This window comes from Carcharhinus amblyrhynchos, chromosome 11 (genome assembly GCF_965287045.1).
Source record: "Carcharhinus amblyrhynchos chromosome 11, sCarAmb.v2.hapA, whole genome shotgun sequence".
NCBI classification, from domain to species: Eukaryota; Metazoa; Chordata; class Chondrichthyes; order Carcharhiniformes; family Carcharhinidae; genus Carcharhinus; species Carcharhinus amblyrhynchos.
In genome coordinates, this window is record NC_137334.1 from 89328174 (window position 1) to 89400262 (window position 72089).

The window sequence follows — 72089 nt, forward strand, 5'->3', positions numbered from 1 at the left end:
GGACCAGATACTGGGCAAGACGACAGCTCAGTGACTATCACTGATTGCTGTGCAGACACATGGATTTGGGCCAGTGTCTATGGGAGTTTGCGCATTCTCCCCGTGCTTGCGTGGGTTTTCTCCGGGTGCTCCGGTTTCCTCCCACACCCCAAAGATGTGCTATTAGGCTGATTGGAGGTAATAAATTGTCCCTAAATTAGTTTCCCTTGATGTGGAATGTCATAATCATAGATAAGGGTCATGGGTGGAGGGGGGGACTGCTAATGTTAAAATGGCAGCATGGGCTCGTTGGGCTGAAGGGCCTGTTTCCCGGGCTGTTTTTGTTCTTTATTAGGCAGGAGCTTAGGGATACAGACTGGGATAGTCTGTTGGAGGGCAAGTCCACGTTAGGCATGTGGGAGTCTTTCAAGGGAAAACTGAAATGGGTGCAGGAAAGGCATGTGCCGGTTAAGAGGAAGGATGGGAAAGGTAGGATTAGGGAACCGTGGATTACTAGAGATATTGAGGACCTGGTCAGGAAGAAACGAGAGGCGTATGTTAGGTCTCAGCAACTGGGAACGGAGAGACCGGTGGAAGAATACAGAGTAGGAGGGATCTCAAACGGGGAGTTAGGAGGGCAAAAAGGGGGCATGAAATGGTTTTGGCAGGTCGGATTAAGGAAAATCCAAAGGCATTTTACTCCTATGTTAGGAACAAAAGGGTGGCTAGGGGTAAAATTGGTCCTCTCAGGGACAGAGGAGGGGAATTGTGCATGGAGTCCGAGGGAATGGGGGAGATCCTGAATGAATACTTTGCGTCGGTATTCATGAAGGAGGGGGGCTTGATGTCTGATACAGTCTTCGAGGGAGCTGAAGACCAATTGAAGGAACTATCCATTACGAGGGAAGAAGTGTTAGGGCTTTTGGGTAGCATTAAAACTGATAAATCTCCAGGGCCTGATGGCATTTATCCTAGGCTGCTTAGGAAGTCGAAAGATGAAATTGCTGGGCCTCTGACACAGATCTTTGTCTCTTCTTTGGACACAGGTGAGGTCCCAGGGGACTGGAGGATAGCGAATGTGGTACCGTTGTTTAAAAAGGGTAGGAGGGATAGCCCAGGTAACTATAGGCTGGTGAGTTTGATGTCAGTGGTAGGCAAGTTGATGGAGAAGATTCTTAGGGATAGGATGTTGCGATCTGATTAGGAATATACAACATGGCTTTGTAAAGGGGAAGTCTTGCCTTATGAATCCGGTAGAATTTTTTGAGGAGGTGACAAACGGTTGACGAAGGACGAGCCGTTGATGTCGTCTATATGGATTTCAGTAAGACATTTGACAAAGTCCCTCATGGCAGGTTGGCTGAAAAGATTAAGGCTCATGGGATATGTGGCCAGGTATCTAGATGGGTTGAGAACTAGCTTGCTAAGAGGAGACAGAGGGTAGTAGTGGAGGGGTCCTTTTCTAGCTGGAGGTCTGTCACTAGTGGTGTGCCGCAGGGCTCAGTACTGGGACCTCTTCTTTTCGTAGTATATATAAATGACTTGGAAGAGGGAGTAGGTGGTGTGATCAGCAAATTTGCGGATGACACTAAGATGGCTGGATTGGCGGGCAGTAAGGAGCAGTGTCTGGCAACACAATGGGATATTGATAGGCTGGTATATTGGGCAGATATATGGCAAATGGAGTTTAATCCTGATAAATGTGAGGTGATGCATTTTGACCGGAATAATGTAGGGGGAGTTGTATGATAAACAGTAAACCTATAAAGAGTATAGAAACGCAGCAGGACCTGGGGGTGCAAGTGCACAAGTCTTTGAAAGTGGCAGTACAAGTGGAGAAGGTTGTGAAGAAAGCTTATGGTGTGTTAGCCTTTATAGGAAGGGGTATAGAGTATAAGAGCTAGAGTCTAATGTTGCAGTTGTATAGAATGTTGGTTAGGCCGCATTTGGAGTACTGCGTCCAGTTCTGGTCGCCTTACTACCAGAAGGACGTGGAGACTCTGGAGAGTGCAGAGGAGGTTTACCAGGATGTTGCCTGGTATGGAAGGACTGGGTTATGAGGAAAGATTGAGCAAATTGGGGCTGTTTTCCCTTGAAAGACGGTGACTGAGGGGGGGTCTAATAGAGGTATATAAGATTATGAAGGGTATAGATAAACAGTGGTAAGCTATTTCCTATGTTAGAGACACACATCACGAGGGGCCACAGGCTTAAGGTGAGGGGGGGAGAGGTATAACACGGATATTAGAGGGAGGTTTTTCACACAGAGGGTAGTGGGGGTATGGAATGCTCTGCCAAGCAAGGTGGTGGAGCCAGGCACGCTGGAGTTGTTTAAGAGTTACTTAGACAGGCACATGAGTGGGTTGGAGATGGGAGGATATAGGAGATTGTTTTAAATGAGGTTCATTAGCATTGGGACATCCCTGGTAATGTATAAGGATGTGGAATGATACTAATGTTTTTCTCTTTTAATCCACAGGTTTTAAATCGGTCCGCCTTGTTGTCCATTGAGGGGCATACACGTGATGGGTCGTACTAGAGCTGCTCTTGGATGTTCGAGAATAGCCTAGTGCTTCATATCGTTAGTGTGTGCTTAAACTGGACCAGATGCTGGGCAATACGACAGCTCAGTGACTATCACTGATTGCTGTGCAGACACATGGATTTGGGCCGGTGTCTGTGGGAGTTTGCACATTCTCCCCGTGCTTGCGTGGGTTTTCTCCGGGTGCTCCAGTTTCCTCCCACACCCCAAAGATGTGCTCTTAGGCTGATTGGAGGTAATAAATTGTCCCTAAATTAGTTTCCCTCAATGTGGAATGTCATAAGCATAGATAAGGGTCGTGGGTGGAGGGGGGACTGGTAATGTTAAAATGGCGGCGCGGGCTCATTGGGCCGAAGGGCCTGTTTCCCGGGCTGTTTTTGTTCTTTTTCTCAGTTTTACTTCTCTCCCACCCACCTCCCCCGCTTTCCCCCCACATCTTCATCTGTCACAACTTATCCACTGACTTCTGCTGTTTGGCCATTGATACCCTCTATTCTCTCTCTGGGCTGCCATTAGCAGCCTTTCCCCTGGTTTCTGTGGCTGTGACTCATCTTTCATTCCCTCCCCCCTGCAGTATAAATATCTCTCACTTTCAGTGCCTTTTAGCTTTGACAAAGGATCAACTGGACTCGAAATGTCAGCTCTTTTCTCTCCTTACAGATGCTGCCAGACCTGCAGTAATTTGCTTTTTATTCTCTGCTCCACGCACGTGGTTAAAATTGAGTTGAATAAAAGCCCCTGTCACGTGTCTTCGTTGTGCGTCGCTGTTCACCCAGTTGCTTCGTAATCCTCATCATTATTGGATTGAATCAAATTTGTTCGTGTGACAAGGGTGAAGACTTTTTCAGTTGGTTCTTCAGGTGCCCACTTCATACCACATTGCCAACCATCCCCGCCCGCCCACTCCGCCGCACCCCTCGCCAGTCACATTACTTCCTGTCCACAAATTTCAGGTCAAAGGGCTTCCCGGGACCCAGCAGACCATGGGTCTTGGCAGGGACAGTTCCAGTGCTGGGAGCCAGCTGCATCTCAAATGCCTGCAGGAGCTGAGGAAAGCAGAGGTTAAATTGGTCAGTACGATTGCGATATGAAATACTGACAATTTGTACTTGTATAAGGGCTGTTATCGGCAATATCCTGCACCAAATCACACGAGGAATTATTAGGACTTGTGATCGAAAGCTTGGTCAAAAGAGGTCCAAGTTTTGCGAATGACTTATTAAGTGGAGCTGAGTCCACCAAAAGATCAGCCATGATCTTACTGAATGGCAGAACATAAGAACATAAGAAATAGGAGCAGGAGTAGGCCATCTAGCCCTTCGAGCCTGCCCCGCCATTCAATAAGATCATGGCTGATCTGTCGTGGCTCAGTTCCACTTTCCCGCCCTCTCCCCATAACCCTTAATCCCCTCTCTCATCAAAAACCCATCAACCCGCGTCTTAAAAATATTTAGCGAGGCGGCCTCCACCACTTCAACGGGCAGAGAATTCCAGAGATTCACCACCCAGGGCAGGGCAGGTTCAAGGGGCCAGATGGTCTACTCCTGCTCCGATTTAACTAACAAACAAAGAAAGTTACAGCACAAGTACAGGCCCTTTGGCCCTTCAAGCCTGCACCAACCATGTTGCCTGACATATAAAACCCCCGACCCTTCTGGGGACCATATCCTCCATTCCCATCCTGTTCATGTATTTGTCAAGATGCCCCTTAAAATCGTATCTGCTTCCACTCCCTCCCCCTGGCAGCGAGTTCCTGGTACCCACCACCCTCTGTGTAAAAAAACTTGCCTCGTACATCTCCTTTAAATCTTGTGCTTTAAATCGAGTAACTGACACTTCCACCCTGGGGAGAAAGCTTCTGACTATCCACTCTGTTCACGCTCCTCATAATCTTGTAGACTTCTATCAGGTCGCTCTCCAACCTTCATCGTTCCCATGAGAACAAACCAAATTTCTCCAACATCTCCTCATCGCTAATGCCCTCCATACCAGCCAACAACCTGGTAAATCTTTTCTGTACCCTCTCCAAAGCCTCCACATCCTTCTGGTAGTGTGGCGACCAGAACTGAACACTATATTCTAAATGTGGCCTAAGGTTCTATAAAGCTGCAACATGACTTGCCAATTTTTAAACTCAATGTCCCGGCCAATGAAGGCAAGCATGCCGTATGCCTTCTTGACTACCTTCTCCACTTGCGTTGCCACTTTCAGTGACCTGTGTATCTGTATACTCAGGGCTTCTATCTCAGAAACTCGACTCACTGCGCACAAGACCTCATAAGAAATGTAACCCCCTCAAACTGCTGAACAGCCTGTGCTATAAAACACACACTCTTGTAAAAGTTTCATTTTCTAACCTAGCACAGGAGCTAAGAGTTTTCCACCTACAGAACCCCTTGCCAGCCCCCACTCCCCCCAGGACCTGCCTGTATGAGTGCCAGGTGTATCTCCAGTTCTGCGATCCTCCGCCCCACACAGCTCCGTACCCCGTAGCCAAACGGGATAGCACCAAAGTTATCCACCCGATCTGTGTCATTCTTCCTTAGCCAGCGGTGTGGCTGGAACTCCCCTGGCTCATCGAAAACCTCACCGTCATGAGACGTGGTGTAGTGGCAGAGGGCAAGTTGTGTCTGGGGAGGGAGACAGGTAAGAACAAAATAAGGAACTTTTAGTGTTGGTTATCCCCACTCAGCGTATAGGGTTCAGTAACAAAGCTTAACGTCTTAACTATGTCAGGGGTTCAACAAAAGGATAAAATATGGTTTGCACACGTAGATTCAAAATAACACAACAGATTTACTCACGGATTTCTGACCTGCAACACCCTAATGACATCGTTCATTCCCTCACCCTGCAGTATAAATAGCTCCCATCAAATCATGTGAGCAGCTCTTAAAGCAACCTGCAACCACTTAAATACATAACAAAGCGCAAAGACCCTGGACACTGAGGTTTAATGAGGAGAGAACGATAATAAATCACATTGAGATATTGAATTAGCAGCAAGTCTGCAGATTGCCAGAAAAAGAGGACGCTGAAGATGGGAGGTACTGGGAATGGCCGATAAACGGGATATAATGTGAAGAGACAAGATGAGGAAGGGGAAAATTATACAATGGAGGGATTTGGAATCGAGAAGCAAGAATAAATATCCACGGCGGGAATACAGCAGAATTGAAGGGAAAAGATAGAGTCAATAGTGATAGGCTGCTCCCTAGATTGGGTACCATTACGAGAGGTCATGATCTAAGGGTGAGGGGGGAGAAGTATAATTTGGATATGAGAGGAAGGTTCTTCATGCAGATGGTCGTGGGGGTATGGAACGCGCTACCGAGTAGGGTGGTGGAGGCAGGCACGTTGGACTTGTTTAAGGTTTACTTAGACAGACACATGAGCGAAACAAGGATGGAGGGTTATAGTAGGGGGTATTAAATAGGGTCAGAGTCTCAGGAGACACCGGAAATGCAGACTTACATGTTAACTTTTTTGTCTTTTTATTCCGCAGGTGGCGGTCCACCTTGTTGTCAAACGAGGGGCATGCACACGGTGGGTCGTGCGTGGGCTGCTCTTGGAGGTTCCGGGAGTGGCCTAGTACTTCGTGTCGGTGTGTGTGCTTGATCCTGGACCGGTAGACGGGCGCCGCAACAGCTCGGTGACTAGCACTGCTAGCTGTGCAGATACATGGATTTGGGCCTGTGTCTGTGGGAGTTTGCGCATTCTCCCTGTGGATGCGTGGGTTTCCTCCGGGCGCTCCGGTTTCCTCCCACACCCCAAAGATGTGCTCTTAGGCTGATTGGTTTTACCAAATTGACACTATTCTCCCCTGAATCTGGCTAAGTTAGGGGTTCCACTCACATACACGCAGGGCAGGGTAGGTGTAGGAGGATGCGGCGGCGTGGGCTCGTTGGGCCAAAGGGCCTGTTTCCCGTGCTGGGATGTTCTTTGTTTCTTTGAGAGAAATGGAGAAAATTGTGACAGAGTTACATGGGTTAGTGGTGTAGAGATAATGGTGGGAATTCTATCATCCTGCCCACCACGGGAATTGTAGCAGGAGGGGGGTGGACCATGGAAAGGTCCATTGGCCATAGGTGGAATTCTCTGGTATTTCGATTGACCAGAAGACATTTGATAAAGTGCCTGATCGAAGGTTATTACGTTCAATGAAAGCTGTTGGGTAGCGAGTAACAAAATGGCATGGATAAAAGATTGAATAGCCTACAGGAAACAGAGAGTAGCCATAAATAGGTGATTTTTTTTGGTTAGCAAGATGTAGTGAGTGGTGTGCCACAGGGATCAGTGCCGGGATCTCAGATTTTTACAGTTTGTGACTTAGATAAAGGGACCACAGGATTGGTTGCTAAAATTGCTGATGATACAATGATAGGAAGGAAAGTAAGTTGTGAAGAGGAGGCAAGGAAGCTATAGAGGGATATAGAAAAGTTCAGTGAGTAGGAAAAAATCTGGCAATGGAGAATGATGTGGGCCGATGTGAAATGATCGATATGGGCAGGAAGAAGCTTACTATCTAAATGATGAGATATTGTAGAGCTCTGAGATGCAGAGGGATCTGGGTAGGATTTTTATAAGTCTATTTATTAGTGTTACAAGTAGGCTTACATTAACACTGCAATGAAATTACTGTGAAAATCCTCCAGTCGCCGTACTCTGGCACCTGTTTGGGTACACTGAAGGAGAATTTAGCATGGCCAATGCGCCTAACCCACGTGTCTTTTGGGCCGAGGGTGCAAACTGGAGCACCCGGAGGAAATCCACGCAGACACGGGGAGAATGTGCAAACTCCACACACTCAGTGACCCAAGCTGGGAATCGAACCTGGGTGCCTGGCGCTGAGAGGCAGCAATGCTAACTATTGTGCCACCATGCTGCCCACTAGGTGTCCTGGTGCATGAATCACAAAAGGCTAGTACACAAGCTACAGCAAGTAATGAGGAAAGCTAATAGGATGTTCATAGCATCATAAGTGCAGAAGAGGCCCTTTGAATCCATATTGACACATTAGAGAAACCTGAACTCCACCTAATCCTGTCTGCCAGCACTTGGCCCATAGCCCAGAATGTTATGATGCGCCAAGTGATCATCCAGATCTTTGTAAGTACATTGGACGCTGTTATGGGAGAGGTTGGAATGGGTGGGTTGTCTTATAAGGAAAGGTTGGACAGGCTAGGCTTGTAGAATAAGAGGTGACTTGGTGGAAACCTTTAGGATCCTTTGGGGTATTGACATGGTGAATGTGGGGAGGATGTTTCCTCTTTTAGGAGAATCTAGAACTAGGGGTCAATCTTTAAAAATAAGAGATCACCTATTTAATGATATGGAGATGCTGGCGAGTTTACTATCAAATAAATCGGTTGGACTTAAACCTGGTGTTGTCAGACTTCTTACTGTGTTCACCCACTTAAGACAGAAATGAGGAGAATTTTTTTTCTCTTAGAGGATCATGAGTCTTTGGAATTCTCTTCCTCAAAAGGCAGTGGAAGCAGAGTTTTTGAATATTTTTAAGGCAGAGCGAGACAGATTCTTGATAAACAAGGGGATGAAAGGTTATTGGGGATAGTGGGAATATGGTGTTGAGGTTATAGTCAGATCAGCTATGATCTTATTGACGGACGGAGCAGGCTTGTTGCTGTTCCTAATTTATATGTGCATGTACAAGCATTCTAATGGGGTGATGGCAGGAAACAGTTTGGACAGTGCTGGTCTATAAAGGGGTCGACCAAGAAACTGTGTTGTGAAACTTTTCCTAGTGAATGAGTTTCATCACCAGCTTCTCAGGGCAACTGGGAATGGGCAGTAAAGGGAGCCTTGTCTTTTGTTAGACAATGTAATGTTAACTTTTTTATTCTTCCTGCTAAAATAGACAATTTCACATTGGTCCACGTTATAATCCATTTGTCAGAGGTTTTCCTAATCACCGAACCGATCCTTTGTAGCCTCCTTGCATCCTCTTCACAACTTACTTTCCTTCCTATCATTGTATTATCAGCAATTTTAGCAACTATACCTTTGTCCCTTCACCCAAGGCTCAAGACCGCAAGCAACTACAAAGGGACGTGAATGAAGCCCAGTCCAGCCTGCAAATCAGCTTCCCATCCATTGACTCTGTCTACACTTCCCACTGCCTTGGAAAAACAGCCAGCATGACCAAGGACCGCATGTACCCTGGACATACTCTCTTCCATTGAGATCTCGTACCTACTGACTGAAGAACAGCTTCTTCCCTGCTGCCATGAGACTTTTCATAGAATCCCTATAGTATAGAAGCAGGACATTTGGCCCATCAAGTCTGCGCCAAGTCTGCACAATCCCAACCAGGCCTACTCCCACAACCCCACATATTTATCCTGCTAATCCCCTGACACTAGGGTCAATTATCATGGCCAATCAACCTAATCTGCACAGCTTTGGATTGTGGGAGGAAACCGGAGCACCCGGAGGAAGTCCACGAGGAGAATGTGCAAAGTGACCCAAGGCTGGAATTGAACCTGGGTCCCTGGCGCTGTGAGGCATCATTGCTAACCACTGCTTTTGAATGGACCTACCTCATAGTAAGTTGCTCTTTCTTTACACCCTAACTATGACTGTAACACTACATTCTGCACTCTCTCCTTTCCTTCTGTATGAACAGTATGCTTTGTCTGTATGGCATGCAAGAAACAATACTTTTCACGGTATGTTAATATATGTGACAATAATAAATAAAATCAAATCTTGTCAGTGTCACTCACAATTGAATCTTAAAACATTGTCCATGTTACCACACGCACAGAGGCATCTTGGGACATTTCAGTGTGGTCAATGTGTTGGCAATGTGTTAACTCTGTGGCTACAGAGGAGGGGGTTGGGGGATGGGGACAGGGCACTGACCAGAGTGTGACTGAGGACGTGAACCATTTCAGTTACGAGGAATGGTTGCAAAAGTTTCGTCCACTCTAAGGTCACAGATGGGAAACGTTAACTCTGTTTTACTCTCTACCCAGAGTCTGGCATGTTTTGATTTTAATTGCAGCCTTAGGGCTGATCCAAGTTTGAGAGAGAGAGAGAGAGACCTGATAGAATTTTTCCATGTGACGGGAGGACTCGGAGGAGAAGAGAGTTATTTCCATTTAGTGAGTGGATCAATAAGCAAAGAGCGCAGAGATCTTGGGAGACAATGAGGAGATTGGTTCTCCACTCAAAAGTGTCAGAGTGCTCGTTTTGGAAGGGCTGGTGGAAGCTAAATAAAATTACAACTGCTCTGCGAATGAGCCAGTACATGCACAATGGGCCGAGTGGCCACTCTGTGTTGTAAGGTTCTTTGATTTCCCAGTTCTCTAAATGCAAGTTGTTCTTTACACATTCTGAAGATTATTAGTTAGTCACAATTACATTAACACGGCAATGAAGCTACTGTGAAAATCCCCTAGTCACCACACTCTAGCACCTGTTTGGGTGCACTGAGGGGGAATTTAGCATGGCCAATCTGCACATCTTTGTATTGTGGGGGTACCCGGAGGAAACCCACGCAGACATGGGGAGAATGTGCAGACTCCACACAGACAGTGACCCAGGCTGGGAACCCAATCCAAGTCCCTGGCGCTGTGAGGCAGCAGTGCTTATCACTGTGCCACTACGTCACCCCCTTCAGACCAAGAGATTAAAAACCTTATGAAGTTGAGTTAAAGTCCGCAGTATGCACAGTTTGATGGCGGTATTACCAAATGTAATTCACCAAAATAAATATTCAGCTCACTCCGCTTGGGATGAAATACCCGCCAACGATCATGTCCTCTTGGGTGATCCGTCCATTCCCGGGAAGAACAGGGAAGAGCCTGCAGTGGAAAGCAAAACAGGAATTTCTCACTTCCCAAGTTATTCCACCTCAGACAGCTACTTTTCGGCCTGGGTTTTCTCACAATTTGGCTGGTGTGGCCAGAGGGCTGACTACCACAACGATTAAAGCAACAGCTACAATAACAATATTAGCTGAAAGGACAATGGTGAGATTGAGAGTCAAGAATGTTGGGAACTTTGGTCAAGTTGTAATTAAACACAGATGCAAGTTAACCCCACATACCCAAGATATTCTCTCTTCCACCTTCTTCCATCGGGAAAAAGATACAAAAGTCTGAGGACATGTACCAACCGACTCAAGAACAGCTTCTTCCCTGCTGTCAGACTTTTGAATGGGCTTACCTGGATTAAGTTGATCTTTCTCTACACCCTAGCTATGACTGCAACACTACATTCTATACCATCTCCTTTTCTCCTCTATGAATGGTATGCTTTGACTTTATGTTGCAGCTGTATAAAGTGCTGGTGAGGCCACACCTGGAGTAGTGTACAGAGTTTTGGTCTCCTTACTTAAGAAAGGATATACTGGCACTGGAGGGGGTGCAGAGGAGATTCACTAGGTGATTCCAGAGTTGAGAGAGTTGGCTTATGAGGAGAGACCGAGTAAACTGGGACTATACTCATTGGAATTTAGAAGGAGGCGGGGGCGGGGGGGGGAATCTTATAGAAACATAAATGATTTTGAAGGGAATAGATAAGATAGAAGCAGGGATGTTGTTTCCACTGGCAGGTGAAACTAGAACTAGGGGGCATGACCTCAAAATAAGGGGGAGCAGATTTAGGACTGAGTTGAGGAGGAGCTTCTTTACACAAAGGGTTGTGAATCTGTGGAAGCAGTTGAGGCTTCCTCATTGAATGTTTTTAAGGCAAGGATAGATAAATTTTTGGACAGTAAAGGAATTAAGGGTTATGGTGAGCGGGCGGGTAAGTGGAGCTGAGTCCACAAAAAGATCAGCCGTGATCTTATTGAGTGACAGAGCAGGCTCGAGGGGCCAGATGGCCTACTCCTGCTCCTAGTTCTTATGTTCTTATGATCTTATGTCTGTATAGCGCACAAGAAACAATACTTTTCGCTGTATGCTAATACATGTGACAAAAATAAATCAAGTCAAAAAAGGCGGCAGTGCGTTCCTCCTCCAAACTGCACTCCCTACATCCCAACGACAAGTACCAGTGAGCACATCCAACACCAGCGAAGTCATGCAACTGGTTGTCTTTTCAGCGGGCATGCGCACTGTCTGACAAGAATAAGCGGATAGTCATCAGGAACAGGAATGGTGGCTGACGGAGGAAAGACTTATTTTTGTGTGGGTCTGCTGAGAGATTCCAGTTAAAGTTAAAGGCTGGACTGACTCTCCTCATATTAAAAGGTCTGACAACACCAGGTTTAAGTCCAACCGATTTATAAATCGGTTGGACTTAAACCTGGTGTTGTCAGACTTTTTACTGTGTTTACCCCAGTCCAATGCCGGCAACTCCACATCATGTCTCCTCATATTACCAACAGTGTCTGGGAGACCTGGGCATCAAATTACGGCACTAAGGAAAGCAAAGTGTCTGTCTGTGTATTGTGTCACTATGTGGAGATGCCAGCGTATATTGTATATTGGTGTCCCCAGGGTCAGCCCTGCAGAAGCCCCAGCAAACACTGCATTACACAGCAGACTCAATGCAAAGGCGGCTTTTGACGCATCTTTTGTCAATGAGTGATTTGAGACGTTGCCCCCCGGGGTTGTATTTAAGATGTAAATAGTGCCGCTTTATCCCAATGATCGTAACCATCTCCCATTGCCACTGGGGCAGACGCAACATGTTTGAATAAGATTAAACGGCCATCGAGTGAACGCGCTTGGTCTTGTGAATGGATCAAGGTCACAGGCATTGTGCTTTCATATAGAACAATGTCACTCAACAAATTCTCAAGAGATCTTCACTTACAATGAAGGATTCGATTAACCACACAGCCATTGCAATAAGATAAATATCCACTCCATCTGTTTGTTTTAATTCTGCTCATGCCATTTGAGGGAGGAATTTTGCCCGGCATTTTCCTGCCTTTCGACAAATACAACCAGGGGATCTGTTTTTTAAAGGCCCTCCTGCTCTTGTCGAGGAATGTCTTGGTTTAATGTCTCCCAGTGGATGTCCCGTACTGCAGCACTCCCTCAGTGCTGTACAAGCAAACCACGCACTCCTAGCCTCTACTTCCTGTATGAACAATGTAGTTTCCCATTGGGCTGGGTCTCATGCTCCACTCTCTCCTGCCAGGTGAGCTAGGGCTTACATCCAGAGGGGGTAGAAAGAGTGGGATTTTCACCACAGATTACCCATTGAAGGAAAGATGCACTGCAATGTCATTTTGTGGGGTGTCTTACCCAACAAGCCACCCCCAAATCCTCGTGCCATGAATTACTATAATGCAGTAATTATATTGGCAAATTACCCATTTGGTGTGAACCATAGAACTTCTACTATTCAGCATGAGGCCACTTGGCCCATCAATGTTGCACCGATCCTTTGAAAAAGCATTCTATAGAGGTCCACACCCCACCCTATCCTCACAACCCCACATATTTAGCGTGGCCAATCTACCTAACCTGCACGCCCTCGCACTGTGGGAGGAAACCAGAGCACACGGGGAAACCCACACAGACATGGGGCAAACACTCAGACTGGCACGGTGGTTAGCATTACTGCCTCCAGTTCCAGGGAGCTGGGTTTGATTCCTGGCTCGGGTGGCTGTCTGTGTGGAGTTTGCACATTCTCTCCATGTCTGCATGGGTTTACATAGAAACATAGCAGATAGAAGCAAGAGGAGGCCATTTGGCCTTTCGAGCCTGCTCCGCCATTTGTTATTGGCTGATCATCCAAATCCTTCTTTCTCCCCATAACCTTTGATCCCATTTGCCCTAAGTGCTATATCCAGCCACCTCTTGAATGCATCCAATAGTTTGGCATCAACTACTTCCTGTCATAATGAACTCCACAGGCTCACCGCTCTTTGGGTGAAGAAATGTTTCCTTATCTCCGTCCTAAGTTCTCTATCCTGAATCCTCAGACTGTGACCCCTGGTTCTGGACTCCCCCACTGTTGGGAACATCCTCTCTGCATCTACCCTGCCTAGCCCTGTTAGAAATTTAGAAGTCTCTATGAGATCCCCCCTCATTCACCTGAATTCCAACAAAAACAATCCTAACCCAGTCAATCTCGATAAGAGAGGGGATTAAGGGTTATGGGGAGAGGGCGGGAAAGTGGAACTGAGCCGCGACAGATCAGCCATGATCTTATTGAATAGCGGGGCAGGCTCGAAGGGCTAGATGGCCTACTCCTGCTCCTATTTCTTATGTTCCTATGTTCATACATCAGTCCCATCATCCCTGGAATCAGCCTGGTACACCTTCGCTGCTCTCCCTCGAGAGCAAGAACATCCTTCCTCAGAAAAGGAGACCAAAATTGCACACAATACTCTTAAGTGTGGCCTCACCAAGGCCCTGTATAATTGCAACAACACATCCCTGCTCCTGTACTCAAAACCTCTCGCAATGAAGGCCAACATACCACTTGCATTCTTTGCCGCCTGCTGCACCTACATGCTTATCTTCAGTGAATGATGCACAAGGACACCCCGGTCCCACTGCACACTCCCCCCTCCCAATTTACAACCATTCAGGTAGTAATCTGTCTTCTTGTTTTTGCTTCCAAAGTGAATAACCTCACAGTTATCCAAATTATACTGCATCTGCCACTGATTAGCCCACTCACCCAACCTGACCAGATCATTCTGAATGATCTCTGCATCCACCTCAGAGTTCACCTTCCCAGCCAACTTAGAGTCATAGAACTTTACAGCATGGAAACAGGCCCTTTGGCCCAGTTTGTCCATGCTGTCCTTTTTTTAAAAACCCCTAAGCTAATCCTAATTGCCTGCATTTGGCCCATATCCCTCTATACCCATTGTACCCATGTAACTATCCAAATGCTTTTTAAAAAGATAAAATTGTACCCACCTCTACTACTACCTCTGGCAGCTTGTTCCAGGCACTCACCACCCTCTGTGTGAAAACATTGCCTCTCTGGGCACTTTTGTATCTCTCCTCTTTTACCTTAAACCTATGCCCTCTAGTTTTAGACTCCCCTACCTTTGGGCAAAGATATTGACTATCTAGCTGATCTATGCCCCTCAATATTTTATAGATCTCTATAAGATCACCCCTCAGTCTCCTACACCCCAGAGAAAAAAGTCCCAGTCTATTCAGCCTTTCCTTATAACTCAATTCATCAAGTACTGTTAGCATCCTAGTAAATCTTTTCTGCACTCTTTCCAGTTTAACAATATCCTTTCTATAATGGGGTGACCAGAATTGCACACAGTATTCCAAGTGTGGCCTTACCAATGTCTTGTACAACTTCAACAAGACGTCCCAACTCCTGTATTCAATGTTCTGACCGATGAAACCAAGCATGCCGAATGCTTCCTTCACCACTCTGTCCAGCTGTGACTCCACTTTCAAGGAGCTATGAACATGTACCCCTAGATCTCTTTGTTCTGTAACTCTCCCCAATACCCTACCGTTAACTGAGTAAGTCCTGCCCTGGTTCAAGCTACCGAAATGCATCACCTCTAAATTAAACTCCACCTGCCATTCATCAACCCATTGGCCCAATTGATCAAGATCCCGTTGCAGTTGGTACTAACTTTCTTCACTGTCCACATGGTACCAAGTTTGGTACCATCTGCAAACTTACTAACCCTGCCCCTTATGTTCTCATCCAAATCATTAATATAAATTACAAATAACAGTGGGTCCAGCACTGATCCCTGAGGCACACCGCTGGTCACAGGCCTCCAGTCTGAAAAACAACTCTCTACAACCACCCTCTTGTGTCCATTTAGATACCTTACCTGGATCCCGTGAGATTTAAGATCCTTATGCAACAACCTAACATGCGGTAACTTGTCAAAAGGTACAACTTGATATCATCTGCAAACTTTGAAATGTTATATTTTGTTCCCTCATCCAAATCATTAATACAATATATAGTGAATAGCTGAGGTCCCAGAACAGATCCCTGAGACACCCCACTAGTTACTGCCTGCCAATTTGAAAAGCACCCATTAATTCCTACTCTTTGTTTCCTCCGGATGCTCCAGTTTCCTCTCAGTCCAAAGGTGTGTGGGTTAAATGCATTGGCTAGGCTAAATTTCCTCTTAATGTCACGGGATGTGAAGGAAAGAGGATTGAGCGGGGTAAATATGTGGGGTTATGGGGATAAGGCCGAGGTGGGGTTGTTGTCGGTGCAGACTCGATGGGCCGAATGGCTCCTTCTGCACTGTAGGAATTCTACTTTATGATTCTATCAATACTTATTCACAAACCCTTGAAGGTTGAGAGCAGGTGAATAGGATAGTTAAGAAGGCAATATGGGACTTTTATTCCCTCGGATAAAAGGTTTTTTATCAGTCATGGCACAGAGTATAAGAGAAAGAAATCCCACAACACCAGCTTAAAGTCCAAACAAGTTTATTTGTAGCAAAAGCCGCAAGCTTTCGGGACAGCCTGTCCCTTCGTCAGGTGTCTGGGAGTTCTGACGAAGGGACAGGCTGTCCCGAAAGCTTGTGGCTTTTGCTACAAATAAACTTGTTTGGACTTTAAGCTGGTGTTGTGGGATTTCTTTCTGTTTTACCCCAGTCCAACGCCGGCATCTCCACATCACAGAGTATAAGACCAAACCGGTAATACTGGAGTTGTGCAGAGCCTTAGCTAGGCCACAGAGTTCTGGTCATCTCCCAATCGGAAGGATATGATCACATTAGAGGGAATACAGAGGAGGTTCACCAGGATGTTGCCTGGGAAGGAGTATCTGAGCTCGAGGAGAGACTGGGTAGGCTTGGGTTGTTCTCTTTACAGCAGAGAAGTCTGACATTTTCGAGGTGTACAAAATTATGAGGGGTTTGGAAAGTGAGTAGGGAGCAGCTATTCACCTTGGGGTCAGTCATGAGATGGCATAGTTTTAGGGTAAGGGGCGGCAGATTCATAGGGGGACTGAGGGAGAGCTCAGAGGGTGGTGGGAATCTGGAATGTGCTGCCTGGGAAGGTAGTGGACGGCAGAAACCTAACAATCTCCAAAAGGTATTTGGATGAGCACTTGAAACATCATAACGTTCAAGGATATGGGACAAGGGCTGGAAAATGGGATTAGCGTGGCTTTATGATAGTTATTGTCGGTGCAGACTCGATGGGCCGAAGGCTCTTTTCTGCGCTGTATGACTAATGCGCAAACTCCACACTGACAGTCACCCAAGGCTGGAATTGAACCTGGAGCCCTGATGCTGTGAGGGAGCAGCGCTAACCACTGTGCCACCTTGCATTGCTGCTAGCGACAAAAAAAGAGGCAACTTTTGTCAGAATTATTTTACCTCAACGTTTCCTTGAGGACTCCTCGGACCAACGGTAACTTGGACAAATCCTGCGCCGTTGGGGTCACGTCCGAGCCAAGGTGTTCAACAATCTCTTGGTGCACCATATTCTGGATCGCGGGGTTTCTCGCCAATAAGTACGTACTCCAGGATAACGTGAATGAGGTCTGAAATTAAACCACAGGCCGTGTGTTTATCGTAAACCAGGAAAGGTCGCTTCCCCCACCCTGAGGGTCCAGCAGGTCTGACACAGAAGGAAAACACTGCGGATGCTGGGAATCCAAAAGCAAAACTGAGAAGGTGGGAAAACAGGGCAGGTCCAATGAAAGGTTACCCAGCCTGAGACATTAACTTTCTCCCTCTTTCCACAGATTCTTCCAGGCCTGAAAACAGCTTTTGCTGTTTTTTTCATGTTTTAGAGTAATGGACCTCACCATCTGTGCATGGTGGAAATCCTGGAGTGATCGTTCCCATTTTACATGACAGTCGGTTTGGCACAAGTTTGAGTAATATTAATTTGAAGGATATGAGGTTAAATTGTCTCAGAATTTGGCAAGGGCCGATAGCGGGTGGGAAAGAGTGGACGTCAAAACCGCGGGCAGCCAACGGCAGCTTTCTCCGCTGCACCGCCCTGGACTTAGAACAGCAAGGGGCAGGTCCCAGAACTGGCGGAGTGGCCACCAGCAAATCAGGACCTTGGGGAGCAGGGTGCCATTTTTAAAGGCTGCCCCAATGCGAAGGGGTTCACCTGGAACCTTCCCCAGGTGATGCCCCCACTGTCAATGCCAGGGGGCAGTGCCCGGGCATGGCCTTCTCCCCCTTGAACAATGCACACGCCTGAGCTCCTCTGGGAGGTCTGCTCACCAGATGCAGACCTTGGGACACCAGTTAGGTGTTATGCTGTTCTGCCGCCACACTGACCTGGATGGTTCTTCTGATGGGTTGGGGGGGGGGGTGGGGATGTGGCGGGGGGAATGATTCAGGCCACAGAGGTCTGCCAATGATATGCTAAACAATTTAAATTATATTCCCCATGCTAAACATCAAGAAATGTGTCCTGTCATTAAAGGGATGTGGTGGGGGGGAGGTGGTGGTGGTGGGTGGTATGGTGTGGTGGCAATCATGTCATGCATTCACCCACCTTGGCAAGTCACGCAATCACCCACCTTGGCATGAATTTGTCCTTGCGAGACTTTCCGCTCTTGTCCCCACGGCTCCTGTCATGGTCTTGAATGGAAAATCCCGGCCATTATCCTTTAACTTGTCAGCCTAACTTTTTATTCATTTGTGGGACGGGGGCATCGCTGGCTGGGTTGGCATTTATTGCCCATCCCCAGTTGCCCTTGAACTGAGTGTCTTGCTCGGCCATCTCAGAGTGCAGTGAGAGTCAACCACATTGCTGTGGCTCTGGAGACCAGGTAAGGGTGGCAGATTGCCTTTCCTGAAGAACATTAGTGAACTAGATGGGTTTTTTCTGACAATGTTTCGTGGTCATCAGTAGATTTTTAATTCCAGTTTTTTTTTATTGAGTTCAAATTCCACCAGCTGCCATGGTGGGATTCGAACCCGGGTCCCCAGAACATGAGCTGAGTTTCTGGATTAATAGACTAGTGTTAATATTGCTAAATATGATTCATTCAACTTCCCCACGATCCTCAACATGAAGTCCTGTCCTCGGGGTTTGATCAATGAAGTCATTTGTAAAGTAAGTCCAGGGGAGGCAATAGCCTAGTGGTATTATTGCTAGACTATTCATCCAAAAACACAGCTAATGTTCTGGGGTTCAAATCCCGCCACGGCAGTTGGTGGAATTTAAATTCAATAAAAAATATCTGGAATTAAGAATCTACCGGTGACCTTGAAACCATTGTCGATTGTCAGAAAAACCCATCTGGTTCACTAAGGCCCTTTAGGGAAGGAAATTTGCCATCCTTACCTGGTCTGGCCTACATGTGACTTCAGGGCCACAGCAATATGGTTGGCCGCCCAACTAGGGATGGGCAATAAATGCTGGCCAGCCAGTGATGCCCATCTCCCTTGAATCAATAACAAAAAACACCAATATGTGTGTCACAAATTCTACTCACCTCCAAATTTCGAGAGAAGAATTCAGATCTCGAGCTTCTCCCAAAGGGAAGGTCTCCTACTACAGAGAGAGGTGATAATAACTCAACCTTAGATTTACCGTATCGACTCCGGCCAGCAGCATCTCTGTCATATTTGCGTAGACCTCCTCGAGGGTCATCTCCTGATTGACCAACAGACTGGTCAGCAGTCCACCCTGCACCTCGCCCCCTTGCTCCAACTGCTGCCTAATCTGGGTCAATTTTCGGTCGATGTGGATTTCACCTGGTTAGATGGGCAGAGGAAAGATGAGGAAATGAGTGAGGGGAATGAAGGGGTCAAAGAAAAACACCAATTAACCCGATTAGTCAACATTACATTGATTTCTATGAGAACATGAGTACCCCTAAGGTTTGAAAAGTATTGCAAAATAGAATTGGAACCTGCCATATTGATAAATCTGACTGTTAGCCCACCCCTTCATTATCTGTTCCAATATCTCTTTCCCGTTGCTCAGTGTTGAATTCTGGTTTGATAATACTCCTGTCAAGCATCTTTTGATGTTTAAAGGCACTGTAAGGTGGGGATGTTGATTATTTTCTACAGTGTATCATGGATCTTACAAGCACAGAGGTGGAGGTGCCAGCATTGGGCTGAGGTAGGCACAGTAAGAAGTCTCACAACACCAGGTTAAAGTCCAACAGGTTAAACATGTAGGGCTTTAACCTGGTGTTGTGAGACTACAGGACAGCAAGGTCATTTGAAGTCTCAGAGTGGTTGTCCTTGTCCTGTTGCAGGTTACTGCAGTCTCAGGCAAGGCTCCCGTGTTCAGGGTTACGAGCTGTGGCCCTCCAGCAGCAGTTGATGCTTATCTGGGCGTGCGTCCTTGGGAACAGCCTGTAGAACACAGAGTATCGACGGATACCATTGCGTATCTCTCCAGGCCATCATCACAAAGGAGGTTTGCGACCTTCTCTTCCCCTCTGCAGCTTGTTCAAGGGCAGCGAGCAGTGGCACAGAGGTTTTGAGGGTACATGAAGGATCTGCCAGGGAGTGCCCTTCTCATCACCAGCCAAGCTAGTTCCTGGTAGTTGTTTGAAGGTTTCTGGGGATGAGGCGATCTGTCTAATGACTTTGACGGTCTGCTGAGGGAACCATCCAACAAGATCCATCATCTCCTTTCCCCTCAGAGCCTCGAGGACATTACGTGCAGGCCACTGCTCGATGGACTTGCGGTTAAAATTTGTTCAGAAAAAACATCCTGGGGTTTACCGTTGACCGGTACCAGCCATACAAATACCGTGGCGACAAGAGTAAGTCAGAGGCACTCCCTTCCTAACAGCACTGTGGGGGTAACTACACCCAGGATAGCAGCAGTTCAAGAAGGCAGCTCACCATCATTTTCTGAAGGGCAATAAACGCTGGCCGAGCTTGTGACACCCACACCCCATGCACAGATTCATAAATCTGTCGTGCATACATTTCTGAAGGGGGCTTGCCAGGGAGGATGTCGGGAGGATGCTGTACCTGGCTGCTAGAAGCAGGAATCACAGTCTCAGGACAAGGAATTGGAAATTTTGGCTGTGAATGTTTAGGAGGGGGCTGTGTATACTCACTCACTGAGGACAGTCAAGATTAAAATCTTTAGGGCTTTTGGATACTAAAAGAATCACAGAATGTGGATGATCAAGTTGAGGTACATGATCAGCCTTCAGGAAGGGGAGACAAATGGTCGAATGGTAATGGGCTAGAAATCCAGAAGTGCAGCTTAATGCTCTGGGTTCAAATCCCACCACAGCAACTGGTGGAATTTAAATTCAATTTATAAATCTGGAATTTGAAAAGAAATGCCAATCTTGGTAATAGTGACCACGGGTCAATTGTTGGAAAAATCCATCTAGTTCACTAATATCCTTTAGGGAAGGAAATCTGCTGTGGTTACCTGGTCTGGTCTACATGTGGCTCCAGAACCACAGCAATGTGGGGGTTGACTCTGGTTGACTTTTAGTTGTCCTATTCGTGGGCAATTAGGAATGGACAGCAAGTGATGCCCAAAGTACCCCATAAAATTTGGAATTTCTACACAGCCAAGGATCACATAGCCTCCTTGTATGCTGCAACTATCACTTGAATCTATGATGCTTTGGTGAAGAAATCTGTTGTCCTTACCCAGTCTGGCCTACATGTGATATAAATCCACAGTAATGTGTTTGATTCTTAACTGCACTCTGAAAATGCCGAACAAGCCACTCAGTTCAAGGGCAATTAGGAGTGGATAACAAATGCTGGCCCAGCCAGCGATGCCCACATCCCAGGAAAGAATACATGTTTTGAAATTGGCTGATGTTTGTAAGGGCTAAACGGTGAACTCCTGCTTCCGTTTCAGTTAACCTCAAATTATCTCAAAGCCTCCTCCATTCCAAAGGAACCTCGGTACTCGGGATTCTCTGCTTGAAGGAGAAGGCAAGCTGCCAAAAGATTGTTAAAAACCTTTGGAGTCACTTGGTACTCACTGAATCGGAAAAGTCCATCCCAGGATCGGCAGAACTCATTCCAGGGTTTAGGGATGAAAGGCCGCAGCCATTTGGGAATGGCTCCCGCGTACATGGTGGTCTTGAATATGCTGAACATGAGCTGCAGCGCTGCCATGTAGTCCTTTGTTTCTTGACAGATCTGCTGTTCTAAGCATCCCAGGCGAGTTTCAAAAAGGATAGTGGCAATACCTGAGGGTAGGAAGGAGAGAGTCATCACCATAGCTGGAAGATTAGAGGTTCAGTGGCAGCATCCTCCCCCCGATTTACCCCACAGCGGTTAGTACGGCTATCTCACAGCACCAGGGACCTGAGTTCGATTCCCAGCTTGGGTCACTGTCTGTGCGGGAGTCTGCACGTTCTACCCAGATCTGACTGGGTTTCTCACAGATGGTTTCCTCCTACAGTCCAAAAGACGTGCTGGTTAGGTGAATTGGCCGTGCTAAATTCTCCCCCAGTGTACCTGAACAGGTGCCAGAGTATGGCGACTAGGGGATTTTCACAGTAATTTCATTGCAGTGTTGGTGTAAGCCTACTTGTGACACTAATAAATAAACTTTAAACTTACCCCATCTTTAGGTTCAAATCCCTCTTTAGCCTCCTCTACCTTGGTGAACAGACAATGAAATGAAAGTTGCCTAAGTCCCAGAGAACTATAGGCTGACGGATGATGATTTAACCTGAGGGTCACCACTTATCAGGCGGGGGGTAAGGTTGAGAAGGCTGGGCCTCCATGAATAACCTCAGGTGATACGGGAATTGAACCCACGCTGTTGGTGCTACTCTGAACTCAACATTCATGTGAACAGTCACTCAATAGCACTCAGATTAATGGTGGAACAATGCTTCCCTGGGAGACTTTAACCAATTTGACCTCAGGAGAAATTTTCTCACTCAAAGATAATGAGATTTGAAATTCTCCAGCCCAGAGTCAGTGGGCACTCAGTCACTGAGTATATTCAAAGAACAAAGAACAGTACTACACAGGGATCACGATGCCTAAGCTAAAACCATATACATTTACAGAGTCCGTATCCTTCCATTCTCATCCTTTACATATATTCACCTAGATGCCCCTTAAATGTTGCTATCGGATCTGCTCCCACCACCTCCTTGGGCAGCGTGTTCCAAACATTCATCACCCTCTGTGTAAAAAACTTGCCTCGCACATCTCCTCTAAACTTTTCCCCACGCACCTTAAACCAATGTGCCCGAGTACGCGACTTTTCTACCTTAGGAAGAGCAGCTGACTATCCACTCTGTCCATGCCATTCATAATCTTGTAATCCTCAATCAGAGATCATTAGATTTCCAGATGCTAAGGGAATCGAGAGATATTGGGATTGTGAGTTAAGAGTTAAACAGGGTCTGGAGTCACATACAAGCCAGATAGGGAAGGAAATGTGCCATCCTCACCCAATGTGGAGTCATAGATGGTCAGGAGGAGATCATTCGGCCCATCAAAATATGCTGGCTCTCTGGAAGAGAAACTCAGCTAGGACTAATTCCCTACCCCTTTCTGGTAATCCTGCAAATTTTACCCTTTCAATGACTTTTTCAATTCTTTTCTGAAAGCCATGATTGAATCTGCCTTCACCACCCTGGCAGTGTATTCCAGATCCTAACCAGTCACCGCGTTCAAAACGATAGAGTTCCCTCCTGCTTCCTTTGCTTCTTTGTCAAATCACTTTAAATCCGTGCTGTCTGGTACTTCAACCAATTGGAACAGTTTCTCCCCGTCCACTCTGTCCAAATTGCTCACTATTTTGAGCGCCAAAGAGACAACCCCAGCTTCTCCAATCGATCCACACAACTGGAGTTCCTCTTCCTTGGAACCATTCTTGAAAACCCTTTCTGTCTTCTCTTTAAAGATTTCATGTCCTTCCTAAAGTGTCGTGCCCCGAATTGGATACAAAACTCCAGTTGAGGTTGAATAGTGTTTTCTAAAGGTTCACCATGACAAAGAACAAAGAACAAAGAACAACACAGCCCGGGAAACAGGCCCTTCGGCCCAACGAGCCCACGCCGCCATTTTAATATTATGAGTGCCCTCCTCTACCCATGACCTTTGTCTACGCCTATTGGGGAAGACTGAGGGAAGACTAATTTAGGGACAATTTGTTACACCAATCAGCCTAAGAGTGCGTTTTTGGGGTGTGGGAGGAAACCGGAGCACCCGGAGAAAACCCACGCGAGCACGGGGAGAATGCGCAAACTCTCGCAGGCACTGGCCCAAATCCATGTATCTGCACAGCAAACAGTGATAGTCACTGAGCTGTCAAGTGGTCCAGATTAAGCGAACACTAACGACGTGAAGCACTAGGCAACTCTCGAAGCGATATCCAAGAGTAGCCCTCGCACGACCCACCGCGTGTATGCCCCTTGTTGGACAACAAGACAAAAACAATGACCTCCTTGTTTTTTCATTTCCACCTAGAACACCATTCTAATTTAATTTATTCATGCCTGTTGCGGTTCTTCTCTTGAAGGGGTGCTTCTTTAATTAATTGTGTTCAGCTACTACTCAGAGGTGTATAGCTCCAGGTATCTTGGTTCCTGCATTCTCTGTCGCATATTTTTATAGAAACATCAAAACTAGAAGCAGGAGTAGGCCATTTGGCCCTTCGAGTCTGCTCTGCCATTCATTTTGATCATGGCTGATCATCAAATTCAATATCCTGACCCACCCTTCCTCCAATATCCTTGAGCCCTTTAGTCCCAAGAGCTATATCTAATTTCTTCTAGGAATCAGACAATGTTTTGGCCTCAACTACTTCCTGTGGGAGTGAATTCCACACATTCCCCACCCTCTGGGTGAAGAAATTTCTCCTCACCTCTGTCCTAAAAGGTTTACCCCTTACCTCTTATGATCCATAGTTCTGGACTTCCTCACCATTAGGAACATTCTTCCTGAATCTACCATGTTTAATCCTGTTAGAATTTTATAAGTTTCTACTTTATACTGTCTCTCTTCATTCTATGAAAATTTCTTATTTCATACTACTCTACAATGGCACAGCGGCACAGTGGTCAGCACTGCTGCCTCACAGCGCCAAGGACCTGGACTCAATTCCGGCCTTGGGTCACTGTCTGAGTGGAGTTTGCATGTTCTCCCATTGTCTGCGTGGGTTTCCTCCAGGTGCTCCAGTTCCTTCCCACAGTCCAAAGATATACAGGTTAGGTGGATTGAATCCACCTAATAAATGTGATAAACTGACCCCTAGTGTTCAAATTTGTGTAGGTTAGTTGGGTTGGCCATGCTAAATTGCCACCTAGTGTTCAAATTTGTGTAGGTTAGTTGGATTGGCCATGCTAAATGCTCGAGGTTATGGGTTTAGGGTAAGATGCTCTTCTGGAGAATCAGTACAGACTCGATGGGCTGAATGACCTTCTTCTGCACTATAGGGATTCTGTGGTTCTATGATTCTAAATCTCACCGGCCATCTTTCTGCCCAAAAAGGCTACCCTATACCTTCAATCTATTACAATCTTGGTCACGATTCATTAACTTCCAAATGTTTTGTCATCTGCAAATTCTGAAATTGTGCCCTGTACACTGGGGTGGCATACTGGTTAGCACTGCTGCCTCACAGCGCCAGGGACCTGGGTTTAATTCCTGACTTGGGTCACTGTCTGTGTGGAGTTTGCACATTTGCCCCGTGTCTGCGTGGGTTTCCTCCAGATGCTCCGACTTCCTCCCACAGTCCAAAGATGTGCGGGTTAGGTGGATTGGCTAAAAATGCTAAATTGCCTTTTAGTGTCAGGGAGACTAGCTAGGGTAAATTCATGGAGTTATGGGGATGGGGGCCTGGTTGGGATTGTGGTCAGTACGGGCTCGACGACCCAAATGGCCTCCTTCTGCACTGTGGGGTTCTTTGATGATTCTAGAACAATCAAACACACCAAAATCTAGATCATCATTCGATATCAGGACCTTGGACCGGTCCCTGGGGATCTCCACTGTGCACCAACCATTCACTTCTATTTCCTGTTACTCTGCCAATTTCATATCCGTGCGGCCGCAGTCCCTTTTATTCCCTGGGCTTCAGTTTATTGGGTAATCTATTTCTATGGCACTTCAGTAAATGCCTTTTACAAGTCCACATACCGTACAGCCTTCATCAATACTCTCTGCCCCCTATCAAGACTCCTATTAAGTCAGTTAGATATAATTTGCTCTTTTTAAACAAACAAACAATCTGTGCCGGCTTCTTTAATCAATTCTCGCATGTTCATTAGCTTCATTAGCTGATCTGATTAGTAAAGTTGCAGGCGTTACAAAAATCGGGGAGTAGTGGACACTGAGGAGGATTGTCAGAGGATACAGCAGGATATAAATCAGCTGGAGACCTGGGCTGAAAGATGGCAAATGGAATTTAACTTGGACAAATGTGAGGTGACGGGATTTGGAAGGTCTACTGCAGAAGGAAAGTACACAGTAAATGGTAGAGCCCTTAGAAATATTAGCATACAGAGGGATCGAGGCATGCAGATCCACAAGTCCCTGAAAGTAACAGCTCAGGTGGACAAGGTGGTCAAGAAGGCTTAGGGAATGATGGCCTTCATTGGTGTTGAGTACAGGAATTGGAAAATCATATTGCAGCTGTATAAGACTTTGGTTGGGCCACATTTGAAGCATTGTGTACAATGTGGTCACCACACTACTGGAAGGATGTTGATGCATTGAAAAGGGTGCAGAAGAGATTTACCAGGATCTTGCCTGGTTTGGAGGATATGGACTATGAAAAAAGGTTGAACAAACATGGATTGTTTTCATTGGAGTGTCGGAGGATGAGGGGTGGACCTGATAGCGTTTTACAAGACTATAACAGACTCCCCACTTGGAGTACTGTGCGCAGTTCTGGTCACCTCACAATAGGAAGGACGTGGAAGCTATTGAGAGGGTGCAGAGATTTACAAGGATGTTGCCTGGATTGGGAGGCATGCCTTATGAAGATAGGTTGAGGGAGCTGGGACTCTTCTCCCTGGAGAGACGAAGGTTTGAGAGGTGACCTGATAGAGGTTTATAAGATGTTGAGAGGAATAGATAGGGTGGATTCTCAGAGGCTATTTCCCAGGGCTGAAATGGTCGCTACGAGAGGACACAGGTTTAAGGTGCAGGGAAGCAAGTACAGAGGAGATGTTAGGGGTAAGTTTTTCACTCAGAGGGTGGTGAGTGAATGGAATCGGCTGCCGTCGGTGGTGGTGGAGGTGAACTCGCTGGGGTCTTTTAAAAGACTTCTGGATGAGTATATGGGATCTAATGGGAATGGGGGTTATAGATAGGTCTATGGCTTAGTAGGTATAGAAGTGATCGGTGCAACTAGTGGGCCAAAGGGCCTGTTTGTGCTGTAGTGGTCTATGTTCTAACAGGCAAGTATAGAGCGGATAGTCAGAATCTTTTCTCAAGGTCGAAGGGTCAATTACTCAGCGACATAGGTTGAGGGTGAGGTGGGGGGGGAAGTTTAAAAGAGACGTGAGGGGCAAATCTTTCACACAGAGGGTGGTGAATGCCTGGAACGTGCTGCCGGAGGAAGCAGATTCTATAACAACATTAAAGAGGCACCTGGATAATACATGAATAGGCAGGGAATAGAGAGATATGGATCACGTAGAGGCAAGAAAATATTAGAGAGACGTCTGTGTCAGCACAGACTAGGTGGGCCGAAGGGTCTGTTCCTGCGCTGTACCGTTCTTTGTTCTTATGTCTTACACAATCATTTCCAAAAGTTTGGCCACCACCTGCGTTAATCTGATTGGCCCACAGTTGGCAGGTACATAAGAACATAAGAAATAGGAGCAGGAGTAGGCCATCTAGCCCTTCGAGCCTGCCCCGCCATTCAATAAGATCATGGCTGATCTGAAGGGGATCAGTTCCACTTTCCCGCCTTCTCCCCATAACCCTTAATTCCCCTGTCTATCAGAAACCTATCTACCCGTGACTTAAATATATTTAGCGAGGCAGCCTCCACCACTTCAACGGGCAGAGAATTCCAGAGACTCACCAACCTTTGAGTGAAGAAGTTCCTCCTCAACTCTGATCTAAACTGCCCCCCCCCTTATCTTGAGGCTGTGCCCTCTAGTCCTGCTATCCTTTCTAAGCGGGAAGAATCTCTCTACCTCTACCCTATCCATCCCCTTCATTATCTTATATGTCTCTATAAGATCCCCCCTCATCCTTCTAAATTCCAACGAGTACAGACCCAATCTATTCAGTCTCTCTTCAGAGGCCAACCCCCTCATCTCTGGTATCAGCCTAGTGGACCTCCCCTGCACTCGCTCCAAGGCCAATATATCCTTCTGGTTTCTCCTCACACACTCTCTTGAATAAGCTGTGGCTGAGGTAGATGGCCAGTCAAGACCCTGGGGTGGGGTTGAATGAATAGAGGGGTATGTACTTCTTATGTTCAATTGTGGACACCCCTCCCAATTTAACAGCCCTTTGCAAGATCAACTGTCACAGAGCAAGTTTGAAAGATTGATTTCCCAGCTGATATGGTTCCAGATCCACAGCTGTGAATGCATATCAGTTGGACATCAACTAGGAAGATCCGGGGTTAATAGGCACAAGGCCAGGTCCAGACGAAGGCTCTTACTTTCCATGGCAAATTTGAAGAACAAACTATTCACATCGGTTACTGTTTCTGAGTCTTGTCCCTGAACCTTGATATACTTTATCCTTTTGATCAGGTCGGCGACAACATCGGTCACATCTTCCGAAAACATGGCCACGTCCTTGGGCTTCATGATCTTCTGTTTCAGCACATTCCTCATTTTCAGCCACTCCACGCCCTCTCTGAAATTAACAGCCGCAAAAAACATTTGAGGAACAGTAAAATAGGCTCGACAAACTTTCCCCTTCCAGTGACCACAGCTCCGTACAAATTCGGAGAAGGAGTAGACCATTTGGCCTCTCAATTCATTCCATTTCATCAATTTATTTATTTATCAGTCACAAAGTAGGCTTACATTAACACTGCAGTGAAGTTACTGTGAAAATCCCCTAGCTGCCACGCTCGTACTGTTCCGGTACGCTGAGGAAGAATTTAGCACGGTCAATGCACCTAACCAGCACATCCTCTGGACTGTGGAAGGAAACCGCAGCAGCTGGAGAAATCCCACGCAGACACGGGGAGAACATGCAAACTCCACACAGACAGTGACCCAAGCCAGGAATCGAACCCGGGTCCCTAGCACCGTGAGGCAGCAATGTGAACCACTCTCCGCCATCTATAAGGAACAACTCAGGAGTGGGATGGAATACTTGCCTGGATGAGTGCAGCTCCAACAACACTCAAGATGTTTGACACCATCCAAGACAAAGTAGCCCGCTTGATTGCTAAACCCTTCCACAAACCTTCATTCGCTCCACCACAGTGCACTGTGACAGCTGTGTGTACCATATACTAGGTGCACCGAGGTTCCTTAGGCAGCACCTTCCAAATCCACCATTACTACCATCTAGAAGGATAAGATACATGGGGACACCACCACTTGGAGGTTCTCCTCCAAGTCACTCACCATCCTGACTTGGAAATATATGACTGTTCCTTCACTGTCACTGGGTCAAGAAGGCAGCTCGCTGTCGCCTTTTCAAGGGCATTTAGGGATGGGTAATGAAAGCTGGCCTCGCCAGTGAAGCCAACACCTCTCAAATTAAAAAAAAGCTCTTGCTTTTGAGTCAGAAAGTTGTGGGTTCGAAACCCATTCCAGAGACTGGAACACAGAATCTGGGCTGATGTTTCAGTGGAGTGAGAGAGACCAGCAGTTTTGGCATTATATAGATGAAAGCTCTTTCTTCTGTGGAGGTTAGGATTAAGGTTCAGAGCATAACATTTTGCACAGTTCTTAGGAGAGAGGTTAGCAAATAATTCAAAATATAAATGGTGGTGTAGGTGTGAAACTATCTCCTATAAATTATATCAGATCAGTTCAAAGCTGAGATTGATAGATTTTTTAGATGTTAAGGGGATATGTGGTAAAGTGAGATCACAGATAATAAGGCTCTGGTCAGACCCCATTTGGAGTATTGCGAACAGTTTTAGGCCCCATATCTAAGGAAGGATGTGCTGGCCTTGGAAAGGGTCATAGAAGGTTCACAGGAATGACTGTTGGAATGAAGAGCTTGTCGCATGAGGAACGGTTGAGGACTCTGGGTCTGTACTCGTCGGAGTTTAGAAGGATGAGGGGGGGGGTCTTATTGAAACTTACAGGATACTGCGAGGCCTGGGTAGAGTGGACGCAGAGAGGATGTTTTCACTAGTGGGAAAAACTAGAACCAGAGGGCACAAACTCAGTCTAAAGGGGCAATCCTTTAAAACAGAGATGAGGAGGAATTTCTTCAGCCAGAGTGTGGGGAATCTGTGGAACTCTTTGCCACAGAAGGCTGTGGAGGCCGGGTCCTTGAGTGTCTTTAAGACACAGGTAGATAGGTTCTTGATTAATAAGGGGATCAGGGATTATGGTGAAAAGGCAGGAGAATGGAGGTGAGGAAAATATCAGCCATGATCCGATGGTGGAGCAGACTTGATGGGCCGAGTGGCCTAATTCTGCTCCTATGTCTTATGGTCTTATTATTCTCAATCTGATTGAATGGGACTAAATGGTCTTCTCCTCCTATTCCTATCATGAGGCACTCATGAGAATTGGCCGAAATGCCTGAAGTTTGCCATGCAGTTGAGGGCAGAGGGTGGAAGGGGACGATTCCCTCCAAGGCCTGACAAGTGGCTCATTTCGGGAAGTATCCACACCGGGTGAAGGTGGTCTCTAATAACGCTGGGATAGCCTGCTGTAGCCAGGACTGCACTCACAGGTCAATGTTTGTCAGAATGCTGCCAGTGGGGTCACTGCCATAGGAGGAGCAAGGAGACAAGCTTGGGGATTAGAGTAAAAAATATCAGTCACCAACAGAGATAAAGGCAAATAACAGCGGATGCTGGAATTCAAAACCAAAACAGAAAATTCTGCAAAATCTCTCAGGAGGTCTGACAGTTTGTGTGGAGAGAGAATAGAGGCAAAGTTTTGAGTCTGGATGACCCTTCATCAAAGCCCGAAACATTGGCTCTATTCAATCACAACTATATAATTGTCTAACATGACTGTCTGATTCTATTCTGAACACAGGGGAGGTGATGGCCTAGTGGTATTATCACCAGACGATTTATCCAGGAAACTCAGCTAATGTTCTGGGGACCCGGGTTCGAGTCCCACCACGGCAGACAGTGGAATTTGAATTCAATAAAAAAAAATCTGGACTTCAGAATCTGCACGTGACTATGAAATTATTTCGATTGTTAGAAAACCCCATCTGGTTCACTAATGGGCAGCATGTTAGCACTGCTGCTTCACAGCTCCAGGGTCCTGGGTTCGATTCCCGGCTTGGGTCACTGTCTGTGTGAAGTTTGCAAGTCTGCAGAAGGATCTAGATAGGCTGGGCGAATGGGCCAGGAAATGGCAAATGGAATTTAATGTTGGCAAGTGTGAGGTGGTCCACTTTGGTAGGAATAATGGTAGGAAGGACTATTACTTACGGGGCGAAAAACTGCAGCAGGCGACAGTGCAGAGGGACCTCGGGGTCCTTGTGCATGAGTCACAAAAACCCAGCTTGCAGGTGCAGCAGGTGGTCAGGAAGGCGAATGGGATGCTGGCCTTCATAGCGAGGGGGATTGAATATAAAAGTAGGGAGGTCTTGCTGCAGCTGTACAGGGCATTGGTGAGGCCGCAGCTGGAGTACTGTGTGCAGTTTTGGGCACCGCACCTGCGCAAAGATATTTTGGCCTTGGAGGGAGTGCAGAGGAGGTTTACTAGGCTGATACCGGAGTTGAGGGGGTTGAGCTATGAGGAGAGGCTGAATAAACTGGGCTTGTACTTGTTAGAGTTTAGAAGAATGAGGGGAGATCTCATTGAGACGTCTAAGATGATGAATGGGATGGATAGGATAGAGGTGGAGAGACACTTCCCGCTCAAAAAAGACAGTAGGACTAGGGGGCACAGCCTCAAGATAAAAGGGGGGCGGTTTAGAACGGAGTTGAGGAGGAACTTCTTCACTCAAAGGGTGGTGAATCTCTGGAATTCTCTGCCCGTTGAAGTGGTGGAGGCTGCCTCTCTAAATATTTTTAAGAGGTGGGTTGATGGGTTTTTGATAAGAGAGGGGATTAAGGGTTATGGGGAGAAAGCGGGAAAGTGGAACTGAGCAGCGACAGATCAGCCATGATCTTATTGAATGGCGGGGCAGGCTCGAAGGGCTGGATGGCCTACTCCTGCTCCTATTTCTTATGTTCTTATGTTCTTATGTCTGTGTGGGTTTCCTCCGGGTACTCCGGTTTCCTCCCACAGAGCAAAGGGGTGCAGGTTAGGTTGATTGGCCACGCTAAGAAATTGCCCCATAGTGTCCAGGGATGCGTAGAGGGATTAGTGGATATAACATGTAGGGATATGGGGGTAGGATTGTGTGGGATCCTGGGTGGGACTGTGTTTGGTGCAAACTCGATGGGCTGAAGGGCCTCTTTCTGCACTGTAGGGGTTCTACGATCTATGATAATGCCCTTGAGGGAAGGAAGTGTTCCATTTTACCTGGTCTGGCCTACTTTGTGACTCCAGAGCCACAGCAATGTGGTTGACTCTCAACTGCCCTTCAAGGGCAACTTGGGATGGGCAATAAATGCTGGCCAGCCAGTGACACCCATGTCACATGAACGATAAAAAGAAATCACTGCACTGAGCAGTTTCTACTCACGCAGATATCAATCCGGTTGCCCGCCCTCGTAACTGTCTGTACTCCTGCCAGGACTCCATGTTGGCCCTTTGAGGGGTGCTGCCCTCTGCCCTCAGTACCTGTGCCACCATGTCCCGATCAGCAATGGAGATGACAAATTGAGGCCCAAAGTGCGATTTAAAGATCTTCCCATATTGCTGTGTGTGCTGGAGCTGCAATTAAACAATATGTAAGTTCATTGAAAGGCTAATGAGAAACTGCGACAGAGCTAACCGCTATAAATTTAAGCAGATCAAAAACTCTGCTCCCTCTATCCTAACTTACCCCAAGTTCAGTTCGCCTATCAGCCCCATACTTACTGACTGGTTCTCCGTCTGTAAAGCCTTAGCCTTTCAAACTCCCGTCTTTGCTTTTTGAATCTCTCCCTGGGCAATTGATCCTCTCGTCGCTGTAATTTCCGCCTGATAAAATGATCTGTGGGTTCCTCCGATTCTGACCTCTTGCGCATAACTCAATTTTCATTCCTCCCCCTCACCCGCCACCACCACCCCCCCACCCCTCTCCCTGCACCCCCCCACCCCGCCCCCCCTCCCTCGCTGCCAGCCATACCTTAGGCCAGCTTGCACCCAAGCTCTGGAACTGTCTCCTTAAATCTCTCTAAGCCTTTTAACAGGAGTCTTAAAACTTACCCCTTTGACCAACCTAATGGCCATGATTTTACCAGCTCGCAATGCCCATCGATGGGCAGAGTGAGCTGATAAAATAGCACAAGAACCAAGAAGTCAGGATCGTGCCCAGTTTCTCGGCTCTCGTGATCTCGGGCCCAGATTTTTGCCCACCCCTGGCGAGAGGCAGACTGTGTTATTTTGATGTATTTAAATGTTAATTTCCACGCGCTTAGTGAGCCCGGCGCTCAATCATTTGCTCACTTGCCCTTACGGCCTTGCTGGGAAAGGAACACACCCGCTCCTCATGAACGTTTAACAGTCTTGTTACCCTCGACATTAGAACCGGAGGCTATTAAGGCCCCTCGTGGGAAGGTCGAGGGCAAAGGGGGGTGTCTCTTAGGCGTCCGAGAGGCACTCCCCCGCACCCCTCGCCATGGGGCCTGTGGGTTGAGGCCTGAACGCGATGCGACCTGAAGGGAGCGGAGCCAGGAGGAGGCAGGGTCAATGTGGATGGGGACTGGAGGGACAAGACATAGGGGACTTCAGCATGGAAGGGGGAGGGATGAGGCTGGGTTGGCCTGATCGGGGATGGAGGGGTCGCCTGCTGCTGCTCTACCTACGATCGGTGGAGGGATGGTGGGGCGGGCCCACTGCTGCTCTTACCTGTGACTGGTTGGGGAGGGCATGATGTGTCTGGGTGGCGGTGGGGGCTATATTTTCGGGCAGTGTGGACGTGCGATTGTGGGAGAGGGATACTATGTGAGGTTGGCTGCTGTCGCAGAGGCCTCCCTCTCTCTCTGGCCTCTGCTGTTGGAATTGTGAATGTGCAGCCACAAAGGTCTACACATGCTCAATAGCTCCCTCTGCTGGTTGATCAGTGAGTGGTGAGTTTAGCCCCGCCCACTGCCTGTAGTAGATAGAAATAGTCGAGCCCATTTTTTTCATGCACTATGTGCACAAGATTGGGAGTAAAAACTCTCCCATTTTCATGCTTGCTGGACACTTGGAATTTTTTTTGTAAAATCCCACCCAATGTCTCTATGTGGCTTTGTGTCAAATTTTATCTCCTGTTAGGCACCTGCGGGTCTTTTTAATGAAGCTGTTTGCGTGATAGAAATTGAAGTTGCCTTTGCAGTGCACCTCTTATTCTAACCAGGTACATTTTGTCCATCCCTTGGTGTCCAGGTCATTTGCAGTAGCTGGGGTTAATTTTAATGGTAAACGGTTCGATTATCTCAGGGACAACATCCTATTTAGATAGCAACAATAAAACACTTCAACTCACTCTCTATTTTCATTCCCTGCTTCCAGAGCCAAAGACAACTTGCATTCATTTATACAGCACCTTTACAATGGCTTCCATACCTGTAAAAACTTGATTACCTGTAAATACTCCTATTCCAACTATTATCTTGCAATTGTGTCCCTGTCTATATACGCCAGTTTGTGAAACCTACCTCTCCAATCAACTGATGAAGGAGCAGTGCTCCGAAAGCTTGTGATTCCAAATTGGACTTTAACCTGGTATTTTGTAACTTCTCATAATACTAAATCAAATCAAATCATTCTTTGAACAGGTTGGAACTTTTGTTTCAAGAACCTATTTGTCGGTAGCCCAATGAAAACAAAGGGAGCTTTCATTTCTAACAAGGTTAAAAGGATATTGAAACCATGGAAGTGAGCCAACAGCAGTTGATACCTGAGTGAGGGAAAGAGAGAGACAGAGAAAGGAGCAGCAGCATGTTAATGAGGATGCCTTGAGCAATATCTCATAAAGGGAATGTTGGTACTGAATCAAAAGAGGATTGTTGATCCTTAACTGGCGCAATGAGAGATTCATAGAAACCCTACAATGCAGAATGAGGCCATTCGGCCCATCGAGTCTGCATGACAACAATCCCACCCCAGGCCCTATCCCTACAGCCCCACACATTTACCCTGCTTATCCCTCTAACCTACACACTAAGGGACAACTTAGCAAGGCCATATCAATCTAACCCACACATCGCTGGACTGTGGGAGGAAGCCAGAGAAAACTCGCGCAGACACGGGGAGAACATGCAAACTCCACACTGTGACTCAAGTTGGGAATTGAACCTGGGTCCCTGACGCTGTGAGGCAGCAGTGCTAACCACTGTGCCACCCCAGGCAATGGGGAGGGGAGAGGCGTTGTGACACTAAAATGACTTGTATTCATAGACTGCTTTTGAGAACCACTGGGTGTCCCAAAGCATTTTACAATCAATGAAATGTTTTGGAAGTGTAGACAACTGTTGTAATGTGGGATAGATGGTGGACAATCTGTATTGTGTACAGCAAGCTTCCACAAACAGCAATATATTGGCAAGATCATCTGTTTATGTGATGTTGATTGACGTTAATATTGGCCAGAACACGGAGGATAGATAATCCCTCTGCTATTCTCTGAAGTGGTACAACAGTAGGCGGCACGGTGGCACAGTGGTTAACACTGTTGCCTCACAGCATCAGGGATCCTGGTTCAGTTCCGGCCTTTGATCACTGTCTGTGTGGAACTTGCACATTCTCTCCGTTGGTTTCCTCTGGGTGTTCCGGTTTCCTCCCACATTCCAAAGATGAGCGAGTTAGGTGGATTGCCCACGGTAAATGCTCTTTAGTGTCCCAAGATGTGTAGGTTAGGTGGATTAGCCATGGTAAATGTGTGGGGTTATGCGGATAGGTCAGGGTCAGAGTCACAGAGGTTTACAGCATGGAAACAGGCCCTTCGGCCCAATTTGTCCATGTTGCCCTTTTTTTTAACCCTTAAGCTGGTCCCAATGGCCCACATTTGGCCCATATCCCTCTATACTTATCTTACTCATGTAACTGCCTAAATGCTTTTTAAAAGACAAAATTGTTCCCGCCTCTACTACTACCTCTAGCAGCTTGTTCCAGACACCCACCACCCTGTGTGTGAACAAATTGCCTCTCTGGATCCTTTTGTATCTCTCCCTTCTCATCTTAAACCTATGATCTCTAGTTTTAGACTCCCCTACCTTTGGGAAAAGATATTGACTATCTAGCTGATCTGAGCCTCTCATTATTTCATAGGCCTCTATAAGATCATCTCTAAGCCACCTATGCTCCAGAAAAAAAAGTTCCAGTATATCCAGCTTCTCAGAGGCTATTTCCCCGGGTTGAAATGGTCGCTACGAGAGGACACAGATTTAAGGTGCGGGGAGGAAAGTACAGAAGTGATGTTAGGGGTAAGTTTTTCACTCAGAGGGTGGTGAGTGAATGGAATCGGCTGCCGTCAGTGGTGGTGGAGGTGAACTCGCTGGGGTCTTTTAAAAGACTTCTGGATGAGTATATGGGGTTTAATGGGATTGGGGGTTATAGATAGGTCTATAGATTGGTAGGTGTTGATGTGTTCGGCGCAACTCGTGGGCCGAAGGGCCTGTTTGTGCTGTAGTGTTCTATGTTCTCCTTATAACGCAAACCATCAAGACCTGGTGGCACCCTAGTAAATCTTTTCTGCACTCTTTCTAGTTTAATAATATTGTTTCTATAATAGGGCGACCAAAACCGTACACATTATTCCATGTGTGGCCTTACCAATGTCTTGTACAACTTCAACAAGACATCTCAACTCCTGTGTTCAATGTTCTGACCAATGAAACCAAGCATGCCGAATGCCTTCTTCACCACTCTGTCCACTTGTGACTCCACTCTCAAGGAGTTATGAACCTGTACTCCTAGATCTCTTTGTTCTATAACTTTCCCTGAAATCCTACCATTAACTGAATAAGTCCTGCCCTAGTTCGATCGACTAAAACGCATCACCTCGCATTTGTCTAAATTAAACTCCACCTGCCACTCGTCAGCCCAATGGCCCAATTGATCCACTGTAATCCTAGATAACCTTCTTCATTGTCACTTTGCCACCAATCTTGGTGTCATCTGAAATACTTCCTAACCATGCCTACTAAATTCTCATCCAAATCATTAATATCAATGACAAATAAACATTGGACCCAGCATTGATCCTTGAGGCACACCGCTGGTCACGGGCCTCCAGTTTGAAAAACAACCTTCTACAATCACCCTCTGGCTTCTGTCATCAAGATGTGGAAATGCTGGTGTTGGACTGGGGTAAACACAATAAGAAGTCTGACAACACCAGGTTTAAGTCCAACCGATTTATTTGATAGTAAACTCACAAGTTTTTGGGGTTTCTGTCTTCGTCAGGTGAATGGAGAGTTCTGGCCTCAGACAGAGCATATAACAGCACACTCAGTTTACAGATTATTGATTAGAATGCGAGTCTTTACAACTAACCTGCTATTCAAGTCTTAAAGATGTCGACAATGTGAGTGGAAGGAGCATTAAGCACAGGTTAAAGAGATGTGCATTGTCTCCAGAAAGTACAGTAAGTGAGGTTTTGCAAACCCAGGCAAGTCATGGGGGTTACAGATAATGCGACACGAACCCAAGATCCCAGTTGAGACCGTCCTCATGTGTGCGGAACTTGGCGATCAGTCTCTGTTCAGCGACTCTGCGCTGTCGTGTGTCGTGAAGGCTGCCTTGGAGAATGCTTACCCAAAGGTCAGAGGCCGAATGCCCGTGACTGCTGAAGTGTTCACCAACAGGAAGAGAACACCCTTGCCTGGTGATTGTCGAGCGACATTCATCCATCCGTTGTCATAGCGTCTGCATGGTCTCCCCAATGTACCATGCCTCGGGACATCCTTTCCTGCAGCGTATTAGGTAGACAATGTTGGCCGAGTTGCAAGAGTATTTACCATGTACCTGGTGGATGGTGTTCTTAAGTGTGATGATGGTATCCATGTCGATGATCGGGCATGCTTTGCAGAGGTTGCTGTGGCAGGGTTGTGTGGTGTTGTGGTCACTGTTCTCTTGAAGGCTGGGTAGTTTGCTGCGAACAATGGTCTGTGGACATGCCAGATCATCGACACGGATGACATCATCTCACGTGAGAACACCATCCACCAGGTACACGGTAAATACTCTTGCAACTCGGCCAACATTGTCTACCTAATACACTGCAGGAAAGGATGTCCCGAGGCATGGTACATTGAGGAGACCATACAGACGCTATAACAACGGATGAACGAACATCGCTTGACAATCACCAGGCAAGACTGTTCCCTTCCTGTTGGCGAACACTTCAGCGGTCACAGGCATTCAGCCTCTGACCTTCGGGTAAGCATTCTCCAAGGTGGCCTTCATGACACACGACAGTGCAGAGTCGCTGAGCAGAGACTGATAGCCAAGTTCCGCACACATGAGGACGGTCTCAACAGGGATCTTGGGTTCATGTCGCACTATCTGTAACCCCCGTGACTTGCCTGGGTTTGCAAAACCTCACTTACTGTACTGTCTGGAGACAATACACATCTCTTTAACCTGTGATCAGTGCTCCTTCCACTCACACTGTTGGCATCTTTAAGACTTGAATCACAGGTTAGTTGTAAAGATTCACATTCTAATCAGTAATCTGTAAACTGTCTGTGCTGTTATATGCTCTGTCTAAGGCTAGAACTCTCCATTCACCTGACAAAGGAAGAAACCTCGAAAGCTTGTGAGTTTACTATCAAATAAATCAGTTGGACTTAAACCTGGTGTTGTCAGACTTCTTGTTCTGTCATCAAGCCAAATTTTGTATCCATTTGTTTACCCCACCCTGGATCCTGTGAGATTTCATCTTATGCAATAACCTATCATGTGGTTACTTGTGTATAGCCTTGCTAAAGTCCATATAGACAACATCAACCGCACTGCCCTCATCTGCCTTCTTGGTTACCCCTTCAAAAAACTCAATCAAATTTGTGAGACATGATTTTCCACTCACAGAGCCATACTGACTGTCCCTAATCAGTCCTTGCCTTTCTAAATGCCTCGAGGTTCTCTCAGAATGCCTTCTAACAACTTATCCACGAAACATGTGAGGCTCGCTGGCCTGTAGTTCCCAGGCTTTTCCCTGCAACCCTTCTTCATCAAAGGTACAACAGGGGAGTGGGCTTGAGTCGGTGCTGACTGGACAGACCGAATGGCCACCTTCTGCACTGTAGGGATTCTATGGTGATTCTAGAATCAGGGCAGGCAGGTGGGATCTTCTCATCTAACAGACCGCACTTCCAGCAGGGCGGCACTCCCTCAGTAACCCACTGGATCGCCAACATTTTTGTGTGTGTGAGACCCAGAACATTGGGACTCAGGGGGGAGAGTCTTACCGGCTAAAGCACAAAACTGGCACGGTAAAGAACCCTCAACAGCTGGCATTGCTCTTGAAGCCACCACCCTAAGATGAAGGGTGGCATGTCCCTTTACCCACTGGGCAATGCTAGCCCCATGCACAGTCATGGCAGGAAAGGCACAAGGGACTGGGATTCAGCAACTGGTGAGAGAGGCTTTCACTAAATAGCTCCCAGTCCACCCAATCTCTTTCAAAAAGTTCCTCAAACTCTTTCCTCGAAAGATGAAACTTAATGAAAGGGATCAAAGGCTGGCCACAGCAAAACAACTCATACTATTCAAACTGAAGTTTCTTTGTTGGCGAGAGAAATAGCTAACCTTCCCCCCGTTAGATTTAACCTTCTACCGGCACAAAAAAAGCCCCCAGATAACAGAAATCCTCAGTATAGTTATACATACACACATTTATCACACAGTGTTTTTGATTTTGCTCACGAAATTACATTTGCCCTCTTTTTTAAAAGTTAACTCACTTGGATGTCGTGTATTCTGCTGAACCCATCCCTGCAGAAAAACTCCACCACGTTGTTCCAGGTCCCGGGTCCCGGCATTTGGGATAAGTCTTTGACCCGCGGGCTGCCCACCAGGGTCTCCGCATCTTTTGTCTGGGCGAGTGGCAGCGCCCGGCTGCCTGAGGCAGGGTGCCTGAGAGCCGGCTTCAGCGCCTGGAGGACACGGGACAGGCATTCCTTCCCTCTGCTCAAACTCAGCAGGATCCCGAGGCGAGACATCGCCCTGTGTGGGTGGATGGGTGGGTGAGTGTGTGTGTGTGTGCCTGCGTGTCTTTTACTCCTCACCCGGACTCGCTCAGTCTTTCGCTTCAGCTTGTCCTAACATCCAACCCTCCAGCTCAGCACCCAGCCTCTTGCTCTCCTCCCCTTTTCACAAGCTCTGGGATCACATTTCAGGAGAATATGCTCATTGGTCGTGCCAGGATCCCGCCACCCCCCCCCAACCCTTCCCCAAATTACTTCTGTTAACAACCACTTCTTGTCCTTTATGTAAAAGCAAGATACTACAGAACTTGGGGGGGAAAAACCCCAGAAAATGCTGAAAAATCTCAACAGGTCTGACAGCATCTTAAGAACATAAGAAATAACATATTCGCTATGAATATCTTGGTGGGGTGGGGGTTGGGGGGGGGAGAACAGCCAACATTTCAAGTCTGGACAACCTCCTCTGATGAAGATTCATCCAGATTCAAAAGGTTGGCTCTGTTCTCTTCCCATTGTTTTGTACTTTACCTGCTCCTTTCAACCCGCCCAAACAGTCATCTCACCTCTCACCCACTTAGCCTGCTGAGTGTGTGCTTCAGGTGCCAACCAGGGAGTGCTGGCTCGAAGGATGGCCATGATGTGCCGGCGTTGGACTGGGGGTGAGCACAGTAACAAGTCTGACAACACCAGGTTTAGGTCCAACCGATTTACTTGATAGTAAACTCACAAACTTTCGGGGTTTGTCCCTTCGTCAGATGAGTGGAGAGTTCTGGCCTCAGACAGCGCATATAACAGCACACACAGTGTACAGATTACTGATTAGAATGCGAGTCTTTACCACTAAGCTGCTATTCAAGATGCCAACAATGTGGGTGGAGAGAGCATTCAGCACAGATCAAAGAGATGTGTATTGTCTCCAGACAGTACAGTAAGTGAGGTTTTGCAAATCCACGCAAGTCACAGGGGTTACAGATCGTGCGACATGAACCCAAGATCCCTGTTGAGATCGTCCACATGTGTGTCAAAGGATGGCCAACAACAGAGGTCATAGGCATTGTCACCTAACCATACACATACACTGCACGGTGGTACAGTGGTTAGCACTGCTGCCTCACAGCACCAGGGACCTGGATTCGTTTCCTGGCTTGGGTCACTGTCTGTATGGAGTTTGCACATTCTCACCGTGTCTGCATGGGTTTCCTCCAGGTGCTCCAGTTTCCTCCCACAGTCTGAAAGATGTGCTGGTTAAGTGCATTGGCCATGCTAAATTCTCCCTCGGTGTACCCGAACAGGCGCCGGGGTGTGGCAACTAGGGGATTTTCACTGAAACTTCATTGCAGTGTTAATTTAAGCCGACTTGTGACACTAATTAAATAAATTTACTTACTTACACACTTCAGTGACGTGGAGACATTGGAGAAGATTGGGGGTACGGTGGCACAGTGGTTAGCACTGCTGCTTCACAGCATCAGTGACCCAGGTTCGATTCCCAGCTTGGGTCACTGCGTGGAGTTTGCACATTCCCCCCGTGTCTACGTGGGTGCTCTGGTTTCCTCCCACGCTCCAAAGATGTGCAGGTTAGGTGGATTAGCCATGAGAAATGCTTGGGGTTATAGAGAGGAGGAGGGAGGCAGTGGGCCTGGCCTGGGTAAGATGCACCTTTGGAGAGTCACTGCAGACTCAATGTGACGAATGGCCTCCTTCTGCACTGCAGGGATTGTATGGATTCGATGGAAGCTGGGGCTGTTTGCCTTGGAGAAGAATAGGCTTGAGAGGGGATCTGGCAGAGCGAATATTAGTGGCGATATACAGGGGACAGTTTGCATTGCAGTAGAGGAGGTGATGAACATATTAAAATGTATGAAGATGGATAAATCTCCTGGCCTTGACCAGGGATATCCAACAACACTGTGTGAGGAGGAGAAGTGGGAGCCCTGGCTGAGATACTTGCAACAGCGTGAGCCACGAGTGAGGTACTAGAAGACTGGAGGGTAGCAAATGTTGTGCCCTTATTTAAGAAGGGCTGCAAAGAAAAAGTAAATTGTTCGAGAGGATTCTGAGGGATAAGACATGCAGGCATTTGGAAAGACAGGGTTAGGAGTAGTCAACACAGCTTTGTGCATGGGAGGTCACGCCTTACAAAGTTGTTAGAGTTCTTTGATGAAGTAACCAGGAAGATTAATGAGGGAAGGGCGGTAGATGTAGTCTATATGGACTTCAGTAAGGCCTTTGATAAAGTTTGACATAGTAGGCTGCTCTGGAAGGTTGGATCACATGGAATCCAGGGACAGCTGGCAAATTGGATAGACAATTGGCTTGATGGGAAGAAGCAGACGGTAAGAATGGAAGAATGCTTATCGGATTAGAAGCGTGTGACTAGTGGTGTGCCTCAGAGGTCAGTGCTGGGTCCTTGCTGTTTTTTGTCTATATCAACGCCTTGGATGAGAATGTACAAGGCATGATCAGTAAGATTCCAGATGAAATAGATGGTATTGTAGACAGTGAGAAAAGTTATCAAAAATTGCAGCAGGATTTAATCAACTCGGGAAGTGGGCCAGGAAATGCAAATGGAATTCAATAAAGATAAGTGTGAGGTGTTGCTTTTTTGAAAGCCAAATCAAGGGAGAATTTCCACAGTGAACGGTAGGCCCTTAGGGAGTATCGTGGAACAGAGGGACCTCGGAGTTCAGGTGCATGGTTCTCTAAAGGTGAAGCCACAGGTAGATAGGGCAGTGAAAAAGGCTTTTGGCCTGGCCTGTTGGCCTTCATTAGACAGAGCGTTGAGTATAGAAGTTGGGAAGTTATGTTGCAGTTGTATGGGACAATGGTGAGGCTGCACCTGGAGTATTGTGTTCAGTTTTGGTCACCTTGCTATAGGAAAGATGTTATTAAACTGTAGAGAGTGCAGAAGAGATTTACAAGGATGTTGCCAGGACTCAAGGGACTGAGCTATTGCAGAGATTGGGTAGGCCGGGACATTTTTCTTTGCAGTACAGGAGACCTAGGGGGCGATAAGATCACGAGAGGCATGGATAGGGTGAATGCTTGCAATTTTTTTTTACCCAGGATCGGGGAATTGAGAACTAGAGAGCATAGGTTTGAGTTAAGAGGGGAAAGAATTGATGGGAATCTGAGGAGCAACTTTTTTCACACAGAGGGTGGTACGTGTGTGGAATGAGATGCCGGAGGAAGTGGTTGAGGCAGGGACATTGACAACATTTAAAAGGCATTAGGACATGGATAGGAAAGTTTGGAGGAATATGGGCCAAATGCAGGCAAGTGGGGTTAGCTTAGATGGTCGGCATTCACCAGTTTGCGCCAAAGGGCCTGTCTCCATGCCATAGGTTCTATGAGTCTATGATTCTAATCCACCCAACCTTTCCACATCAGGCAACCCATTTATTCCTGGCACCGGTCTAGCAAACTGATTTTAGTGCATTAACATCTTCCCTTAAATAAGGGGACCAATACAATACGCCAGATGTGGTTTCACCTTGTGTAGCTGAAGCATGACATGCCTACTTTTGTGATCAATACCCCTCACAGTAAACAGTGCCGTTTTATTAACTTTGCAGAAATGCAGGGGAGGAAAAGCATGGAGTTACAGACCGGTTAGCTCAATGCCTGTGATTGGGGTCTTTCCAGAGTCTCCAATTAAGAAATGGGGACAGCACACCTCGAATTTCCCGCGTAGGTGGTTTAGGGATGATCTTATAGAGGTCTATAAAGTAATGAGGAGCGTAGATAAGGTAGATAGTCAACATCTTTTCCCAAAGGTGGTGGATTCTAGAACGAGAGGGCGTAGGTTTAAGGTGAGGGGGGGTGATACAAAAGGGTCCAGAGGAGCAATTTTTTCACACAGAGGGTGATGAGTGTCTGAAACGAGCTGCCAGAGGCAGTAGTAGAGGCGGGTACAATTTTGTCTTTTAAAAAGTATTTAGACAATTACGTGGGTAAGATGGATATAGAGAGACATGGGCCAAACGTGGGCAATAGCTTAGTGGTAAAGGAAAGGGCGGCATGGACAAGTTGGGCCGAAGGGGCTATTTCCATGCTGTAAACCTCTTTAATTCTATGAAGAAAGGTTGAGCAGGTTGGGTTTGTACTCATAGGAGTTTAGAAAGGTGATGTTAGTGGAATATATAAGATCCTGAGGGTGTTTTATAGGGAAAATGCTGAAAGGACACTTCCCTTTACGGGGAAACCTAGAAGTAGTTTCAGAATAAGGGGGTCTCCCATTCAGGATGGAGACAAGAAGGAATTTCTTCTCTTGGAGGACCGCTAGTGTTTGTAACTCTCTACCTCCAGCGAGCTGTGGAGGCTGCCCTCACTGGATGTTTTCAAGGCTGAGTTAGACAGATTTTTGATTGACAAGGGAGTCAGGGGTAATGGGGATGGGGGAGGGGGGAGGTGGTGCGGTGGAGGAGACAGACATTTTAAGGCCACAATCAGGTAAATCATGGTCTTCCTGAGTGTTGGAATAGGCTCAAAGTGCCTGCACCTAATTCATATGTTGTTACAGGTAGGTCATGCCTGAAGAACCTTAATCAATTTTTGATGATGTAAGTAAGGGAGTGGACAGAGATTGTCTATGGAAGTCATTTATCTGAACTTCCAGAAGGCATTTTGTTCTGATCCAGGCTGAAATTCTAAGGTGTTTTACAAAAGTAGCCAAGACCCTAAGTTTTGCATTTGATTGAGCCATTAGGGTGATGCTTCATTCCGGATATGATTCAAGGGACCTACTTGGGAGCTTTAATCAAACAAAGCTAATTTAACAGCACAGTTAGAATATGACAAAAAGGTTTAGTATAACTTTTACCAATTACAAGAATCAAACACGATAAGGTAAGAACCATAACAGCTAGCTATCCATGATGTTCCAAATCAACCAACATCCTATAGAAATACACCCCTCTCTGGACTTGGCACAAAAAGTAAGTATGCTCACATGATGTTGGATTTTGTAGCTTTTTAACACCTGCTGTGAATTGATCCACCCCTCAACCTATACCTGTGACCTCTTGTTTTACGATTGCCCCATAAGAAGAAAGATTGGTCTACATTTACTTTATCAATCATAAGAACATAAGAATATAAGAAATAGGAGCAGGAGTAGGCCATCCAGCCCTTCGAGCCTGCCCCGCCATTCAATAAGATCATGGCTGATCTGTCGTGGCTCAGTTCCACATTCCCGCCCTCTCCCCATAACCCTTAATCCCCTCGCTTATCAAAAACCCATCAACCCGCGTCTTAAAAATATTTAGCGAGGCAGCCTCCACCACTTCAACGGGCAGAGAATTCCAGAGATTCACCACCCTTTGAGTGAAGAAGTTCCTCCTCAACTCCGTTCTAAACCACCCCCCTTTATCTTGAGGCTGTGCCCCCTAGTCCTACTGTCCTTTCTGAGCGGGAAGAGTCTCTCCACCTCTATCCTATCCATCCCATTCATCATCTTATATGTCTCAATGAGATCTCCCCTCATTCTTCTAAACTCTAACGAGTACAAGCCTAGTTTATTCAGCCTCTCCTCATAGCTCAACCCCCTCAACTCCGGCATCAGCCTCGTAAACCTCCTCTGCACTCCCTCCAAGGCCAAAGTATCCTTGCGTAAGTACGGTGCCCAAAACTGCACACAGTACTCCAGCTGCGGCCTCACCAATGCCCTATACAGCCGCAGCAAGACCTCCCTACTTTTATATTCAATCCCCCTCGCTATGCCCTTTTAATATTTTATATACCTTGATCAGATCCCTCCTCATCCTTCTAAACTCCAGCGAGTACAAGCCCAAACTGTTTAATCTCTCCTTATCAACCCTTTCATCCCTGGAATCCGGGATGTCGCATCTGGGCTGCAGAGGAACCTGGAATGGGAGGGTGAGAATCCGGTTGTTGTGGTACATGTGGGTGCCAACGACGTAGGCAAAATGCAAACTGAGGATCTGGGGAGGGAGTATGAAAAGCTGGGAATGGAATTAAAAAGTAGAACCGACAAGGTGGTTATCTCTGGGCTACTGCCTGAACCGAGTGCAGACGGGCGTAGGGTTGATAAGATTAAGGAAGTGAATGGGTGGCTCAGGGATTGGTGTGGGAGGAATGGGTTTGAATTTATGGGGCATTGGCATCAGTATTGGGGTAGGTGGGACCTGTTCGGGCGGGATGGGGTTGGTCTGAACCGTGCTGGGACCAGAGTCCTGGCGAATCGTGTAAATAGGACTGTAGACAGGGCTTTAAACTAATTGGGGGGGGGGGGGTGCGAGGGTAGGTGACATTACGGGGTCTAAAGTTAAGGAGATGGTACAGGTAAGGGAGGAGGCCGAGGATGTCCCAATAATAAAGGGAGTAGGTGGCGTGAGTATGGTTGGTGGCGTTCTGGCAAATAGGGTCCAGGTGAAGGCTGGGATGAAAGCACTTTATCTGAATGCACGAAGCATTCGGAATAAAGTGGGTGAGCTGGTGGCGCAGATCAGCACAAATGGATATGATCTGGTGGCCATTACAGAGACGTGGCTGCAAGGTGACAGGGACTGGGAGCTGAATGTCCAGGGGTATCAAGTGTTTAGGAAGGATAGGCGGGAGGAAAAAGCGGGGGGGCGGCGTAGCTCTGCTGATTAAGGATAGCATCAGGGTGGTAGCAAGGGATGATATAGGAACCAAAGAGCGGAATGTGGAATCGTTGTGGGTGGAGATTAGGAACAGCAAAGGGAGGAAGACGCTGGTGGGTGTCGCTTATAGGCCCCCAAATAATGATCTGGAGGTGGGGCGGGCTGTTAACGCGCAAATAAGTGCGGCGTGCAGGAATGGGACGGCCGTAATTATGGGAGATTTCAATCTACATATTGATTGGTCGACCCATGTTGGACGCGGTGGGCTTGAGGAAGAGTTCTTGGAATGCTGCCGGGATAGTTTCCTGGAACAGTGTGTGTTGGAGCTGACGAGGGAGCGAGCTATCTTGGATCTGGTGCTATGTAATGAGGCGGGTAGAATTAGGGACCTTGCGGTGAAGGATCCTCTTGGGGAGAGTGATCATTGTATGGTGGAGTTTCTGGTGCAGATGGAGGAGGAGAAAGTGGGTTCCCGGACACGCGTCCTTTGTTTGAACAAAGGGGAGTACGGTAGGATGAGAGAAGAATTGGCGAATGTTGACTGGGGGAGCGCATTGGAAGGTAGGTCTGCTGAGGAGCAGTGGAGGATCTTTAAGGACATCTTTCTTGGTGCTCAGCAGAAATTTATTCCGATGGTTAAAAAGGACCGTAGGAGGAGAGGTAATAAGCCGTGGATAACGAAGGAGGTGAAGGAAAGTGTTAAATTAAAAGCGAAGGCGTTTAGAGTAGCTAAGAGTAGTGAGTGAGAAGAGGATTGGGAAAGGTTTAAATGTCAACAAAGAATGACAAAGAAGTTGATAAAGAAGGGTAGGAGAAACTATGAAGCTGGGCTAGCGCTTAATATAAAAAAGGATAGCAAGAGTTTTTTTAAATATATAAAAAGGAAGAGGCTGGCTAGGGTGAATGTTGGACCCTTAGAGGATGAGAGGGGGGACTTAGTGGTAGGGGATGGGGAAATGGCTGAGGTCTTGAATAACTTTTTTGTTTCGGTCTTCACGGAGGAAGACGTGAATAATTTGCCGGGTGTTAGTGATGGAAAGGTGGTAGGACTGGAGGGTCTCAATGACATTGTTGTTACTAGAGAGGCGGTGCTCGACAGACTGGAGGGACTGATTGTGGACAAGACCCCAGGACCGGATGGAATGCATTCAAGGGTTCTGAAAGAAATGGCGGAGATGATATTGGATGCCTTGGTGGTTATTTTCCAGATGTCGCTGGATTCCGGGGAAGTGCCGGAAGATTGGAAAGCGGCTAATGTTACGCCGTTGTTTAAGAAGGGTGCCAGGCAAAAGGCGGGGAACTATAGGCCGGTTAGTTTAACGTCTGTTGTAGGTAAAATGTTAGAATCCGTCATTAAGGAGGAAATAATGAGGCATCTTGAGGGGAATTGCTTGATAGAGCAGACGCAGCACGGTTTCGTTAAGGGGAAGTCGTGTCTGACAAATTTATTGGAGTTCTATGAGGATGTGTCTAGGGCGGTGGATAGAGGAGAGCCGGTGGATGTGGTCTTTCTTGATTTTCAGAAGGCGTTCGACAAGGTACCTCACAAGAGGTTATTGCAGAAGGTAAGGGGGCATGGAGTTGGGGGTAGGGTGTTAGCGTGGATAGAGGATTGGTTGTCAAATAGGAGGCAGAGAGTGGGGGTTAATGGGTGCTATTCGGATTGGCGGTTGGTGACTAGTGGAGTGCCCCAGGGGTCGGTGCTGGGGCCTTAGCTATTTACCATTTATATAGATGATCTGGAGGAGGGAACCGAGTGTATGGTGTCAAAATTTGCTGATGACACCAAGATTGGTGAAACGGCAAATTGCGCAGAGGGTGTGGAGAGTCTGCAGAAGGATCTAGATAGGCTGGGCGAATGAGCCAGGAAATGGCAAATGGAATTTAATGTTGGCAAGTGCGAGGTGGTCCACTTTGGTAGGAATAATGGTAGGAAGGATTATTACTTACGTGGCGAAAAACTGCAGCAGGCGACGGTGCAGAGGGACCTCGGGATCCTTGTGCATGAGTCGCAAAAACCCAGCTTGCAGGTGCAGCAGGTGGTCAGGAAGGCGAATGGGATGCTGGCCTTCATAGCGAGGGGGATTGAATATAAAAGTAGGGAGGTCTTGCTGCGGCTGTATAGGGCATTGGTGAGGCCGCAGCTGGAGTACTGTGAGCAGTTTTAGGCGCCGCACTTACGCAAGGATATTTTGGCCTTGGAGGGAGTGCACAGGAGGTTTACTAGGCTGATTCCGGAGTTGAGGGGGTTGAGCTATGAGGAGAGGCTGAATAAACTAGGCTTGTACTCGTTAGAGTTTAGAAGAATGAGGGGAGATCTCATTGAGACGTATAAGATGATGAATGGGATGGATAGGATAGAGGTGGAGAGACTCTTCCCGCTCAGAAAGGACAGTAGGACTAGGGGGCACAGCCTCAAGATAAAGGGGAGGCGGTTTAGAACGGAGTTGAGGAGGAACTTCTTCACTCAGAGGGTGGTGAATCTCTGGAATTCTCTGCCCGTTGAAGTGGTGGAGGCTGCCTCGCTAAATATTTTTAAGACGCTGGTTGATGGGTTTTTGATAAGAGAGGGGATTAAGGGTTATGGGGAGAGGGCGGGAAAGTGGAACTGAGCAGCGACAGATCAGCCATGATCTTATTGAATGGCGGGGCAGGCTCGAAGGGCTAGATGGCCTACTCCTGCTCCTATTTCTTATGTTCTTATGAATCAACCTGGTGAACCTCCTCTGAGCTGACTCCAATGCCACCACATCCTTCCTCAAATAAGGAGACCAAAATTGAACACAATACACCAGATGTGGTCTCACCAGCACCCAAAATAATTGCAACAACACCTCTCCATTTTTATACTGCAGACCCTTTGCAATAAATGCCAACATCCCATTTGCCTTTTTTATTGCATGCTGCACCTTCCTGTGATTCATGAACACAGACACCCAGATCCCTCTGCTTTCCATTTAGGTATTAATTTCCCTTTTTGTTTTTTTCTGCCAAAATGGATAACCTCACACTTATCCACATTAAATTCCATCGGCCAAATTTTGACCCATTCTTCTAGTCTACGAATATCCCTTTGTAAAATCTTTATATCCTCTTCACTGCCTGCTTTCCCGCCTATTGTAGTATCATCTGCAAATTTTGCTATGTTCCACTTTGTCATAAGAACATAAGAACATAAGAAATAGGAGCAGGAGTAGGCCATCTAGCCCTTCGAGCCTGCCCCGCCATTCAATAAGATCATGGCTGATCTGTCGTGGCTCAGTTCCACTTTCCCGCCCTCTCCCCATAACCTTTAATCCCCTCGCTTATCAAAAACCCATCAATCCGCGTCTTAAAAATATTTAGCGAGGCAGCCTCCACCACTTCAACGGGCAGAGAATTCCAGAGATTCACCACCCTTTGAGTGAAGAAGTTCCTCCTCAACTCTGTTCTAAACCGCCCCCCCTTTATCTTGAGGCTGTGCCCCCTAGTCCTACTGTCCTTTCTGAGCGGGAAGAGTCTCTCCACCTCTATCCTATCCATCCCATTCATCATCTTATATGTCTCAATGAGATCTCCCCTCATTCTTCTAAACTCTAACAAGTACAAGCCTAGTTTATTCAGCCTCTCCTCATAGCTCAACCCCCTCAACTCCGGTATCAGCCTAGTAAACCTCCTCTGCACTCCCTCCAAAGCCAAAATATCCTTGCGTAAGTGCGGCGACCAAAACTGCACACAGTACTCCAGCTGCGGCCTCACCAATGCCCTATACAGCTGCAGCAAGACCTCCCTACTTTTATATTCAATCCCCCTCGCTATGAAGGCCAGCATCCCATTCGCCTTCCTGATCACCTGCTGCACCTGCAGGCTGGGTTTTTGCAACTCATGCATAAGGACCCCGAGGTCCCTCTGCACCGTCGCCTGCTGCAGTTTTTCGCCACGTAAGTAATAGTCCTTCCTACCATTCTTCCTACCAAAGTGGACCACCTCACACTTGCCAACATTAAATTCCATTTGCCAGTTCCTGGCCCATTCGCCCAGCCTATCTAGATCCTTCTGCAGACTCTCCACACTCTCCGTGCAATTTGCCGTTCCACCAATCTTGGTGTCATCAGCAAATTTCGACACCATACACTTGGTTCCCTCCTCTAGAACATCTATATAAATGGTAAATAGCTGAGGCCCCTGCACCCACCCCTGGGACACTCCACTAGTCCCTGCTTGCCGATCATTTATACAGATTGTAAACAGTTGAGGTCCGAGTACTGATCACTGTGGCACCCCGCTAGTTACATTTCGCCAGCTAGAGAAGAACACATTTTTCCCAACTCTCTGTTTTCTGTCAGTCAGCCAACCTTCAAACTAATCCTATACTTTATCTCTAATCCTGTGCGATCTTACCTTCTGGATCAGGCTTTTAAGTGGCACCTTGTCAAATGCCTTCTTGAATCTAGATACACCACATTCACAGGTTCCCCATTATCCACCTTGCTGGTTATATTCTCAAAGAACTCAAGCAAGTTTGTGCAGCATGACTTCCCTTCATAAAGGTGTGCTGACAATCTCCTCCTTAATAATTGATTCCAGGAACTTCCCCACCACAGAGGTCAAGATAACTGGCCTATAGTTTCCAACTTCTTGCCTTTCTACCTTTTTGAATAGAGGAGTCACATTAGCGTGTTTCCAATCTATTGGGATCGTACCAGAATCCAAGGAATTTTGAAATATCACAACTAATGGATCTGCTTCTCTGCTGCCACCTGCTTTAATACCCAAGGGTGTGGGTGAAGAAAGCTTATGGTATGTTAGCCTTTATAGGAAGGGGTATAGAATATAAGAGCTGGAGTCTAATGTTGCAGTTGTACAGAATGTTGGTTTGGCCACATTTGGAGTACTGCGCCCAGTTCTGGTCGCCTTACTACCGGAAGGACGTGGAGACTCTGGAGAGAGTGCAGAGGAGGTTTACTAGGATGTTGCCTGGTATGGAAGGACTGAGTTATGAGGAAAGATTGAAGAAATTGGGGCTCTTTTCCCTTGAAAGATGCCGACGGAGGGGGGATCTAATAAAGGTATATAAAGTTATGAAGGGTATAGCTAGAGTAAACATAGGTAAGCTATTTCCTATGATCGAGACACATAGGACAAGGGGCCATGGACTTAAGGTGAGGGGGGAGAGGTATAACACAGATATTAGAGGGAGGTTTTTCACATAGAGGGTAGTGGGGGTATGGAATGCTCTGCCAAGTAAGGTGATGGAGGCAAACACGCTAGAGTCATTTAAGAGTAACTTAGACAGGTACATGAGTGGGTTGGAGATGGGTGGATATAGGGGATTGTTTTAAATAAGGGTCATTAGCATTGGGGCGTCCCTGGTAAGGTAAATGGATATGGTACAATAATTTTTTTTTTCTTTTCATTCACAGGTTTTAAGTCAGTCCGCCTTGTGTCCAACGAGGGACATACATGCAATGGGTCGTACTGGGGCTGCTCTTGGTTGTTCGAGATTGGCCTAGTGCTCCATGTCGTTAGTGTGTGCCTAAACTGGACCAGATACTGGGCAAGACAACAGCTCAGTGACTATCACTGATTGCTGTGCAGACACATGGATTTGGGCTGGTGTCTGTGGGAGTTTGCGCGTTCTCCCTGTGCTTGTGTGGGTTTTCTCCGGGTGCTCCGGTTTCCTCCCACACCCCAAAGGTGTGCTGTTAGGCTGATTGGCAGGAATAAATTGTCCCTAAATCAGTTTGCCTCAATGTGGATGGCCATAAAACATTAGACAAGGGTCGTGGGTGGAGAGGGGGACTGGTGGTGTTGAGATGGCGGCGCGGGCTCGTTGGGCCGAAGGGCCTGTTTCCCAGGCTGTTTTTGTTCTTTGTTCTTTGTTTGTTCTTTGCCATCTGGTCCTGGAGATTTATCTGCCTTTAATCCCATTAGTTTATTCAATATCTTCTCCCTAGTGATGGTTATTGCACCAGGTTCCTCTGCACTAACGACAGTTTTTGGAAAATTTTCATTATTCTCTACCGTGAAGACAGGCGAAATATTGGCTTAGTGCCACCTCTGTGTCTCCCATCAATACCTCACCAGTATCGTCCACTAACTTTTACCGAGAACCATTCAATATCTCGCTGAACATTGTCCATCAACTGCCCTGCCCTCAATTATTTGTGTTCAGTTTACTTCAACTCTTCCCTCAGGTCTGTACAATTACAGTGAAACTCCGATTTTACGTGCCCCAATTTAGCGCGAATTCGGATATAACGCGATGCATCATTGGACCCTTTTGTTTGCTCTTTTTGGGGAACTGAAAAGTTTTTGGTGAGTTAATTTTGTGTTTTCTTAGATCAAACTGGAACAAACTGCTAGAAAAAGAAAGTCTTTCTCTGTGAAGGATAAGCTTCACGCACTTGGCGAACATGCGATCACTTTTTTACGAAATTGTTGTTTTCTTTATTAAAAAGCTTTAGCAAAAATTAATTTGTGTTTTAATTTCTACTGCAACAACAACGATTTATTCACGGAATTCTTTAATTACAAGGTAATTTACTTGCCAGATGGTAAACGTGCAAAAAACGGGTTAAATAGGGCAATAATAAGAATGTTTTGGGATGTTAGGCCAACACTGGGTCAGTTTGAATGCTGGTTTTCTTGAACCCCGATTTAGAGCGACCCCACTTTTTTAGCAAAAACATTTTATGGACCCCAACCATCGCGGTATAACCGGACCGCACTGCCCAATGCTAAAATCCTAGTATTGCACTCTCTTCTCTTGCTCAATCTGAATCTGAAATTCTGGTGCGCTGTGATCACTCTTTCCAGGAGGATTTTTAACAACAAGACTATTTATCAACCCTTCTTCTTAACATGATACTAAATCGAAACAGTGGCAAAGACGCGGGTTGATGGGTTTTTGATAAGTGAGGGGATTAAGGGTTATGGGGAGAGGGCGGGAATGTGGAACTGAGCCACGACAGATCAGCCATGATCTTATTGAATGGTGGGGCAGGCTCGAAGGGCTAGATGGCCTACTCCTGCTCCTATTTCTTATGTTCAAATGGATTTCAGTGGAGACAAATGAGAGGTCATAAACTTTGGATCTGAAATGTTTAGAACGAAGCAATTTTTAAATGTTGAAGAAACACTGGATGGAAAAGGGGATATGTGGTCCAGATGCAAAGATCAGGACTGGAATTCTCTGGCTTTTATGCCCCATCGCCACTGAAGCGACAACAGAGAATTTGACCCTCAGCCAAACTTCTGGTCACTGTAACACGACGAGAGAATCCTGCTGGCGTAAACAGCCGGAGAGTTGCGAGGGGGATAGAATATAAAAGCAGGGAGGTCTTGCTGCAACTGTACAGGGCACTGGTGAGGCTGCAGCTGGAGTACTGTGTGCAGTTTTGGTCCCCTTATTTGCGAAAGGATATATCGGCCTTGGAGGGAGTGCAGAGAAGGTTCACCAGGCTGATACCAGAGATGAGGAGGTTAGCTTATGAGGAGAGATTGACTAGACTGGGCCTGTACTCGTTGGAGTTTAGAAGGCTGAGGGTGGATCTTATTGAGATGTACAAAATAATGAAAGGGATGGATAGGGTAGAGGTAGAGAGATTCTTCCCACTTAGAAAGGAAAACAGAACTAGAGGGCACAGCCTCAAAATAACGGGGGGGGCACTTTAGTTCAGAGTTGAGGAGGAACTTCTTCACTCAAAGGGTGGTGAATCTCTGGAATTCTCTACCCATTGAAGTGGTGGAGGCTACCTCGCTAAATATATTTAAGTCACGGGTACATAGGTTTCTGATAGACGAGGGAATTAAGGGCTATGGGGAGAAAGCTTGTCATGCTTCAACTTAGGGATGTCCTCAAAGCATCCCTGAAGAGATCAAACATTGCCTCCAACTTACAGGAGATCCAGCCTCCCGACCAACCAAAATGGAGATGGTTCATCTGGGGAGGTCCCACGCACATCAAGACCTTGGGAGCGTGCAAAGGTGGAGTTGCGATGCTGGAGGTAGCTCACAAACTTCTAAACAACCCATTGACCCTTCCACACCACCTGTCCCACATGTGCCAGAGTCAGCAGATCGTGCATTGGGCTTGTTAACCATCGCAGAACCCATAAAACCGAGTGGAAGCAAGTGGTCCTCGATTCCGCTTGAAGGAATCAAGGATAAGAAGGATATGAAACCATGGCTAGACCGTACCTTGGAGAATGTGAACAGTTCTGGGCATCTCAGCTGAGAACGAATATATTGACTTTGGAAGGAGTGCAGGGTGAATTTACCAGGATAATGCCGCATAACAAGAAGTTAGGACATGTGACCAAAAATTGTATAGGGCATTGGTGAGGCCACACCTGGAGTATTGTGTGCAGTTTTGGTGTCCTTACCTGAGGAAGGATGTCCTTACTATAGAGGAAGTACAATGAATGTTTACCAGGTTGATTCCTGGGATGGCGGGATGTCATATGAGGATAGACTAAGTCGATTAGGATTATATTCACTACAGTTCGGAAGAGTGAGATGGGACCTCACAGAAAATGATAAAATTCTAACAGGGTTAGACAGGCTAGACTCCAAAATTATCTTTTGTAGTGCGAGAGGAAACCAGAGCACCTGGACAAAATCCACACAGACACGGGGAGAATGTGCAGACCCCGCACAGACAGTGACCCAATCTAGAAATTGAACTCATGTCCCTGTGAGGCAGCAGTACTAACCGCTGTGCCACCGTGCCATTGTAGGGTAATTGGGGATGGGCTATAAATGCTGACCCAGCCAGCGACACTCACATCGCATGAATGAATTAAATCCTCTCCCTAAACCTCTCCGGAGTTGAGGGGGTTGAACTATGAGGAGAGGCTGAATAAACTAGGCTTGTACTCGTTAGAGTTTAGAAGAATGAGGGGAGATCTCATTGAGACGTATAAGATGTTGAATGGGATGGATAGGATAGAGGTGGAGAGACTCTTCCCGCTCAGAAAGGACAGTAGGACTAGAGGGCACAGCCTCAAGGTAAAGGGGGGGGCGGTTTAGAACGGAGTTGAGGAGGAACTTCTTCACTCAAAGGGTGGTGAATCTCTGGAATTCTCTGCCCATTGAAGTGGTGGAGGCTGCCTCGCTCAATATTTTTAAGACGCGGGTTGATAGGTTTTTGATAGGGGGGGGGATTAAGGGCTATGGGGAGAGGGCGGGAAAGTGGAACTGAGCCATGACAGATCAGCCATGATCTTATTGAATGGCGGGGCAGGCTCAAAGGGCTAGATGGCCTACTCCTGCTCCTATTTCTTATGTTATGTTCTTATGTTCTTTCCTCCGTTGTGATGCGCCTTAAAGCTCACATCTTTGCCCAAGCTTTGACCACTCAGAGGTAAAAGGTAATTGAGGGGGGTTGGCAGGAAGGTGGGGTTGAGGTTATAATCAGATCAGCCATGTTTTTATTGAATGGCGGAGCAGGCTCAGGGGGCCGAGTGGCCTATTCCTGCTCCTAATTTGAATGTTTGTATGTATCTCCTTGAGTGATCTGATATCCAATGTTATTTTGATAAGGCTCCCTTGAGTTGCCTGGGATAGACACAGTAAGAAGTCTGACAACACCAGGTTTAAGTCCAACTGATTTATTTGATAGCTTGTGAGTTTACTATCAAATAAATCAGTTGGACTTAAACCTGGTGTTGTCAGACTTCTTACTGTGTTTACCCCAGTCCAACGCCGGCATCTCTGCATCTTGCCTGGGACATGCAGAATGAAATAAAAGCAAGTTGTTGCGTAAATTTAGACACTGAAACGTCTGATAATGGTGGGAGCTCTCATTGTAATCTTACCAGGCAGTCGGGTACTCTTTGGGATGGGGTGATAGGTGAAGAAGTTCTGTTCTATCAGAGTTGCCTTTGATATAACAACACACAGCAACATTGACTTAACATTGGGGGAAACTGAGATACAAGCAGTTGCTAGCACACCATCTGCCAGCAGGTGGCATCACACACTCGTCTTTCTATACAGCCATCTCGTCTCGACTGATTTGATTTGGTTTGATTTATTATTGTCACGTGTATTGGGATACAGTAAAAAATGTTCTTTCATGCACGCTATACAGGCAAAGCATACCATTCATAGAGTACATGGGAGGAAGGAAAGGAGAGGGTGCAGAATGTAGCGTTGGCATTACCCATAGGGTGAAGAGAAACATCAGCTTAATGTGTGATAGGTCCATAGAACATTACAGCGCAGTACAGACCCTTCAGCCCTCGATGTTGCACCGACCTGTGAAACCAATCTAAAGCCCATCTAAGCTACGCTGTTCCAATATCATCCATTCAAATGTCTGATGGCAACTGGGAAGAAGCTGTTCTTGAGTCGGTTGGTACTTAACCTCAGATTTTTGTATCTTTATCCCCATGGAAGAAGGTGGAAGAGAGAATGTACGGGTGCGCAGGGTCCTTAATTATGCTTTTCCGAGACAGCGGGAAGTGCAGACAGAATCAATGGGTGGGAGGCTGGTTTGCATGAAGGATTGGGCTACATTCACTTTTTTCATTGGAAAGATGGAGGCTGAAGGGAAACCTGATAGAAGTCTACAAAATTATGAGGGGCATAGATGGGGTAGGATAGTCAGAAGCTTTTGCCCCACGGTGGAAGTGTCACTTACAAGGGGGCACAAGTTCAAGGTGAGAGGGGGCAAGTTTGAGGGAGATGTGCAGGGGAAGTTTTTCACGCAGAGAGTGGCGGGTGCCTGGAACGCACTGCCAAAGGAGATGGTGGAAGTAGGCACATTAGCAACATTTAAGAGGCACTTGGATGGGTACATGAATAAGAGGGAATAGAGGGACATGGCATGAGTAAGAGCAGTTAGGGCATCATGATCAGCATGGGTTTGGAGGGCTGAAGGGCCTGTTCCTGTGCTGTACTATTCTTTGTTCTTTGTTCAGAACCCTTTGTAGTTTCCTACGGTCTTGGTCAGAGCAGGAGTCAAGGCAAGCTGTGATACATCTGGAAAGAATGGTCCATTATTATTAAATGCTCATTCACCAACATTACAGGAAGGATGTAGAGGCTTTGGAGAGGGTGCAGAGGAGGTTTACCAGGATGTTGCCTGGTATGGAGGGGAGATCCTACGAGGAGAGACTGAGAGATTTGGGGTTGTTTTCGCTGGAAAGAAGGCGGCTAAGAGGGGACCTTATTGAAACATATAAGATGATTAGAGGTTTAGACAGGGTGGATAGTGATAGCCTTTTTCCTAGGATGGAGAAAGCTAGCACGAGGGGGCATAGCTTTAAATTAAGGGGGGGTAGTTATAGGACTGATGTCAGGGGTAGGTTCTTTACCCAGGGGGTGGTGAGGGACTGGAATGCCCTGCCAGCTGCAGTTGTAAATGCGCCTAGTTTGGGGGCGTTTAAGAGATCTGTGGATAGGTTTATGGACGAAATGGGATTGGTTTAGATTAGTGGGTTAGTGTTTTTTTTTAAAAGCTGGTCGGCGCAACATCGTGGGCCGAAGGGCCTGTTCTGCGCTATAATGTTCTATGTTCTATGTTCTATGTGTGCGATGTTTCTCATTTTCATTTCACACGGATACGACACGGGGAAGGAACCCTGGTCTGTTCTGGCTGGGTGGAACTGCAGTGGTGTTGGTGAGGGTTCTACAGATGGTGCCAGTCATTCTAGGCCAGAGAGTGGAAGAAGGATTTGCTGGGAATTTTAGTTGGGGGTAGTGGTACGGGAGCGGGGGTGTCATTCCTGACCATTATCCAGTAATCCTGATGAAGGGTTATCCAGACTCGAAACATTGGCTCTGTTCTCTCCCCACAGATACTGTCAGACCTGCTGAGATTTTCCAGCATTTTCTGTTTTTGTTTCAGATTCCAGCATCCGCGGTATTTTGCCTTCATCCTTGCTGGAAAGATACACTTCAGTGGGTCTGAGGGTGAGATGTGATGTCCCCCATGGTCAACCTGCCCGCAGCCCTTAAGGTTCTAGGATGGGCTACCAGGGGGAGCAACTGGTGTTCACTAGACATCGGCCTTAGTGGTTCGGAGAGTACAAAGTAACGGGGGTCGCAAATAATCAAAAAAAACTCCTAATAATTCATAATCAATTTTAATTATAAACTCCTTCAGCCCCACAACACTCTAAGGCTGCTACATAGCAGGTTGATTGGCCATGCTAAGAAATTGCCCCTTGCATAGGTTAGAGGGATTAATGGGTATAATATGTTGGGATATGGGGGTAGGGCCTGGGTGGGATTGTGTTCAGTGCAGACTCGATGGGCCGAAGGGCCTCTTTCTGCGCTGTAGGGTTTCTATGATTCATACTTTCAATTCTGGCCTCTCATGCACCTTAGATTTTTAATTGCTCGACCAATGGTGGGTGTTCCTTCAGTTGCATGGACTCCAGGGCCTGGAATTCCCTCCCTGCATGTCAAGCCTCTCAACCTCTCTTCAGACACTCCTCAAAACCCTCTCTTAGACTGAGCATCTGACACGATGTCTCCTACTCTGGCTGAGTGTCAAATATTGTTCTTCTGAAGCAACCTGGGAGACTTTTAAAACCATATTCAAAGGTGCTAAAGAAATGCAAGTTGTAATTAAATTAGGAATTGAATCTGGGAAGATGATGGCCTAGTGGTGTTATCGCTAGACTATTAATCCAGATACTCAGCTATTGTTCTGGGGACCCGGGTTCAAATCCCATCACCGCAGCTGGTGGAATTTGAATTCAATAGAAAAAATCTGGAATTATGGATCTACTGATGACCATGAAACCATTGTCAGAAAAACCCATCTTGTTCGCTACTGCCCTTTAGGGAGGGAAATCTGCCGTCCTTACCTGGTCTGGTCTACATGTGATTCCAGAACAATGCGGTTGACTCTCAGCTGCCCTCCAATGGCAACTAGGGATGGGCAATAAAGCTGGCCAGCCAGTGAAGCACATGTCCCGTGAATGTATGAAAAAAAGGAAGGATGTGATTACACTGGGGAGGGTGCAGAGATTCACCAGGATGCTGCCTGGGAGCGTTGAAGAGACGCTGGTTAGGCTGGGGTCGTTCTCTTTAGGCTGAGGAGGGACCTGATTGAGGTGTACAAAATTATGAAGGGCATAGATAGAGTGGAGAAAAAGGAACTTTTCCCCTTAATACAGGGGTCACTACGCAGGGAGCAGAGATTTAAGGAAAGGAGTGGGAGATTCAGAGGGAATTTGAGGAAAAGTGTTTTCACCCAGAGGGAGCGGGGAATCTGGAACTCACTGCCCGAAATGATGGCGGAGATGGGGAATCCTCACATCATTTAAGAAGCATTTAGATGAGCACTTGAAATGCTCAGTGTACAAGGCTACAGACCGAGTGCTGGAAAATGGGATTAGAATGGATAGCTGAGACCAATGCAGACATGATGAGCTGAAGGGCATCTTTCTGTGATGTAAAATCATTGCCGGAATTTTATCACCACGTCGGCCCTGGAATGGGAGTGTGTGCAGCTCACAGGACTCCACTGGTCTCGGGCAGGATCTCACAAGCCTCGTAAAATACCGGCCTCTGACTCCATGGCTCGAATTTTACCGTCCTGCCCACCACGGGAAAGGTAACGGCCAAGGGGCCGGCCTTGGGCGGGATTTTACGATTCCAGGTTGAGCGAGGCTGTAGAATCCAGCTCCGAGCATCAGTTAGATCAGGATTTTTTTTTGTGCGGCTGTCTCACTTGTCTTTCCCAGCCATGGACACCAGGAGGCATCATTCCCTTTCTAAAGCAAGGACAATGAACGCTTTTGAGGACTTGGCGGCGGGGGGGAGGGGGGGGGCGGTGGAGTGGTGAAGGGTCAAGAGTTTAGAAAAAGGGATCAGCAGATGAAGGAGCTGAACTTAGATAGCGCCTTTCACAATTAAGAATGTGCTTTACACGTTGCAGTCAATTAGGCACTTTTTAAGTGTAGCAATAGCTGTGTATGTCACAATGCAATGAGTCTGTATGGTTTATTAAAGACTCTGTATTGCACTGGGAACATCAGTGTGGGGCCAAGCTTAAAGTCTCTATAGCAGGACTTGAACCGACAACCTTCTGCCTCAGACCAACCGAGCCGCATAAATCATAGAATGATGATTGAACTTTAAAAGTTTTTGGAATATTAGACATTAGGATAGATTGTGTAGTTCGACTGGGAATCTGTACTGTTAGACTTGTGGAAGGTCTACTGAGTCTAATTTTAACGTCAGGACGTTGATTTTGAACATCTATTGCCCACTCAATACATCTTCCCAGTGTTTCTTCCAGTGTGTTCCATTTTCAAAATGCTGTTTAAACTGAATGGCAATAGTTTATTCAGCTGGCACGATTTGGAAAAAGTCAAACTGAACATACATAGATAACTGGCTGATTTCACTGTCTGAAAATTAGCTCCAAACATCCAGGACAATTTAGGGAGAGAACAAGCGTATTCAGCAACTGCACACGCCTAGAATTGTGGAACATTCTAGCATTGAACACACTTGTATTTAGCTCTATGCTGCCGTTTCTCACATCGCAAGCTGCACAAGTTTAAACCTAAACTCTCCTCTCATCAATTTACATATCCCATTCATTCTAACCTCAACCTGGCCTCACCATTTAATAACCTACCCCAGTCTAATCCCAACCTGGCCTCACCATTTAATAACCTACCCCAGTCTAATCCCAACCTGGCCTCACCATTTAATATCCCACCCAGTCTAATCCCTAATCTAAGGTTAGTGCTGCTGCCTCACAGCGCCAGGATCCAGGTTTGATTCCAGGCTTGGGTCACTGTCTGTGCGGAGTCTGCATGTTCTCCCCGTATCTGCGTGGGTTTCCTCTGGGTGCTCTGGTTTCCCCTCACAGTCTGAAAAACGTACTGGTTGGGTGCATTGGCTGTGCTAAATTCTCCCTCAGTGTACGTGAACAGACGCCGGAGTGTGGCGACTAGGAGATTTCATTGCAGTGTTAATGTAAGCCTACTTGTGACACAAATAAATAAATATTAAAAAATCGATCTAGCCTCACCACTTAAAATGCCACCCAGTCGAATCCCAACCTGGTCTCTGCTGTGGGTCTGGAGTCACGTGTAGGCTGGACTGGGGAAGGACAGGAAAGGACGTTACTGAACAACAATTATGGTCACCATTACTGAGGCTAGCTTTATATTTCAGATTTATTAATTAAATTTAAGTTTCACTCACTACCATTGGTGGATGTTCCTTCAGCTGCATGGACTCTAAGGCCTGTATTCCCACCCTGCGTGTCCAGCCTCTCAACCTTTCTTCGGACATTCCTTAAAACCTGTCTCTTAGACCATGCATCTGAACTTTTATCTCCTTCTCTGGCTGGGAGTGAAATATTGTTCTTCTGAAGCGGCTTGGGAGACTTTTTAAACTGTATTTCAAGGTGCTATACAAATGCAAGTAGTAGTTGGGTCAGGAAGGACTAGGCAGGGTGCAGAGGAGATTCTCCAGGATGTCGTGTTGAGATCGGCACATGCACAGTGGCCTCACACTGCCGGTCTCCCGATCGCTGGCCAACCCCACGACCCCTGCAACGCCAGCTCTCTGCACCCCGCCATGGCCCGACCACTGGCCAACTGACCATTCCCGGGCCCAGCCCCGACTCCCTGCTCTCCTGGTCTGCCACAATCTCCGGCTCCACCCCACGCTCCCCACCCACCAATCACCCCCACGGTGCCAAGATGAAGGAGCAGCCCTTTTTTGTTATATTTTGTTATAGAAGTGATTTTAAACTTTTAATAGATTTTTTAAAGCCTGTTTTTTTTTTAATTTGCTGAGGTGAGATCTAAGAAAAAGTAGTTTACAAATTAGTGTCACAAGTAGGCTTATACTAACACCTCAATGAAGTTACTGTGAAAATCCCCTAGTCAACACACTCTGGCGCCTGTTCGGGCACACAGAGGGAGAAATTAGCACAGCCAATGCACCTAACCAGCACGTCTTTCGGACTGTGGGAGGAAACCGGAGCTCCTGGAGGAAACCCACGCAGACATGGGGAGAATGTGCAGACTTTGCACAGACAGAGGCTCAAACTGGGCATCGAACCCCGGTCCCTGGCACTGTGAGGCAGCAGTGCTAACCACTGTGCCACCGTGCTGCCTAGAATGACTTCTGAATAGATGAGACGCAATACCATTATACAAGCTTTTAAAGTCCTTTGAAAATGATTTTAGAGCTTTTACTAATCCCTGCTTAGTGTGAAGGGAACTTGTAGGGCCCTAATGTTACTGTACACTTGGCACAGTCTGTTTATCTCCTGTTGGATCAAAAGCTGTCAGCAAACACTGGCCATGTCTATACTTTAAGGCTTCTGGATATAAAAGGCTAGACTTGAATATTGTCCACTTTCTCAATTCTAAAGTATAATATCCTAAATACATAGGAATTCTACACATTTATTCATATAGTTCCTTCCAAAGAGCACTTTAATCATATACTGTAAATGGCAGAACCCTTAGGAACATTAACTTACAGAGGGATCTGGGCGTGCAGGTCCACAGTTCCGTAAAAATGGCAACACAGGTGGCCAATGTGATTAAGTAGGCACATGGCATGCTTGCTTTCATCAGCTGGAGCATTGAGTACAAGAGTTGAGAGATCATGTTGCTGCTATCTAAAACCTCGGTTAGGCCGCATTTGGAGTATTGCGTGCACTTCTGGTCTAACCACACTACCAAAAGGACATGGAAGCTTTTGGAGAGAGTGCAAAGAAGGTTCCCCAGGATGTTGCCTAGTCTCGAGAGTGTTGGCTATGAGGAAAGGTTGAATAAACTAGGATTGTTTTCACCGGAAAGATAGGGACTGAGGGAGAACTGATAGAGGTCTAGAAAATTATGAGAGGCATAGATAGTGTGGATAGTCAGAGGCTTTTTCCTGGGGTTCAAGTGTCAATTACAAGGGTGCACAGGTTCAAGGTGAGAGGGGAAAAGTTTAAGGGGGATGTGCGGGGTAAGTTTTTCACACATAGATGTGGTGGGTGCCTGGAACGCACTGCCAGAAGAGATGGTGGAAGCAGGCACATTAGCAACACTTAAAACGCATCTGGATGGGCACATGAATGGGAAGGGAATAGAGGGATATGGACCAAGTAAGGGCAAAAGGGTTTTTTTTGGTTCAGTTAGGGCATTATGATTAGCACAGGCTTAGAGGGCCGAAGGGCCTGTTCCTGTTCTATATTTTTCTCTGCTCTTTATTCTTCTTTATATACCTTCCGTTGGGCTTTATCCATCAAAAACAATCAACAGATGGCTATCGGTTTTATAAGTTGCTCTCTGGATCATCCTTGCATGCTATTAGAAGTGGGAAAAACCATCGATATCCATCAAAAACAATCAACAGATGGCTATCGGTTTTATAAGTTGCTCTCTGGATCACCCTTGTGTGCTAATAGAAGTGGGAAAAACCATCGATATCCATCAAAAACAATCAACAGATTGCTATTGGTTTTATAAGTTGCTCTCTGGATCATCCTTGCATGCTATTAGAAGTGGGAAAACCATCAATCTCCAGATTAGAAGCAAAGGTCCAGGATTGACGTTATTCCAAATGATCTTTACCTGACTGGAGGTCAACGTCTGGTCAAGAAGCTCAGTGAATTCTTTCAGATTATCTGGGAGCAAGAGACCATCCTTCAAGAACCAAAAGATGCTTCCAGTGTCCACTGGTACAGGCAAAAATGGGACTCACCAGTCATGTGACAGTCATGGCGAAATCTCATTCTTCTCCATTGCTGGCATTATCATTGCCAAAATCCTTCTGAATGTGACAACTCGATCTGCTGCCAGAGGGTGAGTGCAGTTTCAGGGAAGGCTGAGGATATGATGTTTGAAGTTAGACTGCTCCAGGGGAAATGCCAAGAGCAGAACAAAGATCAAAGAACACCATAGCACAGGGACCACCTTTGGCCCACCACACCCTGCGCCAACACATGACCCTTTGTCAAAGGACCATCGGGACTCGAAACATCAGCTCATCATGGAGGGGATGGGGAAGTGAAGGGGGGGGATGGTGGTGGGGGAATGAAGGGGATGGGGAACTGGAAGGGGTGGGGGTGAGGAGAAGGAGGTGAGGGAGAGGAGAGGGTGGGGGAGTGGAGGACTGGAGGGGGCGGGGGATCGGAAAGAGCGGGGGAGTGGAGGGCGGTGGGGGAGTGAAGGGAGTTGAGGCGAGCGGAGGGGGTTGGGGAAGAACGGAGGGCTGTGGGGGAGTCGAGGGGGTGGTGGGGAAGTGGAAGTGGGTGGGGAAGTGGAAGGGGGGGTGGAGGGGAGTGGAGAAAAGTGGGGGAGTGGGGGGGGGTGGGAGGAGTGGAAAGGGGGGTGGAGGGGAGTGGGGGCGGGTAGAGGGGAGTGGAGAAAAGTAGGGGAGTGGGGAGGGGGTGGGGGGAGTGGGAGGGTGGGCGGAGTGGAGAGGAATGGAGGGGGGTTGGGGAGAGTGGAGAGGGGGGCGGCGGGGACGTGGAGAGGGGGGTTGGGGAGAGTGGAGGGGGGGGTGGGGACTTGGAGAGGGGAGTGGGGGAGTGGAGGGGGGGGTGGGGACTTGGAGGTGGGTGGGGGAGTGGAATGGGGTAGGGGAGTGTCGGGGGGTGGGGGAGTCGAGGGGGCTGAGTGAGTGTAGGGGGCGGGAGAGTGAGGGGGTGTGGTTGGAGTGGAGTGGGGTGGGGGAACGGAGGGAGTGGGGGAATTGAGATGGGTGGGGGAAGTGAGGGATTGTTGGGGGGGGGGGGGCGGGGAGCGATGCGAGGAGGAGGAGGAGGAGGAGGAGAGGTAGAAAATTCGCCCCGGTTGTGACTCAGAGGACGTTACCCACCCAGCCTGTCAGCTAACAGCTTTGATGTTAACAGTGAATGGGTTCCAGGCTCTTCCTGCCATAGTAACCACGCGTTCTGTTATTTATTTTCCTTAAACCCTGCGCCCACTTGTCCTTTTATATGCAACGTGACAGGTGTTAACTGATATCAGCTACCCCCACACCTCCTTAACAGCTCCCTCAAGCAGAGTAATTGAAACGCAATAACAGGAATTCATTTCACTTTGAACCTCAATGTATAAAAGATTCATGTGAAGATATAATTGCGCTGCAGAGGGTGGACAGAGTGGGAAAGCTGCGCACTTTCACAAATTGACCCGTGTTAGACTCCACTGGGAGGATAAAGCTCCATGGATATATATGTTTCCTGTAAATGATTGACGCAGTTTGAACCCTGCCTATCATGTATTAATAGCAGCTGAAAACGGAGAGAACACACTGTACTGTTCCGTTACAGGGAAAGCCACAAACGGGGACAAAAAAAAAGCAACCCAGGCACAAAATGGCGATAAATAAAAAGCAGAAAGTGTCTGCATTCTCAGCACCATTTCACTCTCCCGGTTTCTCCATCTCCAGTTCAGACCTTCCGTACCCATGCCTCCCGTATATTCCTTCTTTCTGAACCGAGGATCCCCACTCCCGCCTCCAGCACTCCGCGACATGGATGACGGGGCCCTCCACACTGGCCCCCATCTATTTCCTGCTGCACCCCTCCCTCCCAGCACCTCGATAGGGTTCCCCACTCTCCTCACCTCCATCTCACCAATCAACAGATCGCCATCGGCCATTCCCGTTGGTTCCAGGGTCACGCAGCCAAAGACACCTCCCCTCCCCTCAGCTTTCAGAAGGGAGTGTCCTTCCCGCAGCACCCTGCACCACTCCTCAGTCACCCTGCCTACCACCCACTCCCTTTCCAATGGCACCTTTCCATGAAAACGCGATGCCTTGCCTTCTACCTCCTCCATTCTCACCAATAGCCAATTGGTCTACTATTGGTCGACCCAGGGTCTTCTGGTTTTTACCATTAAATTCACCCCACACCACTGGGGCACCCACACCATTGGTGGCGGGACAGAAGATCCAGCTGGCAGGAAGAGCAGGAAAATCATGCCCCATAAGATTCTAGGAGTAAAAGTAGGCCTTTTGGCCCATCAAGCCTGTTCCACCATTCAACAAGATGATGGCTGATCTGATATCCTCAACTTCACTTCTGCACCTTATCCCCATATCCCTGGATTCCCTTACTGATTAAAAATCTCTCTATTTCAGCCTTGAACACACTTAATGACCCCCAACCTCTACAGCCCCCTCTGCGGCAAAGAATTCCACAGATTCACCACCCTCTGAGTGTGAGACTCTCCCACAAGGGGAAGCAACCTCTTAGCATCTAACCTGTCAAACCCCTGAGAACACTCTATATCTCAATAATCACCTCTCGTTCTTCTAAACTCCAGTGAGTACAGATCCCAACATACTCAGCCTCTCCCCATAGGGAAATCCTTCCGTACCTGGGATTGACCTAGTGAACCTTCTCTGGACTGCCTCTAATGATAGGGTATCTTTAACCACTGCTGACCTTCCCCCATGATGTAGAGATGCTGGCATTGGATTGGGACAAACACAGTCCAAAGTCTGACAACACCAGGAAAGCTTGTGGGATTACTAGCAAATAAACTGGTTGGACTTAAACCTGGTGTTGTCAGACTTTGTACTGACCTTCCCCCATCACAGAACTTTCCTCTGTTTCTTCCTCCAGATTCCCAACTCTCCACCCCCCCACCTAAACCCCACAAATTTCACTTGCTCAGAATTTGAATCTATCTTCAGTTCCAAGGTAGGCTCACAACTGAACTGAAATATTAAACCTCCCTTTTCCCTCCGCAGATGCTGCTGTCCCTGCTGTATTTTTCCAGCATTTTCTTTTTTCTTTCTTCAGATTTCCAGCATCTGCACTATTTTGCTTTTATATTCTCCCTTTTCTGATGGGAATGCTTCCTCATGAAATTGTGCGTGGGATATTTCACTGCGTTAAAGCACTTGGTAAATAGTAGTTGTTGGTGTTGTGTCACTCGAACAAGTTCAATGTTTTTTTTTATTATTATGTGTCCTCAGAGTGCTCAGCATTGCTCCATCTGCGGCCAAACCATCTATTTAGCATGACCTCCTTGCTTCAGAATTCAATTATTGCAGGTCCAATGGGATGAAGGAGTACAATATCAAGGGTAGGGCTCTTAGCAGTGTAGAGGATCAGAAGGACCTTGGGGTCTGGGTCCATAGGACTCTTACATCAGCCTCGCAGGTGGAGGATGTGGTCAAGAAGGCATATGGTGTACTAGCCTTCATTAATCGAGGGATTGAGTTTAGGAGCTGGGAGGTAATGCTGCAACTTTATAAGACCCTTGTCAGACCCCACTTGCGAAGTTCTGGTCACCTCACTACAAGAAGGATGTGGAAGCTATTGAGAGGGTGCAGAGGGGATTTACAAGGATGTTGCCTGGATTGGGAGGCATGCCTTATAAGGATAGGTTGAGGGAGCTAGGTCTCTTCTCCCTGGAGAGACGAAGGTTGAGAGGTGACCTGATAGAGGTTTATAAGATGTTGAGAAGTATAGATAGGGTGGATTCTCGGAGGCTATTTCCCAGGGCTGAAATGGTCGCTACGAGAGGACACGGGTTTAAGGTGCTGGGGAGCAGGTACAGAGGAGATGTCAGGGGTAAGTTTTTCACTCAGAGGGTGGTGAGTGAGTGGAATCGGCTGCCGTCGGTGGTGGCAGAGGCGAACTTGTTGGGGTCTTTTAAGAGGCTTCTGGATGAGTACATGGGATTTAATGGGATTGGGAGTTATAGATAGGCCTGGTAGGTATGGATATGATCGGTGCAACTTGTGGGCCAAAGGGCCTGTTTGTGCTGTAGTGTTCTATGTTCTATTGGACAGAGAGGAAGGAGCATTACGTGTTGGCGTATTTGTCCACAGATTTCTGAAGGCGGAAGGGCATGTTAGCAGGGTGCTAAAAGAGGGCAGATGGGACACTTGCCTTTACCAATCGAAGCATAGATTACAGAAGCAGAGAAGTTATGTTGGAGTTGTGTAGAACTTTGGTGAGGCCACAGCTGGAGTACTGTGTGCGGTTCTGGTCACCACATTATAGGAAGGATGTGATTGCACTGGAGGGGAGTGCAGAGGAGATTCACCAGGATGCTGCCTGGGATGGGACATTTAAGTTATAGAGAGAAGTTGCATAGACTTAGGTTGTTTTCGCTGGAGCAGAGGAGACTGAGGGACGACCTGATCGAGGTGTACAAGATTATGAGAGAGATGGACAGAGTGGGCAAGAAGCAGCTGTTCCCCTTAGTTGAATGGTCAGTCACGAGGGGACATAAGTTCAAGGTGAGGGGTAAGAGGTTTAGAGAGGATGTTGAAGAAAAACTTTTTTTACCCAGAGAGTGGTGACAATTTGGAATGCGCTGCCTGGGAGGAGTGTGGTAGAGGCAGAATGCCTCACATTCCTTTAAAAAGTCTCTGGATGAGCACTTGGTACATCACAACATTCAGGGCTATGAGCCAGGTGCTGACAGAAGGGATTAGATGGGAGTGCAGGTGTTTCTAATATGTTGGTGTGGACTCGATGGGCTGAAGGGCCTCTTCTGCGCTGTATGGTTCTATGCTTCTAAAATGGAACTTGCTTTTATACAGCCTTCCTTGATCTCAGGATGTCGCAAAGTGGATACAGGCAAGTTCTTTCGAACCAGAATTGTACTCAACCACAACCTGTAACCTTATGGCCCAGCATATCCCCCACTATACCATTATCACCAAGACAGGGGATTAACTCTGGTTCAATTAAGAGTACAGGACGGCATGTCAGGAGCAACACCAGGCACACCTAAAAATGAGGTGACAGCCTGGTGAAGCTGCAACGCAGGAGTACTTGCATGCACAACGGCATAAGCAGCAAGTAATAGAGCTAAGTTATTCCAAGGGATCAAGTGAAGTTTATTTATTAGTGTCACAAGTAGGCTTACATTAACACTGCAATGAAGTTACTGTAAAAACCCCCTAGCTGCCACACTCTGGCGCTTGGTCAGGTACACCGAGGGAGAATTTGGCATGGCCAATGCACCTAACCAGCACATCTTTCAGACTGTGGGAGGAAATCGGAGCACCTGGAGGAAATCCACGCAGACATGGGGAGAACATGCAAACTTCACACAGGCAATGACCCAAGCTGGGAATCGAACCTGGGTCCCTGGCACTGCGATGCAGCAGTACTAACCACTGCGCCACCATACCGCCCCTCAGATTGAAGCCCTGCAGTCCTACCTTATCTAGTCGTGGTGGATGTAGATGATTCCCTGGCACTATCTTTCCAAAGCGTGGGGGAGCTATCCCTGCTGTCCCAACTGATGCTTATCCCTCTAACAACATCACCAAAACAGATAACCTGGGCATTATCACATTACTGTTTCCAAGAGTTTACTGTGTGTGAATTGGCTGCTGTGTTTCCAACATTACAACAGTGCCTTTATTAAAAGTGATCTTAGAATCCTACAGTGCAGAAAGAGGCCCTTTGGCCCATCGAGTATGCACTGACCATAATCCCACCCAGGTCTTACTCCCACATCCCTACACATTTACCCGCTGATCCCTCTAACCTACACATCCCAGGACACTAAGGGACAATTTTAACATGGCTAACCAACCTAACCTGCACATCTTTGGACTGTGGGAGGAAACCAGAGCACTCAGAGGAAATCCACGCAGACACGAGGAGAACGTGCAAACTCCACACAGACAGTGACCCTAGTCAGGAATCGAACCCAGGTCCCTGGAGCTGTGAAGCAGCAGTGCTAACCACTGTGCTACTGTGCTACCCACGTGCTTGAGGTATTTGATGGTTGTGAATTGTACTATATAAATACAAGCCTTTTTTCTTCTTTTAATAACCAGGGTTGTGAGACGGAACTGATACTTTAGCAGAAGTGACAATGTGATTGGGCAGATCTGAGGATATGAAATCTCATTCAGGATGCCACTGGGACGCCTCGTGGATCGATGCTGTAAGGGAAAGTGTTCCTTGGTGTCCGTTCCGAGGTTTTTCCCTATCCAGCAGTTCTAAAGCCCAGAAATTGAGAATGTGGTGAGATGTGGCAAGTAGCCAGAAATGCATGCATCTCATTAGATGTGTCAGTTGTGACCTTGCCTCTGAGCCACAAAGTTCCAAGCTCAAGACCCACTCCAAAAGCTTAAACACAAAAATCAAGGCTGACACTCCTGTGGAGTGCGACACTGTCAGAGACACTGTGTTTTGAATAAGACACTAAACTGAGGCCCTAACTGCCTGCCATTTGCGGGAGCTTTCTGCGCACAAATTGGCTGCTACAACATTAACACACTTCAAAGGTACTTCATAGCCTGTAGTGCACCTGAAGTCATCCAGCAAATATGAGAATCATTATGTGTTTCATCTTTCTTTTTATGAAATTCGGGCATTGCTGGCTGGCCCAGTATTTGCTGTCCATCAATTGCCCTTGAACTCAGTGACCTGCTAGGCCATTCAGAGGGCAGGTAAGAGTCATTGCTGTGGATCTGAAGTCTTGTGTAGGCCAAACCAGATAAGAATGGCAGATTTCCTTCCTTAAAGGACATTACTGAATCAGGTGTGTTTTTATGACAATCGACAATGGTTTCATGGTCACCTTCAGGGGGGGCAGTTTAGAACGGAGTTGAGGAGGAACTTCTTCACTCAAAGGGTGGTGAATCTCTGGAATTCTCTGCCCGTTGAAGTGGTGGAGGCTGCCTCGCTAAATATATTTAAGTCACGGGTAGATAGGCTTCTGATAGATAAGGGTTATTGGGAGAAAGCGGGAAAGTGGAACTGATCCACTTCAGATCAGCCATGATCTTATTGAACGGCGGGGCAGGCTCGAAGGGCTGGATGGCCTACTCCTGCTCCTATTTCTTATGTTCTTTCGACTTTAGTTCCAGATATTTTATTGAATTCAACTCTCACCATCTGCCATGGTGGGATTTGAACCTGGGTCATTGGATTCTTTGTCCAGTGACGAGACCATTATGCTACAGCCTCCCCAAATGAACAGGTATTAGGATACTTAAGGGGAGTCTTAAAGAAGGAACAACAAATGGGAATGCAGAGGCTTTTAGGGAGAGAGTTTCAGGGTATGAATTTCAGGTTGTGATTTCAGGGTGTAATGAGCACCAATGGTGAGGTGAAGTAAAACAGGAGGACGCAGATCAGCCGTAGAAGTTGGAGAGGAGTTGCAAAACTGGAGGAGATGACAGAAATTGAAAGGAAGATTTGTGTTTATAGAGCACCTTTTACGATCTCACAAGCGCAATCTGTATCCAGTGAACTGATTCTGAAGTGTACTCACTATTGCAATGTGGGAAACACAGCAAGCAATCTTCACACACCAAGATATGGGGAGAATGTGCAAACTCCAGTTTTGGGCCCCATATCTAAGGAAGGAAGTGCCGGCCTTGGAAAGGGTCCAGAGGAGGTTCACGAGAATGATCCCTGGAACGGAGAGCTTGTTGTATGAGGAACAGTTGAGGACTCTGGGTCTGTACTCGTTGCAGTTTAGAAGAATGAGGTGGGGATCTTTTTGAAACTTATAGGACACTCGAGACCTGTATAGAGTGGATGTGGAGAGGATGTTTCCACTAGTAGGAGAAACTAGAACAAGAAGGCATAACCTCAGGCCAAAGGGATGATCCTTTAAAACAGAGTAGAGGAGGAATTTCTTCAGCCAGAGAGTGGTGAATCTGTGATACATTTTGCAGCAGAAGGCTGTGGAGGCCAGGTCATTGAGTGTCTTTAGGTCAGAGATAGAGAGGTTCTTGATTAATAAGGGGATCAGGGGTTATGGGGAAAAGGCAGGAGAATGAGAAAAACATCAGCCATGATTAAATGGGCTGAGTGGCCTAATTCTGCCCCTATGTCTTATGGTCTCCACACAG

General features: G+C 47.0%; 1 protein-coding gene across 1 annotated transcript; it reads right to left on the reverse strand.

Annotated features, from left to right (window-relative positions):
- Positions 1-3195: 3195 nt before the first annotated feature.
- cyp27c1 (cytochrome P450, family 27, subfamily C, polypeptide 1) lies at positions 3196-39768 on the reverse strand. The gene is made up of 9 exons (XM_080198314.1): positions 39475-39768; positions 32121-32311; positions 27982-28181; positions 21368-21577; positions 18976-19139; positions 16791-16957; positions 10272-10350; positions 4948-5151; positions 3196-3567 (listed from the first exon to the last, which is right to left on the reverse strand). Exons 1-9 carry the CDS (start codon positions 39730-39732, stop codon positions 3451-3453), a joined length of 1590 nt encoding a protein of 529 aa, XP_080054440.1. The 5' UTR covers positions 39733-39768; the 3' UTR covers positions 3196-3450.
- Between the last annotated feature and the right edge of the window lie 32321 nt (positions 39769-72089).

What these genes read in the sequence shown, in the direction of transcription:
- cyp27c1 (XM_080198314.1), bottom strand. Translation starts at nt 39,732, where the DNA reads ATGTCTCGCCTCGGGATCCTGCTGAGTTTGAGCAGAGGGAAGGAATGC. An exon ending in GGATGGACTTTTCCGATTCA is followed by an intron (nt 19,140 to 21,367) that starts GTGAGTACCAAG and finishes CCATCTAACCAG; the next exon opens with GTGAAATCCACATCGACCGA. An exon ending in TACACCTGGCACTCATACAG is followed by an intron (nt 3,568 to 4,947) that starts GCAGGTCCTGGG and finishes TGCTTTCCTCAG; the next exon opens with CTCCTGCAGGCATTTGAGAT.